At 39.9% G+C, this 72089-nt stretch overlaps 4 protein-coding genes across 8 annotated transcripts; 2 read left to right on the top strand and 2 right to left on the bottom strand.

The window, feature by feature from the left end:
* The first annotated feature begins 11968 nt into the window (after positions 1-11968).
* On the top strand, positions 11969-18540 carry mitfa (melanocyte inducing transcription factor a). Of its 4 annotated transcripts, XM_073468357.1 has the most exons (9): positions 11969-12001; positions 12680-12892; positions 12984-13079; positions 13215-13323; positions 13790-13873; positions 14254-14310; positions 14661-14736; positions 14950-15097; positions 18136-18540. In XM_073468357.1, exons 1-9 carry the CDS (start codon positions 11969-11971, stop codon positions 18538-18540), a joined length of 1221 nt encoding a protein of 406 aa, XP_073324458.1. The 4 variants fall into 4 exon arrangements, with proteins under 4 accessions (XP_073324458.1, XP_073324459.1, XP_073324460.1 ...); XM_073468358.1 differs by lacking the exon at positions 13790-13873 and having other exon boundaries at positions 12680-12946; positions 14227-14310; XM_073468359.1 differs by lacking the exon at positions 13790-13873 and having other exon boundaries at positions 12680-12946.
* A 4082-nt stretch (positions 18541-22622) lies between these two features.
* eevs (2-epi-5-epi-valiolone synthase) lies at positions 22623-33003 on the bottom strand. Of its 2 annotated transcripts, none has more exons than XM_073468925.1 (8): positions 32948-33003; positions 31849-31914; positions 31522-31590; positions 29342-29498; positions 26176-26809; positions 24776-24979; positions 24370-24622; positions 22623-23084 (listed from the first exon to the last, which is right to left on the bottom strand). In XM_073468925.1, the coding sequence occupies exons 1-8, from the start codon at positions 32967-32969 to the stop codon at positions 22987-22989; spliced, it is 1503 nt and encodes a 500-aa protein (XP_073325026.1). In that variant the 5' UTR covers positions 32970-33003; the 3' UTR covers positions 22623-22986. The 2 variants fall into 2 exon arrangements, with proteins under 2 accessions (XP_073325026.1, XP_073325027.1); XM_073468926.1 differs by lacking the exon at positions 32948-33003 and adding an exon at positions 32805-32828.
* Positions 33004-33084: 81 nt separating this feature from the next.
* LOC140998562 (uncharacterized) lies at positions 33085-44671 on the top strand. Its single transcript, XM_073468877.1, has 12 exons — positions 33085-33166; positions 33428-33572; positions 34312-34501; positions 34591-34682; positions 34773-35005; positions 35231-35467; positions 35556-35630; positions 35735-35951; positions 38039-38247; positions 39416-39488; positions 41839-41956; positions 43460-44671. Exons 2-12 carry the CDS (start codon positions 33557-33559, stop codon positions 43653-43655), a joined length of 1656 nt encoding a protein of 551 aa, XP_073324978.1. The 5' UTR covers positions 33085-33166; positions 33428-33556; the 3' UTR covers positions 43656-44671.
* A 15995-nt stretch (positions 44672-60666) lies between these two features.
* mdfic2 (MyoD family inhibitor domain containing 2) lies at positions 60667-65034 on the bottom strand. Its single transcript, XM_073468061.1, has 3 exons — positions 64938-65034; positions 62236-62454; positions 60667-60914 (listed from the first exon to the last, which is right to left on the bottom strand). Exons 1-3 carry the CDS (start codon positions 65032-65034, stop codon positions 60667-60669), a joined length of 564 nt encoding a protein of 187 aa, XP_073324162.1.
* Positions 65035-72089: the final 7055 nt, after the last annotated feature.

Consider the following 72089-nt stretch of genomic DNA (forward strand, 5'->3'; position numbering starts at 1 on the left):
CAGCAAGCTGTCTAAGCTAACAGATGATTGTTTGTAACATTATTGCCTCTAAGACAGTGAGCTAATGTAACTCACACTTTGGTTAGCCAACGTGAACTTTTTAATCAATTTTAATTAATTTATCATTTATTGGCCCTGAAATTGTCACCTCCTCTACTGAAAAATTCTCCAAAAGGCACTTACAAAGCCAAGTAGTCAAGATCAGTGACTGGAATTATGGAATATATTACATTTTGGAAGTACCTTGCCCAATACTGCTGTTTCACAGTATTTAATTTCAATTATATTAAATACTTTTATCTGTATTGGGACTTTTGTAACTGTGGCAGCTTGTACAGAAAGTAACACAAAGCTTCCACCTTTCACTATTACAGCGACAGTTGACAGATAATGACTTTATAGCTTCATGCGTGATGATCTGTGGTAACGAGGGGGCTAGTGTCTCGTTTCTGTATTCTGTATTTGTGATTCTTATACACGTACATACAGCATTTCATTTGAGCGAAACTTTTTTGTTTTAAGCAAGTCTTCAGCCTCTTTAGACTGGAATCAAAGACAGTTGCAGAATATTTGATGGCCCAGAAGAGTCTTGACTTTTAAAAATCATCAGATTCAACTCCACGTGCAGACCTTCGTGATTTACACTGACCTTTTCTTCGATCTCCAGGCAAATTGAGCAGAATAATGCTCCATCTTTGTGCTCTTTCATTCTGAAGTCTCAAACTTAGCCAAATCCGAGCTAAGAGAGCCTTTTGTTTATTAAACACAGTATACCTAGAGCTCTGTTCTGAATCTCTAGTAGCCAGTAGATTCTTAGAGATAAGGTTTTTTCGACAAAGTAGGACATGTCTGAACAAGTTACGAAAGAGAATTTTCCAGCAGTCTGTTTTCCAAATGTAAAATTTGTCTAACCATGAATGAGAACGAGGCTCTGTGTGTTTATGTAGCTGCTAAATTAAGCTCCACTTGTTGGTTACTTAAGCAAGTGCATGTTCCTGATCTCATACAGACTGGACAATGTGTCTCATTCTTGGAGGAGGATGTTAGATTCTTGCTAATGTTACCCTGTAGCCACAGGGTAAGGAGAAGAGAAGACATCTCTTTGTCTCAAGCTCCTCCTCCTGATAAAGTGGCCTGTCTCTGCTGTAGCTGTTATTTTCTAGAGAGAACTGTTACTAAGGGCATTCGGCAAGAGAGCAAATCTACTTCCTCGAGGCGATGGCGGAACTCAAGTAGTCGTTCTCAAAATCCCTCTCGTTATCACAGCCTTGGTGTCACGTGTTGTTAACCAGCTCATGGATCTCCTATTCCTCCTGCCTTAACACTACCCTTTCCCCTTCCACACTTCTTTTTGGATTCACTGACAAAATGCAAGCACCGGTTAATGCTCGAAGGAAATTCACCCCCAGGTCGTCCTATGTTGTCTGTCTCTTACCCAACAAAGCACATTCTAACACCAACCTTGCTGATAACGAAGTCGACAAAAAGATAGAACATCTCCCTCCTGCCCAGGCTGGTGAGACAGATAAGGCCAGCAAGGTCACCAAAAGTTTGCCTCATCAGTCTCCTCCCAGCTCCCCTCATTGAAGAACATTGACGATTAAAGATTTGAGAGCACAAAACAATTCTGGATGTTATTCTGTCTGCAAGTTAAACTTTAAGAGTGCTCCGGCACTGATTTGTAAGAGCAGAATTAGATTTGTGTGAAGAAAGGTGAGCGTAACAGATGATTCGAATGTGTGAAACAAATTGTGTAACTTTTGAGACATCAAATGGGATCGTCACTCCTAGTGACTAAAGCCGCTTGTTCTCACAGTCTGAATCCCCTGAGCACAAATTCAAACTGAGAGTGTCACCTGTTCAATTAGATTTGGACGTGAAGGGTCATCCTGTTAGACCCTTAATTTTACTTTAGAATAAAAGTTGAGAATTTGACCATCAGATGTAGACAAAAATCAGTATTAGTTGGTATTATCTAAAAAAAATAAAACATCATTCAAAGTAATTTTCAGAGTCAAATTAATTAAAAGTAGTTTGTCATTGTGGCCACATTAGCTTTGGAGCCATTGCAGCATTCTCCTGAAAAAAAAAAAAAAACTGGCTCCATACAGCTTGGACAGCAAAATCCACATCTCCAGAAGCCCCAAGGTCCCACATTGATTCGAAAAAACGTTATCTACGCGTTATTATGGATCCCACTAATTTTGCGTTTTCTGTGATTGACTCAAACTGTTAACTCTCTCAGTATCTCTGGTAATGTCTGCTTTCAACGGTTTAAAAGCTGTAGTTTTATGGGTAAACACACCACCCTCTTTGGCCTCTATCCTGGTCTGCTGCTGCTCCTCTCGGAGTCACTCATCCTCCAGAGCCGCTCTTCGCTGTCAAAAGTGTCCCTTGAGAATAACATTACAAATTAGTAAGGGCAAGAGCCTATGGAGATTAAACAATTCACTTCTGCAGGAACTAGAGTTTATAGAATGAATAAAAAAAGAACTAAAAGATTATGTGGAAATAAATGACACAGAGGATATAGAGCCAATTACATTATGGGAAGGAGCCAAAGCAGTTTTGAGAGGATATATTATTTTATATTCCTCAACTAGAAAAAAAGCAAGAAGAGAAACAGCTAATTGAGGACATAAAAACAATAGAGAATAGACACAGTAAAACAAATAGCAATGAAGATAAGCTACAATTAAAAGAAAAACGGACACAATTAGAAAAAATACGTATGTTTGAGATTGAAAAATTAATGACGTTTACAAAGCAGGAAAGTTATGATGGTGGGCCAAAGTCCTTAAAAATACTGGCTTACAAAACTCAAGAAACAAATGAAGAAAGCGCACATTACAAATTTAAAACCAGAACAAACTAGAATAATAACTGATAAGGACCAGATCGCAGAAGAATTTGCTAGTTACTACAAAAAACTGTATAGGGCGGAGGTAAGTGCAGATCGCAATCAAATTCAGGCATATCTTAGAAATCTGGAACTACCAAAAGCAACACAAGTAAATAATGAAAAGTTAACAAAACCAATAACGGCACAAGAGGTACATAAGCAAATGCAGAGGTTGAAAAATGGGAAATCTCCAGGTGACGACGGTTTTACAAATGAATTCTACAAAGTTTTTAAAGACCAATTAAGTCTGTTACTGGTTAGAGCATACAGACATGCATTAGATACAAGAAAGTGGGCTCAAACATGGTCATCATCAATAGTAACATTAATACATACGAGTGGCTCCATTTTGCTGTCTAAGAAAAACTCTGTTTAAGATTTTTTGGAAATTTTCAAATGTTTGTTTTAACTTTTTAACATTAGGTATATTGTGATAGATTGTATTTGTAAATGTATGATATGTTGAGGATGTGACGTTCTTGTGTATATTCTGTGTTGTTCCTTGTGGACCCCAGGAAGACTAGCTGGCTACTAAGGTACCAGCTAATGGGGATCCTTAATAAACAATAAACAATAAACATAAAGAAGGGAAAGATGCCTCAAAATGTGCATCATATAGACCTATATCACTACTTAACACAAATCATAAGATAATATCATCAATATTAGCGAACAGGCTAAAAGATACCATTACAGATATAATTACTCCTGATCAATGCGGTTTTATCCCAGGAAGAATCCTGGCTGATAATATTAGATGAACACTGAATATAATTGATTATGCACAAAGAGCGAATGAAGAGCTATTACTGATGACATTAGATGCTGAAAAAGAGTAATTTGCCAATGGTCACAAGCACTTCATAGTAAACCTGTGTCTATAGTTAAAACAAATGGTACCCTGTCGAGGAAATTTTTTATCCAAAGAGGCACTCGACAAGGAGACCCTCTGTCCCCGCTATTATTGGCCATATATATGGAGGTGTTGGCAATAGCCATAAGACAAAACATAAGTATTAAAGGGATGAAGATAGGGAAAGAAATACATAAATTAGCACTATACACAGATGATATAATTATTTATTTAACCTTGCCTGAAAGTGCAATGCAACACTTATTGAAGGTAATTGAAAAATACAGCACAGTATCAGGATATAAAATAAATGAAAAAAAATGTGAATCCCTAAGTATTGGAATACAGATGAATCAAGCTTTTAAACAACATTATAAGTTTAAATGGGATACAGAGATTATAAAATATTTAGGTATTTCCATTAATACAAATTTGGATGAACTATATAAAAACAACTACTGCACTCTGGAAAGAAAGATAAGGCAGGATTTAAATAGGTGGAAATTAATACCAGATGGGATATATAGTCGAGTGGAAACGATTAAAATGATTATACTCCCGCAACTTCTTTTCTTAGTTCAAGCATTACCTCTTATATTACCAGAAACCTGCTTTAATACATGGAATAAAATGATTGCAAATTTTAGCGTACCACTGGGCTGCCCTGCTGCTGCTCCGCCACCCAGCCTGTCAGCTCTAACTAAGGAGACCAGGGACACTGGTGTTGCTACAACCAGTCGTTACGTCATGTCTAATGTAATGCATTTTCATAACAAAACGCCATATTGAAAAGTGCTCTACAAATGAATTTGACAATGATTCAGCATAACTTCCCTGTAGGATGTTTTTCATGAATGCCTGAATCGAAAGAAAAACAGTAAATGAAGCACAGTTAGCCTAGATGGTTGGATGTCTCTGTTGTGAGCGTGAAACAAAGAGGCTCAGTAAATCATTTTATCACTTCTGTGGTTGATTCACTGAAACAAAAATAGCTCTGGAAGGAACATTTTTTTAATAACAAGCCTTAGTTTTTACATTATTTTCAGTGTTTCTAATACTCAATTGTAAAATCTGTAAATAATTAATGCCACACAAATTAGATACTGATGAAAATATTTCCTCAGGGTTGCTTTCATCTGAACACAGTTGTCAGCCTCAAGTGTCCTCCACTTACATGAGAGGAACGCAATAGTAACTTTAGCTATTCTGGCAAAAGCCAACCTTGTCATTCATTTTTACTTAACAACCAACTAGTAGCTTCAATGACTAGCTCACATGTTGTAATACTACTGGTGAGTCCATGAATATGTCTCGTGTTTTTATCTGATGTCTGGGCTGGAGTGGAGTAAATGAGAGCAGCTATAGCAGAACTAAAAACATAATTTTTATAAGGACAAGAAAACGTGCTGCTGCTCTATGGAATAAAATAAACACTGTTGCTGCTGCTGTCTGTTTGACATAGATGTAGAAGAGTGGAAAAAAGTCCACTCACTGATCTTGTACCTTTTTTCATGCTCCAATGAGCATTTGTAATTTCTCTTAAAGCAGATTTGCTCTGCTACTAAATTAATAAAAAACCATGAGGTGCTGTAAATGTCATCATTCATTGGCATGGATTCTAAATAAACACAAACAAGCAAGCACTGTATAGTTCATGAAGAATTGCTGAAGTTTTAAATGTTTTAAAAATTAATTGCTCTTAGTTAATTAGCTTATAGTTCATTGGTTTATGGTTATGTTGTCTAAGCATCCCGCCAGTTGACATTGAGTAGATCCACTACAGCCAGTTCGGTAGATATCATATGATTCAGATCAGATGAAAAGAACCAAAAAGAACCAAAAGAACCAAATCTGAACCACCCTGTTCTGTGAACCATTGCCTGTATTTTTGTTATGAAGACTGACATTGCATGGTAAGTTTACTGGTGTGTATGCCGAAGCCATTTTGTGCTTGGAAATTGCCTGGATTGTAGTGCAACTGACCTTATTTAGGGTAGTGATTCCCAACTAGGGGGCATTTCTTTCAATTCCAAGACACTACTCTTAAAACAATATTGTAACAATATCTACTCTGGTGCTAAAGATGAAATATGTAACATTTTGACATTAAAATGTATAAAACAGCTAGACCTTTGTTATATATTTTGTTGAGGTGTGAACTTACATTATCCCAAATGAACAATGTTCAAACCCAGAGAAATTCGTAATTTTATTTAAGGTAATGGTGCGATTCATTTGGTCGCCTGGCTGTTGCTATAACTTCCAGGTAAACGCTAGATGATACGTTATAGAGTGAGGTAGGAAGTTGGGGAACATGACATTCTGCCTGAGTCAGAATTGGGGGGATTTTCATCGTCAATGGTGGTTGTTTAACAATGAAGACGACAACTCCCATGATCTCATATGACATCATCAAACTATGTATTTTGTTTTCATTGTTTTGACTGAGAGACCCCCTAGTGCCAGAAGCTACACACTTGTATATACAGTATATCAACCACAGTGAACAGCGTAGACTCTTAGGGAATTTGAATCATTGAATCAACTTACATATTCGACTGTTATCAAGAAAACGAGCATATTAAATTGTTAATTAATAAATATGGCTTAGTTATCTGCCTCAGCAATATGAAGCTATAGGTCTAATTTATATGGTTAATTGTAACATATTATTTTTTTCATCTATCAATACACTGAGCACTTGTTTATTGATTGCTTTTGATGTGATTTTAAAAGCTGTCCGTAGTCAGTAGCTCTACTGTAACTGTCCTTTTAAACTTCAAGATGCAGTAAATGTTTAGCATCCTTTTTCCACTAAATGCCCCCAAGTGTGACATGTTTCCAAGGAAGTAAGCAACAGAGTGGAGCTGGTAGCGAGATATGAATGGATCTGTTTCTTTTCGGGGGTCAAGGAGTGACGACTTTATCTCAAAATGATACTGGTCCTCAAGGCATGAGTCTAAGACATGGACCCATGTGCTCTCCTTGAGAAGGTAATAAACCTCACAAAGAGTCTAAAAATAAAGTGAGAGCTTGGCTTGTTGTAGGGATAAATGAAATACATCCCTTGTTAATAGTTCCTCCAAAACCCAAAGGTTTGGCTAAAGGAAAAGGCCACACTGCGGAGGGGAGACAAAGAAACACTCACTATGAGTTTACAAAGAATGCTTTCTCTGTTTTATCATATAAGGCTATGTCCAGCCAGGGGGCACTTCCCCTGTGTTTGTTCACCTCTGCATCTCTAGTGAGTTTCCAGTAGTCTGGACAAAGACATGACGCTTTGTTTCCCAGCAGCGTTACACGAGTTGCAGCGGCAGACGTCTGCAAAGACTAGCCTCACGATTGGTAGTGCTTCATCACACGTGAGCATGCTGAAAAGCAGCCTAATTCTTTTGATAAACGTTCAATGCTGGGAATAATTTACTTTCATCACGAATAAGGAAGCATGAAATCAGCTTTCAGTGCAATGCTTCACTTTAATTTACTCTGTGTGCTTTGCCTGTAATAGCATGTTCACATCATCATCTACAGTGGCAAAATGGAAGTTGAAGTGGTGTAAATAATCAATGCTTTTTTTCTTTTGAAGCAAAGCACTGTTTGTACCTTTGTTTTTGTGCATCAAAAAATGTCTGCACCGCAACAACATACTCAAATGTTAAAACCATCAACCATTGTTTATTCAGGGAAAACCGACTGAGCATTAAGCTCTTTTACAGCAATGCCCTGAACTCACACTCACACGTTCACAAAAAAAATTAGAGCCCAAAATTGGAAAAGAGCCTAGCATGACATTGACTTCATGAGTATTCATTACAGCTGGAAAAGCAAATGAGTGTGTTGGTGGCAAAAAACATATGCATAACTTGCAACAAATGAGGCATTATGAGCAAAATAAACATTTGGAATAATCACAACTAGGCGGTGATTTTGAAATGAACATAGTCTCTTTTCTCCATGTATGCAACTCATCCTAAAAAGTCACTCGAGGTTGTACTGTAGATCTAATCAAATTCACATGATACCGAAATATATCTTTGTAAAGAGAGTCCTCAAATAAGTGAGTCACATTTTCAAAAAGACAGAATTGGCTTAGAGAGTTTTGTTCGCTATTTAAAATCAAATATTTGTGAATCTTTGAAGATGGTGTCAAGTAAAAGTAATCTTTTTCACCCACAGCAAAAGTACCAGGAACTTGATGATGTTGAAATGAGTTGCTGTATGGTGGACAAAGAGTCAAAAGTTGACCCATTTCCTTCTTTTAATAGCGGATGTCATTCACAATGTTTTGTCTTTGACCAAGACATTGTATGGTTGAAGCTTGGTTTACTCTGTTTCATTCCCATATTATTCCCAATGTGATTAGTTATTTTCATTGCATCTAAAGCTAGGGTTGGTAAGTTATTATTGCATTAATTGCATTTATTGTTATATAGAATTATATAAAAAACTCTTAACATCCCAACAGCAATCAATAAATCACATTCTCTTCAAATAACAGAAAAAAATCCACTAGCTTTGGCTGTTGCAGGCCTCTAATAAGCTGTTCCAATCATCTCATTCAGCCCGTATGAAATGCTTGAACGGGTTACCTGTCTGTCTACCTGTGCACGGCCATTGCACATGACCGAAGTCTTCCACATGGCTAGGGTGATGTCTTGATAAAGCTTTTAACGAGGTACTAGCACAAGAATGGCAAAGAAGGTGACATTTCTCAATACTAACATGCTAGCTTGACAGCGGTGAGTACTAACAATGGCCATGTTAGTTGTTTATCTTCATGTCACATTATTATGTTTATGATGTATAAGTGAGACATGACATTACATTTACATTACATTTAGGGCATTTAGCAGACGCTTTTTGGGTAGATTGAAAACAAGGCGCACTGCAGCGTTCTGGATACGTTGCAACGGTTTAGTCGCAGAGGCTGGGAGTCCAGCCAATGAGGTAGTTGGATATGTTTAGCCTAACCTAATCTAAACCCAGTAGCATAAGCACACAGCCCTTGATCCAAAAAAGAAGTGAGCAGTGGCCGCAGCGATAGGGTGTTGTTTAGCAGCTAACATAGTAGCACAAAGCACACCGCCCCTGAGCAATGCGAACAGCCACTCCTGCAGCTACAGACTCGTTCAGAAGCTAACCAAGTTAGCACAAAGGGCACACACTTAATGTTACAGCAGAGCGGAGTAACTGTCGGAGGTACGTTCGTGATGGCTAATTTGTCTGTGTTTATATGATTGTGGCATTTTGTAGGGTTGTTTATTCATGCAGTCATGACTAAAAAAGGTAAGAGAGCTTGTTGAACATAGCAAACTAGCTGCTAACACTAGCTATCAGGTGAGAGCTAAGGTGTCGGTGTCATCCAAGCCCCCAGGAAGAGTGCCAGGCTTTGAGGCCAACTTTCGTAGTGGCCAAACCGTGTAATTACAACTTCATGTGATGCACTGGGGCCCAAAAAGACTTTTTCCACCTGTGAATTGACTTGTTTCACTGACAGAATTTAAGCCATTTGGTCCAAAAAAGTTTTGGAAAGTCTAGAAGAGCCGCAAAAATAAATTGTTTTATCCCCATTCAAGTTAGCCGGGCGCTAAAACGGAAGTTAGCCAGCTCTGTCGGCGGAAGGCTCTAGTGTGTATGGGCTCCACAACACGGAAGATCTGGGTATTTTTATCTCCATTTTGGCTTCAGGAACCACTGAGCAGCTTTCATAGGAATGAACAGGGCTCTGTCTCCAAGGCTGTGTCCAGGTTTTCATGTAATGTCCTTGGTGTAGTCAGGCAGTGCACGATCATGTGGTTTGGAGGAATGGCTCTGGATGGAGGCCTGGAGGGAGGTGGGAGGGGTATTTTTGGTTGAATACTTAAATGTAGCTTGCTCTTCATGGATTCTCCAGTCTTACCAACCCCAGCTTCAGTACACCCACTGACATTGAGAATTTATTTTGTAAAGAAATGTTTATATAGTTCTCACTTGTTTGTATTTAATTGTTTGTTTTTCTAAGTGCAAGCTTACATTTACATTTCATGTTAAGTTATTCTATTTCATGTTCCATGCTTTGGCAATGTACACATCTGTGTTCCGTATCAATAAAGCCCCATTGAACTGAATTGAATGCACTGCCACTGCTTACCATCATAAATGTTGAATTTACTCTTGTGTGATCTGGGGTGTCATACTCAAAAAAGGATAACTAGAGGTTAGCAGCCACCACAAGCCATTAAGAACCTGTCCCAAGCCAAAAAGGATAACGTTCATACAGTAGTTCAACAAACTGAAAGAAAAGCACCATATAAATCTTTGTGGCTGAACAAATGCACAATCTTACTGGTACATATGATGAACGTATTCTTAAATACACTTTTAATAAGATGATATAATGACTATGGTGTGACAGTGTAGTTTGAGAGGGTGCATGTTTCAATGAACTAAAAAGACCTACGTGCTGGTCTGTCCAGATAAATCCTGGCAACAGAAAACAGAATTTCCTGCTTCATTCTTCTTTGATGCCTCAAGCTCTTAACAAAGAAACCCAATAATAACTTACAGGGGCCTTTTTTCATCTTTGCCCCTTGATTCTGAACTTGAGTTGTAGAGCTCTTGTAGATAGAAACATATGTGGAAATACTGCCAAGGAAGAATCTTCTATATGCACCACGTCCATGACTCTCTTATTCTTAAACATGCAATATTACCTTTTCTGTTCATGTTACTAGCGGGTGTTGTTGTTTGAGTTATTTTATGTTCAGTTGTCTTTGCCTAATGCAGTTAAACTGATCTTTACATTTGACCATTTGACTTATATATTATGCTATATGTTGATGAAGGTTCTCAGTCGTACAGGTCATGATAATTCTAGATGCTGTATCGTAGGCAACTGGATGTGTTTCAGTTTCTTGAAGACGTTTCACTTCTCATCCAAGAGGCTTCTTCAGTTCTAACTAACTGGAGGAGTTGCAGGCTTTTAAACTCTGTGTGGGAGTATCCTTACAGAGTCGTTAGGGCCACTTGTGGGTCGTTGGTCAAACCAGCCTTCGTGTGGGTTGCTAGGGCTAGGTGAGCCCAGGTATGAATGATTGTTAAGCTGTCTGGGGAGAGAACTCAGTACAGCATTGTAGGTGGGTGATAGGTAGTGTCGTAGGCCACCTCCTCTGTTCAAAGACGGTTGTTCGAGTTTGACATAGATGTAATCTTTTACATATTATGCTATATGTTGTATTCTTCTAAAATGGCCTAATTGAAGGTATCACAGTGTTTTATTAGCTTGTTGCAATTTTACCAATCAAGTTATCCTCTGCTTAGTTTGAGGTTTACTGATCTGTGCTCCATGTAATTTGGGTCATGGGCCATGGTCCTGCCCTGTTTCCAACAGTTCTACAGTTCCACTCTTCAGTTCACCTCTGGCCACAGAATTTTTAAAAAGTCAATCATCACACCCTCCAGGCCTCCTGCAGTGCGCCATTGACTGCATGGCGCCATGATCAATTGATTCACAAAACTAAAGGCTATGAAAAACTCCCTTTCACTGCTGCTCTATTAATATCTGTGTTGATATTTAATGATTTGTAATGCAAAGAGAGCTGACCTAGACTGGACAACAGTGTATTTGGATAGACAAATTCCATAAGTTTCTTCGAAGAGTTGAGTCATTTTCCCTTAAATCAAGCTCTTCCCCTTTTACCCTGCAAATGTGACTGCATGATAATTGGCGGCTAAATGTAATTAACCTCTAAACATCCTAAAAAACGTGTTGCGTTGGTAAACACACCACACATTTGGGTTTTCATATGTCTAGTTTGTAGTGAAACAATGGTGTCAATTGTGTTCCCGGTGCTCAGAACAAATAATGTTTTATATTAGATGAGCGGAACTAAAGATTAAACGTTAGTTGGCCTTAAGCAGGCTTCAGTTTGCAGACTACTGGCCAGCCAGTAAAAAGACTTCTTTGTGAGCTGGAAGTGGTGACGTCAAATGGACCCTTTAAAGACAAAATTCATAGTTAAACTGGAACAACACAGCTGTAGGAGGATGAGTCTCAGTGTCCTCCTCCATTTCTTAACTTGCATAACTAATGAGCTTCAAGCTGTGGATATATTAAGCAGGACTAGTGAGTGCTCTCAGTTTTGCACACGCTAGCTCACAGTCCACAGCGTTGGCTAGCAAGATAAAGGGATTATAAACTGTAATTCATTTTGATCCATTTCGACTCGAATAACATGTTGGAGATGCTTGAATACAGCCACTATCAGGTGAGATGGACTCATTTTTCTTTAATATTATTCCAAAAAACAAAAATGGATTGAGGCTGAGGCTAATTATTGTGATTGAATAGCATTTCATTGTGACAGTATGTCTGTGAAAGACTGTGTCATTACCCCACTTACAGTTTATCTACACTTGCTAAACACAAGTCAGAACCGTTGGCCTAACAGAAACAAGCAGTAGCATAGAAAAGTGAATGAAATGTTGCATGAACTTTAATTTATCATTACAGATCATGTGATGCAATTTCACTGCTTCACATTGTCCCTTCTGCGGACATGTCAGGAGTCGGCCATGCAGTGAATGATGCTGTCCAAATAATCTGTGCTGCACATTTGTTGGGAGAAAGAGATGTGTTTCAAGACAATGCTGCAAGTGTTCCGCTGCAAGTGTTCCAATGCAAGCCATCAAAGTCTCCTTTTAAAATGGTGTTTTCAGCTCTATTGACAGGCATAATACAATAGAGATTAGTAATTAACTGCAACTCAACCTTACAACTCGATTCCTTTTGATTTCCTTGAAAACCAAGCTTATGATTTGATTTAGATCTAAAATGGATTTATCGAACATGAAACTGTTGACTAAGCTGTAATACAAAATGTGATAGAAGACCAAAAAATCTAAATCCAAGGTTCTAATGTGTCTAATATGTCTTGCCCGTGAAGGTGCAGTCCCACCTGGAGAATCCTACCAAGTACCACATCCAGCAGGCTCAGAGGCAACAGGTGAGACAGTATCTGTCCACCACCCTGGGTGGTAAAGCCGGCAGCCAGTGCCCCAGCCAGCCCCCCGAGCACGGCATGCCACCCGGTCCTGGCAGCAGCGCCCCCAACAGTCCCATGGCCCTGCTCACCCTCAGCTCCAACTGTGAGAAAGAGGTATGCCTGCTCATTGCCAAACACTTTCACTACATTCAGATACCCCGATACACTGTAATTACTGAATAAAATGTGGTTTTGTGTTTTCTAGATGGATGATGTCATTGATGATATTATTAGCTTGGAGTCAAGTTACAATGACGATGTTCTCGGACTTATGGAGCCGGGACTCCAAATGAACAACCAGGTAACTTTTCCAAGTGAACCCGACCTTTAAAAGGATGCATATATAAAAAAATATTACGTTGAAGGGGTAGTTTATAAAGAATTATTTATATACAAGGCACTTTCATTTGAATGACATTACTTTAATACTGTGTAGCTCCCTGTGTCTGGTAACCTTCTTGATGTGTACGGCAACCAAGGACTTCCTCTCCCAGGCCTCGCCATCAGCAACTCCTGTCCGCCCAACATTAAGAGGGAATACACAGGTAAAAAAAAAAACTGCTGAAACATCTCTCACACAGTATCAGTGTTTTTACTGTTGATTCTCTGTACTGTACATTATCATTTGGGTTGAAGTTGTGGACAATGTGACTGATGTAAATTCAAGCTGTGAAATCATTTGACAGACGATTTAGCACACGTCATTGTGACCGATAAGTGACTCTAAGCAAGGTCTCTTTGCAAACTTTACCTTATCTGGTAGTCAAATGTGATTGAAACACACACTGAGAAAAGTTTCTAATTGTCTAAGATCTGATGAGTATTTGTGCCATTATAGAGTAAAATATTTTGTTTATTATGATTAAATCCTAATAAAGGAGAAAACTGACACACCTCTGTTAGAATGTAGAAGGTGAAAGCATGACTTAAGGCCAGTGTCAATATTGTGTGCAATTTGGAAAAATGCACAAGATACCATTAAGTCAATCATTTGCCAAATAATTACTCCAGCTCCCGGCATGAAGCAAGTGCTGGACAAACCTGGATCCTGTGGCCAGTATGAAAACTATCAAAGGCCAGAGGGCTTTCCAGTAGGTAAGCAAAGTGAAATGAAGCAAGTGGAAAAGATGATGTATGTTAACTGTAAAAGCTGTTTTCAATCAGATTTTCAGAAACTGTACAGAAAGCATTTTGTGTATGACTAAATCGCACACAATATGAAAGAAGTGTAATTGTAGAAAATCAGAAGCTAATTGACATGATTTGAACTTTATTTCCTGCTGTAATTCACATAATAATGATTTATTATTGGCTGTGACTATCCGGCATAACACGTTAAATTAAAATGTGCTAGTAGTAACAGATTTACTGTGCATTATGTGAACTACTAACATGTAATTCCATTCATTTTATAGACTTGAATGAAATGATGACGCTTTCTTAAACAGGCACTCATGTTTCTCTTTGCTCCGCAGAGGCTGAAGTTCGTGCTCTTGCTAAGGAAAGACAGAAGAAGGACAACCACAACTTAAGTGAGTCGATCAAAATAGAATCAGTTTTTCGTTTTCAGTGTAGTTCTGTGGTAAAATGGCTACTTACATTCTGAGAGAACAGACATATTAACCGTTTTGAGAAGTTTTCTATGACATTTTGATTGGCTTATTATTTCTTTTCAATTTTATTTTCAATTTTCATGCATTTCAGGTTTTTCCAATTTCCCTGTATTTCCAATTTTCAATAAATTAAAAAAAAATGTGAATCAGATTGTTTTTATTTGTGAAAAAGTTGATTGATTCGTAAAATTATAATTTATGTTGATTAAACCTTGAAAGACTACAAAGGTGTCTGTACTTACTGTTAACTCTATATGACAACGTTTTAGTTGAACGAAGGCGGAGATTCAACATTAACGATCGCATCAAGGAGCTGGGAACGTTGATACCCAAGTCAAATGATCCGTAAGTGTTTTTTGTATACATTTTAATTGTAAATGCATGTCTGTCTGTCAGTTTATTCATTAACATTGTTTTCATTGCCTCCTCTTCACACGCTTCAGTGTCCTTAAAGTGGAATGACTTATTTGTTTGGAGGGGCCGTAAGGAATCCTGTGCTGTTCGGGTCAGCTGGTCAGCTGACTCTGACTGTAAACCTTTGTCTCCTGTATACCCCAGTGACATGCGCTGGAATAAGGGCACCATTCTCAAAGCCTCAGTGGACTATATCAGGAGGCTACAGCGGGACCAGCAGAGAGCCAAGGAGCTGGAGTGCAGGCAGAGAAAGCTGGAGCACACCAACCGCCATCTGATGCTGCGTATACAGGTAGGCCATCCATCTTTGGTGGAGCAAGCCTTACTGAGTACTTCACTAATACAAACAGTATTGCCACAGGGTATTTCATTCCTCTATCTGTCCATCAGAGGCTAAAAATTGCAGTTGCAGTGGTAGTTGTACATAATGTAATTTTAATGTTATAAAGTACATTGCTTGAATATCTAATTTATTAGATGGGTCATCATGAAATTTCAAAAGATTCATGGTTCCCAGATGATGAATCCTACTGATTTTGGTGATCCCTTGACTTTTTTCTCTTTTTTTCTAATATTAGTGGTTTTGAGGGAAACCATTGGATTGATTGACACAAATGTTGGTACTTTCATGTCCCCCACAGACTGAATTGTAATAACTTTGGCGATCCTTTGACGTCTCCTTTAGGGTGACCATCAGGTCAAAATTTCAATTTATTTCACATTTTTGGCTTGCAGTGCAAGACTAACTAGACAATTCCCCGTTGGGAAATCGCGAGAGTGGGCTGTGCTGCGCTGCATGTCTGTGTGTGTGTCGCCTGCCTGCCTGCCTGCCTGCCTGCCTGCCTGCCTGCCTGTGTGTGTCTGTCTCTGTGTGTGTTTGTGTCGTCTGCCTGCCTGCCTGCCTGCCTGCCTGCCTGCCTGTGTGTGTCTGTCTCTGTGTGTGTTTGTGTCGTCTGCCTGCCTGCCTGCCTGCCTGCCTGGCTGCCTGCCTGCCTGCCTGCCTGTCTGCCTGCCTGTCTCCCTGCCTGCGTGTGTGATTTACATTGAAGTGAATGGAGCAGTTGAGAGCTGCTCTTGTCGGTTAGAGGCAGAGAAATCAAAAACCGTAAATCCTACTGATAAAGTAGACACATTGGGAGAAAGAAGACAAGTGTGGCTACACCTCTGTGAAAAATCACGGTTCTACTGTGTAATCTGTGGCTGGGGTCGTCACGGAAAGAGAGAATTTCTGAGAGTTTTTTTGAGTCTCTACCACTCTGTCATTTGGCTTCTGCAGCCTGCTGCACCAACATTCTGCCATACACAATCATTGAAAATCCTGAATTTTTCCAAAATCACTCACCATCATTAAAGGGTCAGGGTTCAAAAACAAAACATCGTAGGAAAAAAGTTCAAATACAACTTAAGTACACAAGACCCGTGCCTACATTTTAAAGTTTGAACGGTGTTTGTAGGTGAAGGTAGGCCAGAGCAGGAGATGTTTGAAAAAGTGGCAGATTTGCAAGGTTTTTGACCTCATCCCATTCATTGCTTATGGAAAAGGTTTTCGCGTCTCACGACGCGAAAAATTGATTTTTGGAAGATAAAAATAATAGCAAACCGAGTCCGATCGAGCCGCACGTGTTGATATATTTTTTGTTTGTGTGCGCTCAACGGTGCGGCACGAGTTAAGCGCCGAAAGTTAGACAGAGTGAATATGAATTGTGTGTCTCTGCTGTGCTGGCCCAGTTGATCTCGGTTGCTACGGCAATGGTTGTCGGAACCCCCTAGCAACGGCCTGTGACAGAGCTGATCTGAGAGTGACTTTTGGCTCAGAAGCAGGACTTCAAACTACTGCTATATCTTCAAAACCAAACATGATATGGGCAAAATTTCTTCACCATCAAGCCAGAAAGGCCTTAAAGAACACAGCCATAATTTTTTGTGGTCCTAGCTTCTAAAATGTGGTAATAGGAGCGAGTTCAAAACAGGTGCAGTTTGGAAAGTCCTGGAAAATCCTCCGCCCGATTAACATTGGAGTAAATGGAGCAGTTGAGAGCTACTCTTGTCGGTTAGGGGCAGATAAATCAAAAACCGTAAATCCTACTGATAAACTAGACACATTGAGAGAAAGAAGACAAGTGTGGCTACAACTCTATGAAAAAATCACATTTCTACTGTGTAATTTGTGGCTGGGGTCGTCAGAGAAAGAGAGAATTTCTGAGAGTTTTTTTTAGTCTCTCCCACTCTGGCAGTTGGCTCTGCACGAACATTCCGCAATACACACCCATTATAAATCTTGAATTTTTCCAAAAATCACTCACCATCTTTAAAGGGTCACCGTTCAAAAACGAAACATCGTAGGAAAAAAGTTCAAATACGACTTAAATAGACAAGACCTGTGCCTACATTTTAAAGTTTGAATGGTGTTTCTAGGTGAACGTAGGCCAGAGCAGGAGATGTTTGAAAAAAGTCGCCGATTTTTTGAGTTTTTTTTCCTCGTCCCATTCATTCCTTATGGGAATTTTTTTTGGTTTTTCGCGTCTTACGACGCGAAAAACTAATTTTTGGAAGATAAAAATAATAGCAATCCGAGTCCGATCAAGGCGCACGTTTTGATGTATTTTTTGTTTGTGTGCGCTCAACGGTGCGGGGTGAGTTAAGTGCCAAAAACAGAGCGGGAGGAAGAATAATAAAAAGAGGCGCGAGCAATAACAATAGTGGGCTGTGCTTCGCACAGCCCACTATGGACACCTATAGCTTTGCTATAGAGGTGTCCATAGTGGGCTTGCGTAGCACAGCCCACTAATGACACTCCCATCAGTCTCATCTTAGCATTGTGTTTAGTGATGATTAGCAAATGTTAAGACAATAAACAAAGTAAAAGATTCTACCTGCTAAACATCAAAATGTGAGTATTGTCACAGTGAGTGTTAGCAAGCTGACACTGGACTCACAGAGCCAGTAGCAAAGTGAAAAATAATCTTTCCCAGTGTAGTATTATGTTGATTAAACCACAAATGTGTTGTCTAAATCATAATTTTTATTCTGTAAGATAGGAAGACGACTGAACTTGACTATCTAGAGGAAGTAAAAGTCATAACAAAGTTTCCTTAGGTGATCCGTGGAAGGATCATTGCATCCGTGCTAACCATGGCACAGTGGTTAGCACTGTTGTCTCACAGCGAGCTCTTGGATTCGATTCCCAGCTGGGGAAGAGCCTTTCTGTGTGGCGTTGACATGTTCTCCATGTGTTTGCGTGGGTTTCCTCAGGGTGTTCTGGCTCCCCCCATCCTCAGGAACGGGTTTCACTACATTGTACTCAGTATGATTTCATTCTTCTTTGTCCAGGAGTTGGAGATCCAGGCCCGTGCTCATGGTCTTACAGTGGTGTCATCCCCATCTGTCTGCACATCAGATCTGATGTCGCGATCCATCAAACAGGAGCCCCTCCTCGGCGACTGCCCCTCAGATCTCTACCAGCATAACTCGACTCCTGACATGTCCCCTCCCACCACACTGGACCTCAACAACGGCACCATCACCTTCGACCAGATTCCTGCGGACACCGGGGACTCTGGCCATTATGGAAACTCCAGGACCTGTCAGATGAAGGAACTGGTAAGGGACAACATCCTGGCGCCAATTTCCCCAAGTGATCCCCTGCTGTCCTCGATGTCCCCAGAAGGCTCCAACAACATCAGCAGCCACCACAGTTCCTGCTCGAGTATGGAGGAGAAGGAGCAGGGCTGTTAGCATTGTCCAATGCCAGGGGCCATACTGACACTTTCTATCTCAAGCATCCCGGCGAGGAGAGTGACTCCATATTTTTTCTTATACGTTGCCCATTTAATGCTGTTCAAATACTATTCGTTAATGTTATTGTGACATTTCAGTTCCTTGATTGTACACAATATTTTACATTCTAGGTGGAAAGTTAAGAATCACTTGACAATCATATACAAAGTGAGAAAATCTGCTGTCATCACAGAATGGTCAAATCAATGACTTTAAAGTTGTCAGCCTGTTCATTTTTCTCTTCTTTTAAACAAGGGTTTTCATATTTGTCTCACATATACAGCACTCTGTATTGAACTGTATGAGATAACATGCATATGTGAAAATCTATTGAGAGTAAAGTGCAAAATGTTTCTTCTTCTGAAGGTTTCATTGCAAGAATTGCACAAAACATAAGTTGATATTTAAAGCAACCATTGCTACTGGCTACACTAACTAGCATGGTGTAGAAATTGGCGCCCCCCACAGTTACTAAGTAGAACACCATTGTCATAAATACAAATCCCAGGTCTGTGCACTGTAAAACTTCATTATAGAATTTAGTGGAATCAACTTATCTTTTCTAATTAACTTAACTTAAATATACAATTTTGTTTGTTTGATTAAACTTACAGTTTATAGGTTTTATTTTCAGACCGCTTCTGAACTTATAAACATGAGTTCTTTTAACTTGAAGTCTTTTGAGGCTGTGATCCTACCCCCTCACTGAAGTTACATATTGCAGAAACAAGACACTGTGTCATCAACATGATTTTGAAATTGTTATTTTAAGGTAAAAAAAAGTTACATAATGTTGCTTTAAATATCAAAGGATCAAATGTTGGATATTATTGCATATTAGTAATATTTTTGAAACATATTTAAATTCATATGATTTTTTACCCTGTGCTCTGAATGTATTCTGAAGAAATAACAAATCGAGCATTGAGCAAATAAGAAGCATTGTCATTATTATTTTTTAGGTAATGTGTTTTTATTGTTGTTTATTTATTTTGTTTTTTCTTCGTCCACAGAGAGCTTATTTTCTTTGAGATTTTTACCAGTAGTTCAGAGATAGGTTTCTCTAAGGAGTCTTTAAATGTATAACAGCTCACATTACCCTGTATTAAACTTTTTTTATTCTAACATAATGTCAGACATCACAACTTAATTTGTGCTTTATCAATATAAGGTAATTGTATCCCATATGACAAGAGCACTATATATATTATACCTGGTCTTCTGGCCAATATGTATTATATTACTTTTGCCCAAAATGTATCAATTGCTTCGTAGGCACTGATCAACCATAAATGTGATAGTTATCTTGCATAACTCAGAGCTGAGTCAATGTACGCTGGGGGAATCTAATTTTTTTTTATGTCTGTACAGAACATACATATATGTTTGTTGTCTCTTACCAGCATTTTACAAAAACTTTGTGATGCTGATATATTGTATATAGTGTCTTTTGTAAATAAAAAAAAGGAAATTTTTGTGGTGTGAAAACTACAAAAGATCCATTGACATATCTGGCTATAATTATTTACGGATCATTTGTGGGGCAGCATGCAGTACACAGGCGTGGATTGGCCGTCGGGAGCACCAGGAGAAATCCAAGTGACCTGGAAATCTGATTGGCCTGGAGTGTCAGAGCAGTGTTAACAATGCTAAATGAAATGTGCAATTCAAAAAGGAAAAAGAACAAAGGGCAGCTACACTGTAAAAATAAATCGTTTTAATGTTTAATCAGCGTTCTGATCATATACATTACAACACTAACAAAAAAAATAACATTTGCATTTTAGAACATAAAACAGCAAACTTAACAAACTGCCCAGCACAATGCATGATGGGAAAAGTGGGCAGTCTTCAACTCCAATAATCTCAGCACTGTCTTACGCGCAGAAAGTTGATAACAACACGTTTATGTTTTTATCAAAGTTTATGTTGTGAAAGCCCTCATTATTATAAATACACCTACAGAACTAATACCTCTTTTACTGTTAATTGTCACTGATTTTATCTAATCACTAAATGTAATTATAGTGTTAACCTTGAATGTAACATTTCAAAAGGTAGAGCTGAGAGGGAGCGCATTAGAAGGAGAAAAGCTTGGGAGGAAAGTTCTGCCAAATGCTGTAAAATGACAGATATCTTCAGGAGCAGAGGTCATGGCTGCCCTCACCATGTCATATCACAATCACCTTTCCTGAGTTGATTGTATTTTTAAAAAAAAACGTAATCATGCTATGGAATGCAGAAGATATGGCTGGAAATAATCTGGAAAATAAAAACTGCGCACTCTTTTCTGTCAGGTGGAAGTAGAAGAGCTGCCAGAGCATCATGGTGATAAATTTATCTCCAGTCAGAGCTCTGAAGGAAATCCTGTGTGCAAAACAAAGTGCACAAAAAACATATAAACCTGTATGATTTATTACCTTAATTATAGAGGTGCAACTGACTGACTGTTGAGCCTGAGGATGCATGGCAGTTTCTTAAACTTAAAGTGAAAGACTTGAAAATAATATAACAAAAACACAGTCTGCAGTCTGTGACTGAAGTGATATGGAGATTGGCCAGGACTGATTCCAGGCCTGAATTATTAACCCAGCCTGCTCCTGGCAGTACATGAGACTGTGAGTCAGAAGAAAAACTCTTCAAAGTAACATTTTGTTTTTGTTACTTCACTGTCATGTTTAAACTTGACTTTCAAATATTATAAAATTATATTTTAATATATTCTTAGGGAATACATAACACATTCACATTTCTTAAACACCACATTTCCTTACCATGGCATATACAGTCTTCATAATCAGATGCTGATAGAAAATGTACGTTTGTTTTAGCTATAGCGTTAAGTTACTTAGTCTTCAGCCTAAGAGAGTGCAACAGAAGGCTTTAGTTATAAGGTTTAAATAACTTTCTTCATTTTTCTTCGAAAAAGTTCCACGTGCAAGTCTGAAAATGTTGTAAATTAACATTAATATGCAAATGAACAAGTAGCTCAATTTAGTAACTTTTACAGGCACACGTTTACCTCAAAACAAACTGTACCTAGCATTTTTTAAGCTACAGTGGCTTGTAATTAATTTCATTTCAAGTCATTTCAAAATAAAAAATCTTGTAACCAGTTCAAAGTAAAAAACATAAGCGGCTGTAACTTGAGAGCTTTCCCCAAAGGGAAATTTGTAAGGCAGGATGATGAAGGATGGTTCAGTGTTCCCAGAGAGAGGTATTTCTCCACTCGGAATGTGGTTAGAAGTACCTCATGGTCAAAACTGTCAGTAGTAAACCATCAGTAGTTAGACAGCTAGCTTGAACTGGGGGCTATCCATCATTTTAGGTGTTGGGAAAGACAGCTGGAATTACAAACCAGTAAATCTAGGGCCACGAAGGCATCTTCATTTGTTAGTATTACTGTCTGGTTCAATTGTACCTTTCTAACCACAACATTCTCACGAACAGCCAGATATTTTCTCAGCAGTTGTTGGAGACTAAAACTGAGGTAAAGGAGAGTGACTGTTGGACTTAACCAGTAACGTTAACCACACCCACTTAATGTAGACAGTGTGTCAGAGTTGTTTGTTCGCATGCCATGGAGTTCTTCTGCTCTGTACTGAGATTTTTTTGCTAACATAACGTTTGCTTTCACTTACAGACAGCTGGTTGTGAGTTGTTCCAAATTTTGGGTGAAATATTCCTTTTGGTGCTAACAAAGTCCAATGGTGCCATATTTTTGGATCAACCTGGATGTTAGCTGCCTTCAGTGCTCCCACAGAAAATTATCTTATGTGTCTGATAAATTCAGAAAGTAAGATTTGGGGAAAACAGTAATCAAAAATAAGTGTTTTTGGGTGGACAATAGTTCCTGTTGTTTTCATTAAGGTTTGTGCTGAGAATGTTAGCTTAGCCTGATGAAACATGTATCCTTGCTGATTTAACTTTCAGGTTTAACTTTCATCTGTGAGTGGTGGTGTTGCCCTGTTGTTCAAAAGTTAGAATTGCTACACATGCCATTAGAAAATATGTCAATGAAAGTAAGGGTGCGCACAATGTTTGATTAGCAGTAAAAAAAAATTTATTGGTGCAAACTACTCAGTATTTTACAGACATAACAAGAAACTGGTTAGCAAGCTGCCTGTTACATGACTGGCTAGCTGATGCTATGCATGCATGATTATAAAAAACACAAGTAAAAAAAAATCTTTGATCTGTTATACAACCTTAAATATTTATTTAGAAGGTGAGCAATATCTGGTTTTGTCATAATAATAATGGATTGTAAGAAAAATAAAGCAGTGCTAATAAGGTTACCTCCCATTCAACGTCTGAAAAATCAAAAGCTAGAGTACATTCATAAAAAATTTAAACATATCATCATAAAAACAGACTGAACTGATACAGTTGTATATCGGCAGGTTAAGGGTCACAGTTGCTGCCAGAGGAGATGCTCAGCTCATTGCACCATTTTTCGTAAGCTCTGTGCAGGATCTCACAAGATGTGTTATTAAAGATTTCTGCAATGAAAGAAAAAAGCAAAAAGAGCATGTGTTTATTACAGCGTGTATTACATGAAGTCTGAATAACTGCACATTCAACAAATCTTACAGGGAAAGAAAGTTCCCTGTCAGTGCATTAAAAAAAGACCCATATGTGCTAACCCGGTGTATTCATTTGTAGGACGAAGAAATACCAGCAGTACTTTTTGCATGTTTCGGTTAAGTTAAAGTGAGGGAGCCATAAGACAGGTAATGGCAGTGCCCGGTCGCTCTCTCCACATGCTGTACCACAGCAGAGTTGTTATTTTACGTTCCTGCAAAACCATGGATATGTTAAGTTTGTACGTTTCATATGTATTATATCAACATCTCTACAATGTCAAATCCAACATGTTGTCACTCAACTCGTCAAATATAGCAGCTTGGTCAGTGGCCTTAAGCTTCAAATTATGACACTCTCTGTACACCTCTAGCATCAGTCTTGAACGTGAAGGGCTCCGCGGTCAAATTAGCAATAATATGCAATATGAAACATCTGGCTAGTCTTTCAAAATAAAGCTTGTAGTTCACATACAATATATGGCATACTATGACTTTTTTATGACTTTTGGACTGATAATTATGTTGTCAAATGGTCGCTCATTGGTTAGGTTGAGGCACAAAAACTACTTGGTTCGGGAAAAGATCATACTTTGGGTTAAAATAACTACGACCTGTTGTAACTTATGTCACGCAACTTGCGTAAGTGACTTAAGCATGTCACTTATGCATGAGAGACCACTGTTCAAGATGGCACCAAACACTTGATATTTTAATGGAGATGCTGGGACATTTTCCAAAAACTCTGCATTTTTAACAAGATTTAAGGACAATTTCCAGTCGGGCTTTTTGGCGACAGATCCAGGTAGGCCAAAACAAAATATTTCCTTCAGCCTTACCAAATAGCTATTGTGCCTAAACCTTAACAGACATTAAGCACAGTGTTGTCATGACATTAAACTGAAAATGGAACATAAAGAAACGTACAGTGCCACATTTATCTTGGTTTATTTATTTATATTGGATTGTGTTTGTGTACAACTTTGATGCAGTGTTCTTATTCCTGGCAAGAAATAAATGGATCAATGTCTGCTGGCAGATTCCTGAATTACCTGATTGTGCAATAGTTAAAATTTGTTTTGCTTAGTCGGCTTGGCTATCAATTAAAGGAGCCCCAGAGAACACAAGTATGATCATAGGCTAATAGTTTGAGCTCTCTTGTTTTTTGTTTTGGTAAGGACAGTCTCATTCAAGTGATTCTCACCTGCTTGCCCAAGACCAACAGGCAGAGGCATTCTGACCAGGCCTCCAGAGTGCTTCAGTCTGTCCTGCAGAGACCTCTGTATGAGCTCCATGGTGCAGTCCTCATGCCAGACGGGCAGCTCCAGGCCCACCATGCAGCTGATGATCCTTTGCTTTTCCTCCTCTGTCAATAGACCACTCTCTTTGGATACGTAAACCATGTAGGACATGTCGATGTTTACTGCCTCACCATGCAGCAGGGAGGGGAGAACTTTCTGTAGGACGAGGAAAAAGTGAGATAATGTGAGGACAAAGGTGGAAAACTTAGACCCCATCCATATCAATTGTAGGCTCACGTAGAATCAAATGTGTACTAGGTACAATATATTGCATATGTATAATATCATCTGCCATGAGGGATTCATTACCATCTCTAATGCTGGACTGATCAGGTGGCCAAAGTCCACGAGTCTGTTAAGGTCATCCTCCCAAAGGTTTGGGGCGAGCTCCTCCAGCATGGTCGTGATGGCTATACGAGTTACTTGTGATGCGCCCTGTAATTTAGTGTCCAACAGCACACGGCCGTGTTTCTCAAGAAGCTCAAAGAGCCCTTTGTTTTTCATCAAGGCCATCTGCAAAGAGAACACATAGAAAACTTAAATGAGCAGTTCAGAACACACAAAAAGTAAGTACATAATGTCTGGGAGTCAGTTAGTGTATCAGGTTAACACTTTTGCCATCAGTGGAATTTGAAACGTCCCTTTGGTGACTCCTGGAATAGCCGCTGTACTGTACATGGCATGTGTGAAACTGCAGTGCCTAACCTATGACTGCATTTCCAGAATAGCTAGGACTGTATACAAGGTTTGTCTTTCCTATTAAATATTATGAGCCCTATTTTTGTGGGGGCGCGACAACCAGCAAAAGCAGTGCTCTGTACTATGACCGTTTGTTTGTTTGGTATTTCCACCTCTGATTTATATTCACACAGCTCTATTGCACATACATGAACCAAAATAGCCGCTGCATTTGGAGACACCCACACAATCCGTGCACCCAAGACCTACCACTCTGCATTTAAATAACTAAAACAAGGCCCCATAACAATAATATTTTTTATTGTTATGAAGCAATTTGTGGTATTAGCGGGTGATCATGCTGATACTAGAATTCACCATCATCATTTTCCAGTATGCATCAGATTAAAGTTAAATGCACAGTATGTCATTTCTGCCACTACGGTTCTCTCAATCAAAACAAAACAAAAGAGTAAGTAGCATGGGACCATGCTATCGCCTTCATTGTTAAACAACCACCATTACTGATGAAAATCGATGTACATGACTCAAGACGAGGTAATGGATTAAAGTTTTATTCACGTTATGTTTTATAGATGTCTCTGGATTTCTCTGAACGGGGCTCAGCAGCCTCTGTGGACATCATGATAGAGGTGAAAAGACTAAAGCAGAAGTTGATGAGGAAGCCAAAAGGAGGAAAAGAGAGTGTGACAGAGCATGAGACGAGTGTAAATCTCAGTCTGGCTTTTCCACTGCAGGAAGCTTCCCTAACACAAGCTGCAATTGTGCTGTTGGACTAGTAAATAATATTAGCTGGCTTTGGGGGTTTTATGCTTTGTGTTTTTTGCACTTGTTGATGTTTGGCTGGTCTGAGTTTTGGCAACGCTGTGCAAAATACTTGAGAATGCATGTTTACTTCAAGTTTCAAGACATAACATTGTTATGAAGTACGTTACGTCTGACAAATTGTTACAGAAGTGTTGTTTTAATGCAGAATTGTTAAATTTTACATCTTTAAATAGTCCACGTACCTTTAACATCTCTGCCAGCCCGTTGGAGATGTGTCGTCGAGGAACAGTCTGTATAAAGGACAGGTCCAGGAAGGCAGCAGCGGGTGGGATGTAGGCGCCCAGCTTGTTCTTGCAGTTTGCAAAGTTAACCCCCGTCTTTGCCCCCACACTGGCATCAACGTAAGACAGCAGTGTGGTTGGGACCCTGATGTAAGGGGTGCGCCTTCTATAGAGCGAGGCAGCCAGGCCCACGATGTCCAGGCACACCCCTCCACCGATGGCAATGATAGGCTCGGTGCGGCGGTCAAGGGAGAAGTTGTTAACCTCTTCCAGGATCTTCAAGGCCATCTCCATGGATTTGTTCTCCTCTGTGGTTGGTAGAGCCAAGATCTTGAACTGGACATTGTTGGCCTCCATATATTCAGTCAGCTTGGGACCATAGATCTTGTGAACTTCTTGGTCAACGACCACAAAGCGTTTGATTGGCTTGTTTGATTTCTTAAAGTCCTCCAGCTGCTGCGGGTCGGTGATGTGGCCCAGTAGAAGTGTGTCGTTGGCTGGGTCCAGCAGGTCCTGGGTCTCAGTTACCTGGTAAGTAAAGACGATGGGGCTGACCACCGTCCAAGTGGTGCCCTTTTCTGTGATGTTCTCATAGCTGCCACACAAAACACATGAAGACATAGTTATTATAATGGAATGGGTACCAATTATTATGCATGTTGTTTTAAGGTGCTTTCTGTTTTTCTAAAGTGCTAAATTTGTGAAAAAGATGCACAAGATGAACAACCAATAAAAGAGGCATTCTTTCAACAGTGACTTGAGTATTTGAGACACAAAAACTATTTGACAAAACTTTTTGCATAAAACAACAGGACATAGGCAACTAAATTAAACTGTAATCTGACTCTAAAGCAGAGTATGTACTGCTTTCAAAAAAGAAAACATGAAATAAAAATGACTTTAATAGAACTTTTAACAGTGCACATGACAACCTGCCGCAAAATCAAATAGCTCATTGATATCAACAACCTTGGCTGGGCTTCGCCAAGCTGTACAGATCGTAAAACAACAGCCGATATCAATGGGGCTCTTGTCTACTCAGCATCAGTTTCTCCAATAGTTTCTCTGTTAGACAGAGGCCCCAGCTGAGTCTCAAGGACCACATTCAGCTAGAACACAGTGAATATCCCAACCGCTAAGAAATTAAACGTCAGTGCCTCAAATCTCCTTGTCCCTGTTTTGGCTAGAAGAAGAATAAGCAAGTTATTATCAGAGCCCTCTCTTCCTACGGGAACAAACACGGCAAAACACTAAAATATTCGTCTCCAAAACTCACAGAGGAGGCAGATTAACTTTCTCAATGTGATATTTCTTAACATTCGGGTCTGCGTCATGTTCAATTAATAATTAATAACATTATTTATGAAAGGAATCTAGGCCTTTCTTTTATAAATGAGACCTGGCTTGAGACAGGGTAGTCAACATTACATCTACTTTTCTTTAACTTCACCTAAAAAAATGACCCCTAAACTTTATATTTAACACTTGACTGCTGATTAAATCCTCACCATCTACAGATTCTGATTATCTCTCTTCATCTAAATCTAATACATTTGCAAGTTTTGCAGAGTCAAGCTATTAAACACAAGATCAGATATACAATGAAAAACACACTCGTCATATCTATGAAACTATTTCTCCCACTGTGCTCTTCTGTTTTACTGTAATTAATATGTTGAAAAGATTACCCTCAAGCCACCACATGTGCCCTTTACAGTTGTCTATAGGTGTTCGGTTGATTGACAGCAGAATATCTGCGTGTGTTATCTCCTCTGAATTATGGCAGTTACCTGTTGAACTGAAAAAAGTGTAGCCGTTCCCTGAAGACATGCATAACTTCGGGCGATATTCATACCAAAGTGAAATACCTGTTACACAAACTCTGATTCTATTATGAAAAAATGTCAGCCTGTCTCCTGAGCTACACAAGCCAGAATAGGATTTATTGGATTCCTGAGAAACATTAATTATCACACGTCTTTTACAAATTTGTTCAAATTATGGTGTAACATTACAGTAAGGTCATACTTCTGCAGAATCCTGTTTCAGAGTTTGATCACTTTCATTAGAAGGAGACAGCATGTATGTTTATACAAATGTCAAGAGGTCTTACCTTATGTTGACCGCTTGAACTTGTGCAAACTATGCTAAGTGCAAAGCCTCTTTCGGTTGGAGGTCACGTTGGATGGCTGGGATTGCACAGCATGTGACATTGACATTGGAGCCTGCTGTTCCAATCTTATCTCCTGCAGCAGTCAACCTTAGGTTAACTTTCCCTCAGTATGACCACAAATTTTCTCAACTTGAACCAAGTAGCTGAATCATAGTGTGACTGCTTCCCCCCAAACCCCACCCTGCAACATTTAAAGACTGAGAGAGGACTAACACTGGAAAAAAGAAAGATAAACTTATTGACAAATTGCAGAAAAGATAGTGATTGATTCATTTTGTCAATTCAAATGATAACTATTTGTTTTGTTTTCAGTTTTAAGTTGAATACCAATGTCCTATCAATTCATGTAAAATCATAATGTCAAATAATAGTTTCTATTTTGACTTCATAAATGTCTAGCTGTTTAATATTTGACCAACAAATAGATTTCAGATTTTTCTACTGAAGCAAGGAGGATGAAGATGTAACCTTACATCCTTACTGGCTAATGATTTCTGAAATACAATGGTTACAATAAATTCCCATCCCATCCCACTGCTGCCTCCACACTAAAATGGATTTTATTTCCCCGACATTTAAAATATTTAAAAAAGCTTTCACTCCAATTTTTGCAATATCAATCCAATCGCCAAATCCAAATGTGGAGCTTATTTTTGCTTGTGTAACACAGACAAGTAAATACTAACTAATGCATTCTGTAAATGATAAATGCAACCATCTATCAGACAGTGTTACCATCACATATATGCAACTTTTTCAAAATGTACTAAGAGGGTCAGAGATAACATAAACTATAGCATAATAAATCTAAATAAATATGCAAAATCAAAGAAAATAAACGGACCCAATAGGCGATCATACAGCACTGTGACATGATCTGCCACTTGTATCACACATGTTCTATTTAATTACAGTATTTTAAAGAGAGTGGTTAAAGAATTATGTTATACTCACATTTTTGCAGCAGACACACAGTCACCTGTGTCCTTTTTGACCTTCTTTGCAAGTTTGCGCTTCCAGGTACCTTTGACCCGCACCAGGCAAAACTCTGTTTTGTTTTTCTTGGTGTCGTTGTCTCCCAGATTAACCTTGCCCATTCTTGCAGTGTTGGCTGTGAGTCGAGAGGTGTGAACAGAGCTACTTACTATAGAGTCTGAATATTGAGAAGCCCCAACCAGGAGTCTTTAAATACTGTATAGTATTAAGAGGATGCCCCTGAGGCAAGGGAGGAGCATTTGCTTTCGGCCTACTTCACATGTCATTACATGTGTTATTCACTTACACAACTGTGAGGTAACACCTTTTTGGATTTTTTATTTTTTTTTCCATTAGTGCAATGTATTACAAAGCTGTATAATATATAGGTCATTAATTAAAGTAACTGTGGTTTTGGTCAAGAGAATCACATAATATTTAATTTTTCTTTCAAATTACTACTAAATTAAAATAATTAATCTGATACATTAATCCCAAATCAGTATCTGTACAGTGGCATAAACACACTTTTGCTGCAGTTTAGCAGGTTTTTAACAACACTTGGCACATTAAACCTATGCCAGGCTATGAATGCACAGGCAATTCTTGTTGAAGACCCATTGAGTAGGATTTAAGGGATTAATAAGAAGGAATTAAAAATAATATACATAATAATCCATTGTGTTTTCAATGTTGTATTTTGATTAATGTGTAATCCAGCCCATTCTCACTCCCAACATGTCAAAAATAGCCTGGTCAGTCTGCCTTATACTTGAAAGTTTAACGCTTCAGTTACCCCTCTAGCATAATTTCTGGAAGCTCCCATTTAGTGTAGTAATGCGATGGTGGTGTAGAGATGGGTGGCAGTCAGGGTGGTTGGGTGACTCATTGGTAGGACTTTCCCCAAGAGAACATAGTTCTCGTCTGTGCGTGACAAAGAGTCAACAATTATTAGTTTTTAAGTAATGTAGGCTAATTAAGTTTACTTGAGTAAATTACATAATGTTAGGTACGTAAGTGGTGCGACTGAATGTTATAGTAACACAAAGCAGTATTTTTTTCCTAAACCTAACCAAGTAGCTTTGGTGCCTAAACCAAACCAAACCCTCAACTGCGCAACAGATATGTCATTATATGGTAAAAGTTTGTCAGCAAGCTTTATTTTGAAAGTCTAATTGGACATTGCATTTTACATATTATTGCTAACTTGACCACAGAGCCCTTCACGTGCAAAGTGGACACTAGAGGGGAAGGTAGAGCATCCTACCTCCGGAGGCGGATCAGAGCCGCAGCAACCGTCCCCCCTCTCCGCCTCTGAAACTTTCATGCACTTTCACTCTTTGTAAGTCTTAAACTTTCACCCTGAAAGGGCAGTGTGAATGGGGCTATCGTTTGAAGGTTAAGGCCATTGACCAAGCTTCCGTATTTGATGAGTTGGGAGTGATAACATGTTATCACCTGAAACTAAGAATCGTTGTTTTTCATTATCTTAGAATGAGCCTCTTATATTCACCATCCACCATGTTGCACCGTCATGTTCCAGAAGTAGGCCAGGATGGACAAATCAAATAAGGGCAGGTTTTAGTGTCAACCATAGGGAAGGGGAAGACAGCGATTGCTCAGTTGGTTGCAATTTGCAACCTCACCGCTAGATGCCATTATATTCTACACACCGGACATCCTATGATATTTTCATTGTTGGTGTTGATCTTTTCATGAAAGTTGTTCCTTGTATTGATCCTGTCTTCATCTTTTGTCTCGGCCTCTATCTTCTGCACACTTTTTCTCTGACTCACAGAAGGACAGCTGCAATATACTTTTACGTTCCAGTGCAGTCCTGAGATTGCACAAAATGAAAAAATACCAAGAAGTAAATACAGATTTTAAGACAAACGAAGAAGAAATGAAAAAGTCTTAACATTATGCACTACTTCAGTAAACCCTGCAAATGCAAAGGAGCACTGTTCAACTTTTTGATGGTCGACAATATTCTCGCTAAAAAATATTTGAGACCAGGTGAAGTATAATTATCCTATAATTTATCTTTATAGGGCTAAAATGGGACATATATCCATTGTTCAACATGTTACACACTCCCATAACATTCCCTTTTAATTACTGTCTCTTTGAAAGGCCTCTAATCCACCTTGTATTCCCACCTGAATCGGCCGGTGGACCGTTTGTAGTGGTCGGGGACAGTTTTCTGTAAATCACCTTGGAAATCCAACCTTGAGAGAACAGTGGGAGAGAGTGGTTGGTTGGAGAGACTAACATCTGTTCACTGTGTGTTCCACCAGTTGTTGTATTTGCATTTTAATTACTACTTACAGTTTAATACAATACTATTCAAAATAGCTAACAACTATGGCCTAGTACACAGGAGTTGAAATTTGACACTGTGACTGCATAGACAGACAAGGGATTACGCCCCCAGTGCTGGAACAAAGGTGACTGAGTATGGGGCCCAGTTTTTCCCTTTAACATACCATTACGTGCGTGTTGAAGGGTACTGGTACAGTACTGGCCTGAGGTGGAATCCCTGTGGAATGTACCTGTAATTATACAAAATTAAATGACATGTTGAGAAGCTCTCCACATTTAAATTATTGTGAAAAACATGCTTGCCATTTACCTTAATTTCACTACCATTAATAACCAAGTCAAGGGCCAATGAATAATGAATAGTTTGAATAATTCTACAGGACTTCAAGTCAAACTATTCTGGTAAATCTTAAATGTCTTTTTGATAAACAATCATCTATTTGTTTCTCTTGGGGTAGAATATAGTATAAAAGCATACACATTTCCATATATGATACTACTAGTTTGATCACAATCAGCAAAGCTAAAAGACAAAAAACTAACACAAGCAGCAGGCGATGATCAACACCAAAATCTCGAGCTCCACCTTGGGACCACTTGGCATCCGTGTAGCCCTGACTTAGAGATATAATATAAAAGTATTTCCTGTTCAGTCATTTTATTTAATGTTTATCAAAAATTGCTCTTAGTCGTTGTTATCTGATTACTAGTTATTTTGTTTGGCTACCTCACAGCCTGACAGTTCTGTTGGTCTACTAATATCACAATAATGAGTTTGGTTACAACCCTTTGGTTCACTGTTAAAATACGATCTGATTCCGTACATCTCTTTGTAAGTCTGAAATTTAACATGAATATAATCTCTTAGATGTTATGGCTATGGTGACGAAAGGAAGCCAAGGACAACCGTTGTTATAATGAAGGGGGGTTAGAAATCACTTGACTTTTTAGCAGGACACAGCTTGTGCAGAGTGCTCGGTGCCTGCAAGGCCTTCAATCAAATGTTAGATAAAAATACAGACACACAGTCAGACATAAAAACAGCTCCCTTTGACCCAGTATGGTGAGATTAGTAAGAGACATAGCCACCAAAATATACTGTGACTATTCCCTATCATACCTTGTCTCTCCCCAGCTCCTCTCCAGAACAATCTTGCTGTCTTCTGGCTAAAGCACCACTCATTATGTTTTTTTTAAAGTTTTTTTTTATTAAATATCACTAAGGCAAACATGTAATGTCTTTATTGTCTCTGAGAAACTTACTGTCCAAGCTACTGCGGGGCATCAAGAAAAGCTCCTCATTTATCAGTCAGACTTTCATCTGACTACTGACACTTGATTTATATCACTTAGATTAGCAGGAAATCACAGGTGGAGCCAATCAAATGAAGGCTGGCTCTGTCCCAGTGAGACCCTGAGCCAGCATGCAGCCCTGACACTGGCACACCTGGATGTAATGCAGCCTTTTAAAGCTACAGATGTGTGAGTTTTTCATTTATTTTAATGGAGAGTCGTCCTCTTTCTGAAGACAAAAAAGTTTTAACCTTTGTTTGAACTCCTCCAACATCTGGCATGCCATGTGGGTTAGACTGAAGCTAAACCCATCCGTCTTTCCTCGAAAGAGGTTTGATAACACTGGCTCCACGTGGCTCTTTCTGCCTTTGTCTGTTATGAAATGTATGAAAGTTATGAAAGTTATGAAAACTGCTGTTGGATAATGCGAGGTCTCGCCTATTGCGAAAGCCATCGGCCACTCCCCCCTCTTCAACGATCTGCATAGTTGCAGTGATATAACAGAAAGTCACCAGCGCGTCTGCAGGTAGCACCGGCGCGCCTGAGAGCTGCCCACACCGACCCGCCCATAAACGCACCATGCCAGCCGAAAAAGGTAAGAGCCGCGCTTCATTCACGTTGTGGTGGGGTCACAGTAAATAAGAGTGTCTTAACTTCAGGAACATGTGCGTGTCTGTGCCTCATTTACCAGAGCAAACAGCCGCTGTGTTACCACAGACATGCTGCCTTCACTAGCTGGCAGCTGTGTGATTTTTATTTGCTGCTTTTCTTTGTATTTTGTGATGATTAAGGGCATACGTTTAAGTTTGATGGACAAAGCATGCAGTTGGAATGTGTCACATTTGGGTATAATGAGTATTTCCAGTTATTTATTGAAATTTTTTTTGTAATTTTTTAAAAACCAAACAGTCATTCAGTCATTCTCACTGAGAGAATCACTAGCAGATAACTGGATAATGAACATAATTAAAAGTTGCAGCAATAGTGGTGATGATGCTGATAAAGATAATTGCACCTTTTCAGGAACAGATGTTACAAAGTACTTCACAAAAGAAATAAATAAACAAAAAAGCCACCCAAAACGAGACAGAGCGACAGACATTAAAGGCAGACTACCAGCTAAAACAAAGAGGCAAATAAAAAAAAAAAAACAGACCTTGATCAGAGGAACTCGGAGTCCTGCTTGTTTTATAAGCTATAGCTCTTCACTGTACTGTAGACAGGTGTCTGACCATGCAGGGCTCTAAATGTGATAATAAGGAATTTGATAATCAGACAGCAGGCTAGAGAAAGTCGCTGATTACTAAACACTACATTATATTATTTCCTCCCAGTTCCTGACACCCCTGTGGAAGTCCTTGTGGATCTCCTAACAAAAGCCAAGGAGATCGCTGCAGCGAGTGCTAATTTGCCGGAAGAGTTGAAATGTCACTTGCAGAAGGCTGTGGACATAGCCAGCGGCCTGGACGACTACCTGGAGAAAATGACCACGCAGGAAAGTGAACCTCTGGCAGAACTTTATAAGTATGTCATCTCTTACAACACATAAACAAATATAACTCAAAACATTTATATGTGAGGTACATTAGTTAATATGTTCATCCATTCTGTAGGAAAACAGTTTCCCATGACTGGGATCAGGTGCACAAGGATGGCAAAACCATGTTCAGGCTACCCAAGGAGTGCATCACCGGCCATGTTGAAGGTCAGACAGCATCACATGTTCTACTCATTGCCATTAGATTCACTGATTGACTGTATTGTGATAGTTTACTCTCTGATGTGTGTTTTGCAGGCCAGACCCTGAAGATGCTGATCCACATGAGTCAAGCTAAGAAGGTCCTAGAGATCGGGATGTTCACCGGCTACGGTGCGCTGTCCATGGCTGAGGGGCTTCCTGAGGATGGCTGCTTAATCGCCTGCGAGTTAGAGCCATACCTCAAAGACTTTGCCCAGCCCATTTTTGACAAGTCTCCACACGGCAAGAAGATTAATGTCAGGACTGGATCTGCCATGGACACCCTGAAGGTGTGAAACCTGTTGTTGAAGGACTGTCAGAGAGGATCATGTGCACTGATTTGCAAACTACTCTGCTAATACAGTTGTGTCACACTTTACCTTTTAATATTTACCATTGTAGTTCCAGTGTGTTCCAGGCAAAGGTTAACACCGACTCTTGTATTTTTGGTGTTAATAGGTTAACAAACTGTGGGGCACATGGCCAGTTTCCTAATAACTCTCTGTCCCTTCCAGGAATTGGCTGCTGCAGGCGAGCAGTTTGACATGGTCTTCATTGATGCTGATAAGAACAATTACATCAACTACTACAACTTCATTCTGGACAACAACCTGCTCAGGATGCAAGGGGTCATATGTGTAGATAACTCCCTTTTCAAAGCCAAAGTTTATCTTAAAGACACGACAGATAGCAACGGACTGGCGCTCAGAGAATTCAACCAGTTTGTCGCAGATGATCCTCGTGTGGAGCAGGTAAGTTTCAAACCTACTAACCTATTACTACTGTGCGCGATTGGCAGGTGTTACTTTTTATTTTCACAGTGTTCTTCTTGTTTCAAAGGTCATTATCCCTCTAAGAGATGGCATCAGTGTTATCCGCCGGGTATCTGTGGCCTCTGACCACTCACTGACCCAGGTACTGTTTAGTTAACCTCAGTCAGGCTTCAATGAGCCAGCAGTCATCATACCATCACTGAGGACTTTCTCTTACAAAAGCATCATTCTCTTTATTTGTATTAGAGTAAAATAACGGATGATGAAGTTTTCCGGGGAGTCAAGGGCCTCACCATCCTCGATCGGATGCGTCTCGATGGGAAGGTGGCCTATGTGACGGGTGCCGGGCAGGGCATAGGCCGAGCATTTGCTCATGCCCTGGGTGAGGCCGGTGCAAAGGTGGCAGTTGTAGACCTTGATCAAGACAAAGCCGAGGCTGTCGCTAAAGAGCTCTTTCTGAAAGGTAAGTGGTGTTAACACGACAAATGTAGAATTGCCTGTGAGACTCAGGCTGTCTGAGGGGAAATAAAAAGGGCTCCAGCCAGTTGCACCAGCACACAGAAAGTCATGATGCATTTATGTGACTCAGAAGTATAAACACCTCTATAATAAAAACACTGAGAACTATGAACTGTTTAACCATTTAGAGGCACTTCTAAGAGTTTTATCACATTTCCTCTGCTAAAAAGCACTGCGTCCAGTTTCCTAGCACGTTGGGCCACCGTGAAGGGCACATTATAACGTTCTGTCTACCATAGGGGCATGTTGGGGGGCAATTTTGTGGCTTTTTGTTGTTGTTGTTGTTCAACATGGGGGCGTCATGGTGGACAATATTCTTGCCCCTCCACCAGTATGGATATCCTCATCCTCATCCTCATCCTCTCATTTCTTTCATGGTGGGAACAAGTGTGAAGTCAGGTCACATAGGCAAAAATTGCAGGGTCGCAACAAGCATTAACTCTGTTTTTGACGATATTGGCATCATTTTGAGCAGGCTGGCGAGTTGAACATGTAAAAATATTCACTTGGCCTCAGTCCTCAGCTCCCATTACACCAGGCCCTGCAATGAGCCAACATTCTCAGTTTAACTGTCACACAGTTGCACTAGTTTTCATATGGCTGCACAAAGTTAGGTTTTTTTCCATAATTGATTAATCTGCTATTTATTTCACGATTAATTGTTGATGAAGGTTCTTAGTCGTCCAGGTCATGGTAAATCTAAGGGCTGTATCGTAGACAACTGGACTTGTTTCAGTTTCTTGAAGACGTCTCACCTCTCATCCAAGAGGCTTCTTCAGTTCTAACTAACTGGAGGGGAGTTTGCAGGCTAAAAACCAAAAGCTGTCCACACTGACAAGAGTAGCCTGCAAACAGTTGCCTACAATACAGCACTTAGATTCACGATTAATTGTTCTATATGACACATGAAAAAACAATAAAAAATCACAACAGTCCAACACTCAGTTCGCTGGAAATGATCACTTCAGCAGTTAATCAATCATCAATATTGGTTGCAGATTACTTTTGAGTAACTAATCAAATAATTGGCTAGTAGTCACAACTCTGCTTGCAAGTTGACTGCTCCCATCGTAATCACTAGTTCATTCGGTGTGAATACTACTACACATGTAGATACATTTGATTTGGAGGATTCCATGGCCTAGGTGTATTTTTGTGCTTGTTAAGACGTGTAATGGAAAATACACCCGTATTAAGCATGAGCTTCTTTTAAATTAAACAATAATAATGAGAAGCTCATTTAAAAACAACTGTTTTTTTTATATTGGAAGTTTATATCGAAGGTAAATCGATACTACTGCACTGTAAATTTCCTTTGATTGAAATGTATTTTCTGGACATAATCTTCACATCGCCCTGAGTCATTTTTTCCAGATGGATTTTGTTTTTTAAGCTGAAAATGAACTTTCTAGATGGAACAACAGCTACACAGAAACATATTCTGTCACTGTATGTTGTTAGTGGAAATTCAGAAAGTCAAACAAAACTGTTATATCTCAAGGCTCCTGAATCATGAGACAACTTTATCGCTGCATTATGTTGACACTAATATAGTGAGAGTGAACAATCTGCAAAAACAGATTTGTCAAATCTCATTGCCATTTATCACTGACTGTATCGCTATTCAAGCATCCAGCAAGTGTATACATTCAAGCTGGCTTTGTGCACTTATGCCACATGTCATAAATTGTCAGTGTGGACAGCTTTTGGTTTTTGACCAGCAGATGGCAGCATACTACAGCATAAGATGTACTGTGTCAGGTTATACATGTTCCTGTGAACCTCTGTATGTGTGATGTTCCCTCTGATTTCTTATTAAAGACTGAAACCCACTAAAAATAAAAGGAGTAAATTAAAAAAATTCATAGTATTTTTCATATTCGTTCTGGATGTTTTAATTTTTTGCACATCTCAAGCCAAATTTTACATCTCCAACTTCTGAATGTTCAAGGATAGAAGTTGCTGATATCACACACAGTCTTCCAACATGAGCAAAGGCATTCTAACAGACTCTCGCGTCTTTTCTAACAGGTATCAATGCCATGTCGATCACAGCTGACATCAGCAAACCAGATGATGTCCAGAGGATGACTGACAACATCGTTTCCAAATGGGGGGCGATCCACATCGCCTGTAACAACGCCGGCATCAACATGAACTCAGCCAGTGAAGACACCAGCTTAGAGGAGTGGGATCAAACCTTTAACGTCAACCTGAGGGGGACTTTCATGTGCTGTCAGGTGTGTGTGTGTGTGTGTGTGTGGTCATTACTTGCTCCACTATATGGCACTGTGATACATTAGTGTGATGTGAAACAAAAATACACATATTTATAAAACTTGAGTTCAGGTTTTTTTATGTTGATAGTTTAACTGAAAAATAGAAGAAAAATAATTTTACTTACTGCTCTGAAAATAGATGCTGCAAACAATAGAAACACTTTACTGTTGCTTTGACAAACACTTTTGTGAAACAACTTTCCACTGGAACCATTTTTTTTTTAATATTAGACAGAGAAATATAAAATTCAAAGAAAAGGCTTCTGAATGTTATGAAAGAATGCTGTCGAAATTCCCTTAACAATTAAATAATCATGTAGTTTCAGAATTATCTTTTGTACATCTTTGGGAAACTTAAAGTACTTTACAGAATTAGACTAAACTTTGATCTTAAACCGAAAGCAACGTATGATGGAACAAATCAGGTAAACCTAAAACAAAAATGTGATAAATATACTGTATTTATGTGTTATAGATCACATCAACTTTTGATGGGAAAGTGGTTCATATTAATCACGAGGCAAGAAAAACACAATGCAATACATTTTTAAATGATATCTGTAGATTATTTTAACCCCTAAAAGTAACACATAATCCTGTGTTTTAATCTTAAAAGTTTTAAATGATCACATTTGGAGCTACAGTTAAGTAGAGGTACTGTTAAATGATGCAAAGGCAAAGAGCGACACCATTTTCTTCTGCAACAAATTCCATTTTGAAAATTTTAAATTGACAATTTGTGAACTAGTACCAAACAAAAAATAACATTAATTCTGTCATTAAGCTCTACCCAAAGAACCAAATTGTTTCTTGATCATGCATTCCTTCAGTAATTTATCTGTCAAAACTAGTTAGAGGATGACCTAATTACTGATGGTCCAACCAGCCTCAGCTTCTCTCTAGTTACTAAAATTAGTCCTAAATGATCTGCTGCTGTCAGATATCTATGTATGCATGCCCTACCAGCTTCAAAATCCACCCAAGTGCCCTGAATGTTGTTCAACCACTATTTCTGTCTCAGAGGATAAACTACATGTTTTTGTGTTGATCCATGCTCGGGCTTTTGGTAGTATATCAGCGCCATAATAAGGTGTTTAATGTGCCTCTTTCCCCTGAATCCTTGCCTTAGGCGGCAGGTCGAGTGATGTTGAAGCAAGGATACGGCAAGATTATCAACACAGCCTCCATGGCCAGTCTAATAGGTGAGTGATGATTCTATTCCCCCACCTTCTCTCTGGAGCCCCTCCATGTCTGCTTTTAATCTCTCCATTTGGCGTGGAGAGTTTGGCTCGAGAGGAGGAGGAGGAGGGGGAGGAAGGGAGAGTTAAATACAGATATGTGCAGGAGTGCATCACATGAAATAGTTGTTATCGTCGGACAGAAAGTCCTATCTGACTTTGGATCATTACAAAAAATCCAGCTGCAGTTTTGGTGTTTGTGAGGACCTCAGAGTGAACCTGCACATTTAAAACCGGATTAGCCGGCTTTTTTCCCACCCTGCAACTTTTACCCCAGTTAAACTGTTCTATAGAGATGCATCCACCCCTGCATACAGTAAGCAGAGCAGGAAAGTGTTGTGATTGCGTCTCGCCGAGGCAGTTTTGCATCATAATAAACATCCCCTCTCTGCGGAGCTGTCTGGAGGATGTGGAAGGCAACCTGAGGTCCAACTTGAGAAGGGAGGGTTCCTGTGCAGCGGCAAAACCCCGGCCTGTGCCAGCAGCCTTGTTTGAACAGCGGAAGACACTTTTAGAGTTTAGTGAGAGCCTAGTAAAAGCCTTGTAATTCGCAGCACCGGTGTAATGTTCCTCCTCCAACAGGTTCCTCCAGAGGAACAGCAACACTTCATCAGCAGTATAGTCAAATCGCCAGTAAACCGCTGTGCCATATGGGCCCCAGTCCCGACTGCAGGGGCAATCTGTAAAACAGGAGCATGCTGGTAAATAGAGGCCGGCATAAAAAAAATGATCAATTACTCACATTACGTACAGTCCTTCAGGAATTTACTTTATTGGTCTGGACATCTGTTATAATATTGTCATAATGTGTAATCAGATGGGACCTGTTCTCGCCAAGTGGAAGCCCAAAAAGCAGCCGTAAATGCCCAATTAAAATGCACAATGACAGCTTTTTGTCCATCTGCTGAATAGAACGTGTGTGTGTGCCCGCTAACACCCCCTCCACACACACACACACACATACACACACAGAGTCCCATCAAGCACCATTTTTTTTTCTCAATAATGGCCAGCAGCTCAAAGACTCCCAGACAGGAAATATCCCCGTTGATGTGGTCACACTCAGTTTTTTTGGCTGCACGATGACCTTACTGAGGGATTTGTGACTCACACCTGCAGATCTCAGCTGCATAGTAATGTACATTACAACAGCCTTGCCATTCTGGGAAAAGAGTGCATCATTTGAACTCGGAAGAATTGGAGATGTAAAGGCGAGCCTGATAAAGAGCATGTTTTCTCCCACTTGAAATGGGCAATAAGTAGCAGGGTGAATGTTAAAGAGGGCTTTGGAGAATGCTCTCCTTCTACCTCCTTTTCCCTTCTTTGGGGATTACGGCTCTTTAAGACGGCGAAAAACATCAATGCAGGTTTATTTAAAGGATGAAGGCATTTTCTGAATGGTATTTTGGGGCCGTATCATCAGGTCTTGAGCGAGGATTAGTGCTGTTAGGCATTTTGAGCTGTGTTTCCTGTCCTGATAAGTCGGATTTCACCTTCAATCTGCGTGTAAGCCCTGGGCTCTGCTCCTCCTCGCCTGCTCCTCTGAGGTCCTAGCCTACCCCTTATCCAGCCCAGCCCAGCCCAGCCCAATCTTACCTTCCCTCTGCTATCTTGCCACACTCTGCACAATCCCCCTCAACCACACTCATAACTACGGCACCGTTGTCCCAGCCTTTACATCTTATTCCTTTAACTTTTCCCTCTATCCTGCACATTTTATCCGAGCAACTTACGCGGGATGCTCCGGCCCTTTTTTTCTCCCCAGGACCGGCCGCTGCCTCTCTGCAGCTGGCCGGTATTTATCATCCCGGTCTCACACTGAAGCCATTTGGCAGTCAGATCGGCGGGTGACGAGGTTAACTACTAAAGTTGTATGTAACTTGGAGCCTTCCTTGTGATGATTAATCAGCCGGCAGAAAATGAGCCCCTGTCCCGGCATCCCATGCAGTGTGCAGCATCTGTGATGGTCAAGGCAAACAAATGGCTCCCTGTCTTTGTTGCTGAGGACAGAGCATAACTGGACATTGTAAGCAATTAATTTTACATGGCTTCATCCGCAGAGTCCCCGGCAGCTAATGGAAGAGCTTTTTACGTTGTATCCACAAGAAACCGCATGAGCTGCAGTATAAAATGTATGTGTTGTCAGCTTTTGTGAGAAAGGAACCGTCTTTTTTTCCCTCTTTATCCATAAAAATGAAAGATTTCTCAATAATAACCTGAGTATGTCCATTATTAATGCTGCAGGAAATGTTATATTTCATTAAATGCTGTGTTGTGTCCATTTTGGGTAACTGATTTTCTTTTTACCTTGCAGTCCCTCATCCCCAGAAGCAGCTTTCCTACAACACGTCCAAGGCCGGAGTGGTCAAACTGACTCAGACTCTGGGCACTGAATGGATTGACAGAGGAGTACGCGTCAACTGCATCTCACCGTAAGTCTTACCATCTGTTCTCGGCCTCCTTCCCTTACCGTTCGGTGCCAAAACGTACCGGTCCACCTTGAGTGTTGTGAGGGACCGAGCCGCGAAAGGAAGTGGTGATTAGTGTGTTTGCTTTCATATGAAGAGCCCCATTTGAGAATGATGCACTAATTTAAGTCCTCAAACAATACATCAGCGCTTAATTAGATGACGTCTTGAGGGATGAATCAACCAAACACTTGCTCTAATTGTTCTATTCAATTAGGGAATCAAATTTGCAACCTCACTCCAACAATGGCGCCTTGTTTGTATCTATTTGTCTGTGAAGCTGAGCAGGGGGGAAGAAAAGAGGAGAACACAGGAAAGGCTGTGTATGTGTGTGGGGTTTCCTTGTGTGTGTGTGTGTGTGTGTGTGTGTGTGTGTGTGTGTGTGTTAAGTGGAGCATCCCTTAGCCCCAGCCATCCCTGAGCAAATCCGTCCGGTGGCACCGGGCAAGCCAGGCCCAGTCACAGCCCCAGAACAAAGCCCTCACACACGCGCCTCGCTCAGCTTTATTTATCGGCAGCTTGTTTGCTAATTTTAATTTGCAAAGAAGCAATTCTCTCTCCCCCGCGCTAACTGGGTGTCTCAATGGGCCGCTGATTTCTTTGAAGTGACAGTCGGTAAATATGCATAAAAAAGGGACACAATTAGCGCTCACGAGGTTGACTGGAGCCTGATTCCATTGGCAACTTTAGCCGCAGCGGTGATAAGCTGCATTATCTAGAAAATTGGCTGAGGGAAAACAGTACCTCTGATTGCCAGCAAAGGTTCCAGATAACAGGGCAGCTGAAGAGAAATATAATTGAGGTGGAATATGTTAACCAAGGTGTCACACGCTCCTTGGAAGTGCTAATTTATCCAATGTTGGAATTCCATATCAAGGCACCGGGATACATCGAACAATGATTCGGGCCTGACGGTTTTTTAGTCACTGTCACGTCAATTGTGCAGAAAGTCAGAAGTCATCTCGTATTAGGCGCAGGCGGCCGAGTTGACATATTTATTCAAATGTTAGTCTGTGATATTTGGCTGCAGAGATTGGAGAGAACTGCATTTGTTGTGACTGAGATATTAGACGCCAGCGCGACACGAAACCAAGAGCAGCACCTTTTTTTTTGGTACATTTCACCTCAACATAGTCTCATTTCAGAGCAGGAATGTGTTGCATATAATAATAAGTGCTTAACCAAAGGCTTTGAGCAAATTATGCCAGACGTCCCCTCATACCCGGGGGGGTCCTCCTGAGACGTGCCAGTCATTTAAGTGCCACCGGTCCCACAGTAAACATCATCAGAGATGCCACGCCATGCCCTTTCTTCAAAGGATAATTGGGTTTATTTTTGTCACCAAAGTGGTGGCTCTGAAACGACGCTGTCACTCCTGCCTCTGAGCTGTGATGCCTTCTGATTTCATTGTGTTTTTTTACTCTCCCCCTCCTCTTTCTCGCTCACTTTCTCCGTCTCTCTTTTCAGGGGGATTGTTGACACCCCTCTCATCCACTCGGAGAGTCTGAGGCCTCTGGTGCAGCGCTGGCTGTCAGATATCCCTGCTGGTAGACTGGCTCAAGTGACAGACCTGCAAGCTGCAGTGGTCTACTTGGCATCTGACGCCTCCGACTACATGACAGGGCATAACTTAGTCATAGAGGGTGGGCAAAGTCTGTGGTAGAGGGGGTAGATGAAGAGATGAAAACTTTTTTTTTCCTCCTCCTCACTCTCCCGGGATTAGTCTCTGAAATGGGTGGCGTTCACATTATCTCCTTTTGACACGTTCACGGCACTGTTAGTTTAAATCTTTACTGGTGTTTAACTTTTGGTCAGTTAACATCTGTTTCATGGTGTGATGAGAAGACTGGTAGCTTTTTGTCCTCTGTGTGTCCTGTACAGGTTCAGTTTGCTGTCATGTGTGTTATGACTGTTCAGTTCCACTGAACGTTTGCGTGGATGGAAAACACTGTATCGTGTTAAATACTAAAAAGACATAAAACAGCTGACCGTCTTCTTGTCACACAATGGAAATTTGTGAACACGCCCAAGAAAATATCTGTCCAAGAAAGTAAAGGAAAACTGTTACTACTGTGTGCCTTCAAACAGGTCACGATGTCTGCTGTATGTTCTCCTGACATTATTTTATACACCGATGCTGTTTAAACACACATTTTTGATAAATATGACTGTTAGATGCCACAAAAAGAAACTGCTCTTTTTCACTGTATCTCTTGAAAAAGTCTGAGCATACTTGAAACGTTTAGTTTATTTTTATAGCACTTTTTCATACAAATTCAGCTCAAGATTCTTTATAATAAAGTGACAGTTTTGTACGGCAATGAACAAAAGGCTGCTTCTGTGCATGAGTACATGTATTAGTGGAAAGTAACTAAGTACATCTTCTCAAGTACTGTATTTAAGTACTAGAAAAATACTTTACTATGTCCATTTCTTGCTACTTTATACTTCTACTCCACTACAATTCAGAGGCAAATATTGTACCTTTTCCACTACATTTTTCTGACACGTTTAGTTGCAGGCTTTGTATAATGATATAAAATATTATTAACAAATGATGTCATATTGTAGATTAAGATAAATTCTCAAGCTGGCCTGCACATAAACTTTACAAAGTAGTTAAAACACCTTTACCAGCTTCAACAATAAAGTGAAGAGCAAATGAATGAAACTCTGAAATATGCCATTCTGTAGTACTTTTACTTTTGGTATTTAAATTATGTTTGGATGCTAATACTTTTGTTCTTCTACTTAAGTAAATGTACCACAGTATACAAATACTCTGTAACGAGTAAAAGTCATAGATTAAATTTGTATTAAAGTACAAGATCTAAGTACCTCTCCCATTTCTTAGTACATGAAAAGTGCACTACTGACTGCATCTAAGCTTCAGTATTTGCTACACGGGTAACACTTTATAATAGCCACCATTAATAAATGGTAAATTTATATTTAATTAAACTTTAGTTAATAGTTATGTCACTGTTATCAATGAAAAGCTGTATAAACCATTTATTTTTATAAGCAGTTATTGTAAAGTTACAACTGATGTTTATAACACTTGTATGGTCATGGTACTGTAATGGTTAATAAGCACTGTAGTTTATAAACACTTTTTTGATGGCCATTAAAAAGTTGTACCTGATGTTTATAAACCTTTACAGTTGCTTAGTAAATGGTTATAAAGCATTTCATTTAATTTCTACAGTGAAATAACTATTAACTCAAGTTTAACTAACTATAAATTGACCATTAATGATGGTTATTATAGTGTTACCACTTATTTTACAATATAAGTTGGCACCAAAAAAACATATTTCTTCTCAAATACATAAAGTGCCTGATGCAGAAAGACTGACTGGTTCTGTAACAACCAGTTTACACCAGAATAGGACGCCTGTGAGTTGTACGGTGCACCTTGACTTACCACTCCCTCCGGTCCAAGACTCTTGTGTACCATACGCAGGATTACAGCCTCCCCAGTCGGCCTCTCTCCAGCTCCTCCTTGCCAAATGGTCCCCACAAGTGGCACTTGTGAGCGCCATCTTAATTGCTCCATTAACTGTTTGTGTGCTGAAAAACAATACTTAAAGGAGAGGTTAGGCGAGGACGTGACCTCAGCCGCTGCAATTATATGAAAAGTAGTGGCCAATTAGCACTCTGTGCAATGTGACACTGTTGGTGTTTATGTGAGCAACTTCAACTTCTCACTGTTAGTGACCGTTCTCTGATTTACATAATTGGGGGATTGGTCATTAATGGGAATTGCGTGTGAGAGGATCCCATTAAGATATGGAGTGAGATCTGATCATCTCCTCTGCTCTCTGCTATTTATCTCCAGCTGCATTGGCACATTAGAAATTATTGGGATTCTTATCCTCACATTTTATGGTGAAATGTTGAAGTCTGACACAGTGTGTGTGAACGCAAGGTCTTTCAGAATTGGTTCACATGAAGGCGAGTTGTCTTCAGTAGGCCATTTCCCTGTTTTGCCACTGAGGGGCAGTATAAAGACAGGCAGCTGCAGCAGCACTGACACAAGGACACAAAGTTACAACAAGAGGTTATCACATTATTTGCTATCATCTAAAAGTAATAACAGTGAACTCTGTCTTATGTGTGTGATAAAATAAGAACACCTCTCCAATTCTAGTCTGCAAACAGCTCAACATGAGGGAAAATCATAGAAATGCTGAATAAATACTCATATTTTCTATTAAATGTGGTTTGATAGTGGACAGTTGCATTCCGAATGCATTAAAAATGTAATTATATCTGTCATTTTTCAAAGGGGAGATTGGAGTAGCCATTTAAAGTGCAGAGACAATGAAGAGCAAATATGAATCAGTAACACGAGATGATAAAGGGGAGTAACCATTTGCATCTACGGACCAAATCTTCACTGAAGACAAATAGGATTTCTGCTGTTTTTCATTTATATTTTTTCCAAGGAGAGTAAAGGTGAAGTTGGGACACACACTGTACGTAATTTAGACACCTACTGCAAATAAAAGTGATCGTTCGCTCCACAAGTCTGCCAGAAAGGATGCAAATGAACACCCAACCTTCTTTTACCCACAGTCCTCCTGTTTCCAGCTATCATCGTTCAGCGACAGTGTCTAAACTGTTGTTTTGCCGTCGTGTTTTGTACCATATTAAACTCTTTCGAAGCCCTCTTGGAGAGGTCTTGTTTTCCTTTACAATTGCAGCCAGAAGAGCCAAATCTATAATTTGAGCAGCAAAATGTGATATCCCCTCGTACGCCGTAGCCTGCTTCATGAGGTGTAAGTGATCTTGAATCCATTATTTATGACCCCCTTTTGCTACCATTACAGTGAAGAGTGGGACCCTGTTGTACGGAGCGCTGTTGTGCTAAACAGTTCTCCAGCAGAAAAAGGCACTTGTGCCCTCACACTGAAAATCAACTTTGATTAATGCTCCGCTCTGTCACGGCATGCAACGTTTTACAGCAGCAGCCGTTCACAGAGAGACCCGGGTCGATGGCGAACAACACGACCAGGCGGTATGTGTTGCTGAGGAGGCTGTGTCCTGCTGACAAGAGGACCCAAGGGTTTATGGATGACATATTAACATTTGACAATATCAATACACTTTTATTGATGGATTATAGCGTCCTGTTACCTAGCCACTCAGTGAGGTGTTTGAGGATGAAATGTTACCCCTTATAAATTGAGTTGAGCCCCTGATGCTATCATCAGAGGTAGGAGGACTGTGAAACAGCAAAAAGGGAAATGTCAACATTTATCTTCTAATAAGGGCTGGTAGTAGTGTGTGAACTTCAATTTAATGACCCAAGATGCTTTAATTTGACTAATTACCTGAAGGAAAGTTTGAATTTCAGCCAAAACAGAGTTGCAATGCTTCAAAATACATGTAAAACTTTAACTTTGCTGCGTCAGGCATTACTTTAAAAGCGCATTCATTTGAAGAACAAGTCTCCAAATCCAAATGCGGTTATGATATGATTCATGATTAGTGGAAATGATAGGTTTTGCGTCCCAATTTTCACTGAAAAAACAATTCAAATCAAGCTGATGTTGGGGTCATCTGGGGAGAACAAGATTTGTAGACCAGGGCCTCTCTGCAGCACTGCAGTACTTCATTAAAATCCTGTTTTGTCACATATCTTACCTGTGTCAAAAAAAATGCTGATTCTTGCGATTTGGATAGTGCACTTAACCATATTGCTGTATTGAGTTTACTACAAAAGATAAATACAGCTAGCCACTGTATCTTGCAGCTATTGGGACATTTCAGAGACCTTAAACAAAGCTTCAAAGGTGCAATACTGTACATACGAATTAGCCCACTAGGCCTAAGCCAATAGGGGGCAGCGTATCACCAGAGTAAGTGCTTACTGCTGCTAACTGTAGCTCCCGTGAGCTAGTTAGCTCAGTTGGCCATGCAACTAGCGATCCTATTAGCCGACTCTTCCTGAGATTAACAGACATAACATCTTGAAGTAAAGTGGTATTTTAAGACAGGACTGACCAGGGCTAGCTGGTTAGCATGCTAACTTCAGTTGACATCACTTCAACACTTTCTTTTCATTCTATTAATTGTTTTAGTTAATTTATTAACTGTTTTAAACAAAAATTCTTACATATTGCACCTTTAAAATATCAGTGTTAAAAAAAAATCATTTTGACAATGTATGCTGTGTTGCGCTCCAAGGAATAGTTTGGACCCATGTCCTTGTTGTGGTTTGCCTTTCCACTAAAACTTCACACTTTACGGTCACGTTAGCAATGATAAATATGCAACGTCTGGTTACACTTTAAAAAAAAAGGCACTGAAACTTCATGGTTATATGCAGAAAGAGATCGTTTTAGCTTAAAACATCTCCGCCTTCAAAACAATCACTACTGACTATTGGCTCTACACGGGACTTCAACCCTGATCTTCTGGGTTAAAGTCATGTGACCGCGCTCCATAACCACTTCCTTACATTGGCATTTTGTCTGTTTTTACTTTGTTTGTTCTTTGCTTCCGTCCTTATCACCCCCTGCTGGTAGTGCACCTTCATACAAACGATAGGCCGTCCATCAGCCTGAAATTTAAGGCGATACTCAGGGATCTGTGGAGGTAAGGGTAGACGTTTTGTTACCTCTGCACAAAGCTCCCCCTGCTTCCAGTCTTTATGCTCAACTAAGCTAACTGGCTGCTTGAACCAACTTCATATTGGGTATTCAGACAAGAGAGTGCTGTTGATCTACTCATGTAACTCTCAGCAAGAAAACAAAAAGGTGTATTTTATACCATTGACTGCTGTTTCATGTTGATCACAAGAGGTTGCATCAAATTAAATTAGCCTTTCGTGTTCATGTGATCCAGTGTGTGTGCGTGCTTGACTTGCTGAAGGCACTGGATCATTGTCTATGTTTGTTATCTCATGTGTTATTCATCGAAAAGCTGTTTTGCTGTTTGCTCTCCTCATGCTACCTGCTGACTTCACATGGGGTGACTTTAACTGGCTGCTGTGTGTACTCAGATGGATTGCCAATAAATAAAAGAGTGAAGACTTTGTCAAGCAGCAGTTTTGATCGTATTCCGTTTGAATGCTTGTGCGGTGACTCGCACAATCAGGCTTTATGAAGAACTTCTCACCCAAATCATGTTTCACACACTCATTGTTGTGTTCCCTTTAAGTTTCTTGGCTTTAAAACACAGGATTTTACATAATCAAATCACGTATTTCATAATCAAATCAAAACATACCTTACATATTTTCTTTCATTATTTGCACCGGCTGCAATAACACAGATATGTTTCAGCTGCTTTATCAGTTGCAGGACTGCACTGTATTCTTTGTTTGTATAGGTTCGATACTAATTCATTTACCCAACATGATTATGATTGTTGATTTTCAGAGATCCCTCCTATGACATCTCAAGAGGTGTCTAAAAAACAATTCAAGTGTCCGCATCCTGTATCCACATTGTAAATGTATCACGCTTTAATTCCACATTAATACTGAACCGGGGAAACATTGCACTCCGAGTTCTCTAATTACAATGCAGCTAATGTGTTATTTCCTCCCCATGTGGGATTACTTTCATCTTTCCCATTAAGATGCACATTTTGTTTGGATACTCAAATTACAAACCCCATATTAAATCTGACTGTGCAAAAGGCATTGATCATAGCCCCGATAGCTGCACTCCAACTTTGATTTAATTTGCACTTCCATTAATATCTATGAGACGTCCGATTGTCGTCTTGGGCATATTGATGGTATTGTAAGCCCTGCCTTCATATAATGTTCCCCAGCGGCAATGAGGAAATGTTACAGAGAATTAGGCCGAGAAGCAGGCTCAGTGGAACTGGCACTGCAGTCGGAAATTCATTACCCTAATAAATAGAGGGGAAAAAAAGCGAGAATCTTAAGAGAAATTTCTCTCTTCCTCTCTCTCTCTCTCTCTCACCACAGAAACACAAAAAAAGCCTTCACTTTGGCCTGAGAGTGGATGACTGTAACTTGGGCGCTTCTCATTATTGCTGCCTGTGCACCCAAGGGTCCGCTTGGGACCCTGAGAAGTCTTTAAAATGTGCCTGATGATTCAATAGAAAAGCAGTCACTTGCCGCCTGCCCATCATGAAGCTTTATGTCTACATACTTGGACATATGTGGCTGCATCTCTTTGATCATTACATTAATGAAAATGCAGCCTTAAATCTCATTAAAATCTTCCGAATGGAATGAAAGAAAACACAATACAGTAGTAGAGTCATTGTGTGCTAGATAAGTGTCAAGCCATTCTGATTCCTCATGTTGATTAATGAAGTGCCAAGTGGGTATATGTACTGTTGCCTTCCTTTGTTGAAGCCTTGACATGCTGTTTTCTATGGGGAAAACACGAGTGGAGCCAAGAGACGTGAGTTATGCTGTAATTAATGCAATCATGAAGATGAAAATAGCTGTTGTTGCGACTAGAAAACGACAATGAAGAGCACGTGAACCGGGCGGGAGGAAGATTCATTGTTAGGTGACTGCGTTCAGAGACCGTGCCGTCCTCTGAGGGCCTCTCCGAGGCTCGGCAGTGTACCTTTCGGTAAGCAGCATCTCTGAAACAAATATGTTTTACTGCATCCCCTCACTTCCTGTAGAGCACCGCTTTGATTCCAGACATCTGCAAGCTTTTTCAGTGGATGGCACAATTTCCCTTTTTTGTTTTCAAAAAGGGGGAGGGCTCCGCTTCTCTTACGATTCTGCCAGAGTGATTCATTTGCAGGTCATTAAAAAACTCGTCTTTTGAAAGCGTTAGGCTGCTCAGGTGGCGAAGCCTGTGCAGGGGAGACATGTCGTAAATAAAGGCAGCTACATTTCAAATGCCATAAATAGGGGACACCTAAGGACCTTGCATGATTGCAGACATCTAATCATTTAATTTATGCGTGTCTAAAGGAGCCCTCATTAACATTCAAGTAGCACTCATCTGTCTAGCGGGATCATTCCGAAGGCTGCATCACTCTCCGATGGAACGTATCTATTTGGGCAACACAGCATGGCTACACACTCAGCAAGCACCTTCTCGCTTTCCCCCCTCAATGTCATGAGAGACACAGCATGTAACTCTCATAACTTACAGTGTGTGATTTGTGATCCAGTGATTGTGTTGCTGTTAATGCAGAGAACCTTTGACAAAGTTAAAGTCATATTCTCGAGGTCACAGTACAGTGTCGGGACTAACACTCCTGACTGTGTTGCAGCGAATCATTTAACCTTTTCTCAAAGCGTTCTGGACAAAAGGTGCATCTTGGACTGTATTTGCAGACGATCATCAGCAGCCTTTTGATGAAGACAAGTGAAGCCTGTGATGTTTATTTTTGAAAACTGTCTGAAGTCTTTGTTAGCACCGCGGTACTGTAACACACCTCAGTGTCTGCACAGCAGATGCATGCATGACAGAAACTCAATAATAATTGGCGTGGATTGCTTTTGACACGTGCTGGTTGCTGACAGCTGCTTTGTTCTATGGTCAGATTTCATATTTAACACATCAAAGAGTTGGGATACTTCACACTCGGCTAAGGACTGATAGCAAGTCTGACACTTTGCTGTTAAGACAGGAGAGAGTTGGTCTTTCTCTGGCGGAGAATAAAGTCAAGTTGCATTCAGTGTTGCTTTTTTCACTTTCCTGCCATATGAATAAAGTTATACTCAGGCAGTCTTTTACAAAGACCCCAGTAAACATTGTGGAGGAAGTGTCATGTTTACAGTGATAATGAAAGAATTATTAGCAGGAAATTCCTCCAGCATGAAAGCATACTTACAACCTGCCCCGTACATGTGGATTCCATAACTGTTGTGAACATGACATCCTCCGGGGGTGACACGGCGGAAGTGTCTGTACAGCAAGAATGACTTTCCAGTTAGATGGTTTACACCAGTGGGACGGTAAAAAGGGAAACAATTGACCTTTCACTAAACCTCAATCAAAACAGCGATCATCCAGTCATAGCTTTTCAACCAAAACTAGACACAGCGAGCCTGTCAAGCTTTGGACATCTCCATGGCAAAGCTGCATGGTGCTCATAGGGCTTTAATAAGATCGATACCAGGCGTTCAGGGAGATTGAAAGGTGGTGTTTTTTTCTTCTTTCCAAACCAAAAAGGAGCAAAAGCTTATCTGCAGTACTGCAAGCTGCAATAACCTGACATTTCCATTGAACTGGCTCTGTGGAACTTCCGTTTTTTGTGCTGGAAGCTGGTCATTAGTTTATGTTAGTGGAGTCGATTTCTAATCTAACGTTAGCTACTGTTACAGCGTGGAGAGAGGCACTGAGACGAGGCATAAAGTCACATCCTTTGGACTGTCGCAGAAAATCCGACCCCTAGTTGTCACAAAGAAATCCACAGCCCGGCAGCGTTAAACAACTTAAACAAACTGTCCACAGGCTTTTGTAGGAGACGTGGGAGGTCTCATTTTTCACATCATGTTACAATCTGCTCACATATGGTCAATAAGAAAGTGATTAATACGTATAAAATTGCTACAAATTGTTACATAGAGCCCCGTTAATCTGTCTTTAGCTGTGGTGATTTCTCTTGCATTACGGTGGTAATCCTGGTGTTATCATGACCTGATGGAGACAGAAAAGCATGGACGCTGGCAATTCAACTTCATGCTATCAATCAAGTCACCTGTGCTACCCTGCCGCTCTGCACTGATATTAAAGGAACAGTACCAAGTGCAGCAACTTCACTTCTGGACTTCACTTCAGTTTTGGGTGTCATATGTCATCAAATGAAATACGTCTAAATGCTGGACTGTCATGCACAAATCAGCCACAACAATGTAACGTACGCTAACTAGCCTCAAGACATCAGCAAACTAGTAGCAATTGCTTTATGCTTGTGCAAAGGAAAAGCACCATAAGACACTGAAATGACAGAGTTCTCATAACCCTTGGTTTGAAGCACTTCACTCTCGGTTTTGTACATAACTACTGTCTCATATTTCCCCATTGAGTGAAAGTCAGAGATGCTACAATGCTAATGTTAGCATCTCTGTCTTGCTTATATTGGGGGAAGTTTACACTTAACCCGGGCCAATGTTACCGAGGATAGCGTTACGTTTGCTTAACACATTGGCTAGTCATAATCTTAAAAGCCCTTTCTCTTGTAAAGCTAAAAAAGTGAAATATATAGTGTAAAAATATGAAAAAGTACAAAAGCAGCCAAACTGGCTTATGTTAGAATGACATATGAGTCTTATCTCAGATCTTCCCTGATCATACTTAAAATACTGGGACTAACTAGCTATGCTGCAATGCAAGATGCCATTTCTTCATTTCCATGTCATCTACAAGGATTATCAACTGCTCAGTGAGGTGGTTGATTTTTTGCCTGGGACATGCAGGCTAGCTTTGCCTTCAGTCTTTCAGCACCATGTTCAGGACCCTTTGCACGGGTTTTTTCAGGTTTAGAGTCAACTGGAAGAATTAAAAGTCAGGAGAGACTGAGTGACAAAATCTGCCAGCAACGGTTTACATCGTCTGCAAAATCAACAGTTTAAATCAAGAACCCATTGTTTCAAAAAATGTCTATGAATTTTGAGTGGTAAATCTGCCACAACAGACACAATGGAAAGCCGGACAGGTGTAGGCTAGTGAACAGTCAATTATAGCTTGCATAGCCCCAGCACAAGCCTGAGTCAATGTAGCTCTCATTAGGTTTTAGTATAAACCCACGGGGCCTGGAGAAAAGTGGAAGTATTTAAGTGTAATGTGATAAGTCCCCTCATCAGCCCAGAAGACCTGCAACACCCCCACTTTATAAGGTAAGGCAAAGCAAGGCGGGGGCCTTTTAATGGCTCCGAGTTAAACGCCACACTTTAACCGATGCACAAGGAGTGAGAGAGGCATGCACTTCTCTATAGGCAGTATCCAGCAGCATTTTGATGTCTCTAACAAGAACACAATAAATTGTTCCTCATTATTCAGTAATTAACTCCAATGCGCCGGGTCCCCATCCCCCTGCGCCACGCTCTAAATCACCACCCTCCTCCCCTCTTCTCCTCCTGCTACACAGCTCTTTAATTTCCTCTATGCTGTGGGGGGTGGGGGCAAGAGAGGGTGGAAGGGGGGGCACGCACAGCTTGATGCACTCCATCATCCCCTTGCCACCCTCCTGTCACCCCTTCGCCTTATCCGAGCCACACCCTCCTCCTCCTCCCACGCTCCCGTCCCCATGCCAGCTCCCCACCGATGTGTGCTCTCCCTGCAGGATGCCACCTGGTTAAAAGGAGGGTGAGGTCACCTGAGCCGGGACGACAGGCTCCAGTCACGTTCGGCATGGTGAGATTACACCTTGTACTATCAAGGCATCAAAACTCGCCCCCGGCCCTGTTCGCTGTCTTTTCGCGGGGCTTTCCCCTTCCTCCTCTGCTCTTAATTGTTAAAATGAGGTCATTAATTGGAGAGTGAGTCAAATCACCTGTCATTTCAGCTGGGAATCATCCGCTGATTGAAAGGTATCATAAAAACCTGCCCAGGGCCTGGTTTTCGCCGTGCCTGCTGGGAGCTCCCTTTGTGCCTTGACAATCTCCGCCCATGGGCACACAACTCACTTTACTTTTCTCTGGCGGAGATTAGGCGAGTAGTCTTGGGTGACACACATCCACGCGCGTGGCCCAAATATAGATTCAAGAGAGTCAGTAGTGTCAGGCGCAATTCCTGGAGGATGTTGCGGGGAGTGTTCGTTTTCCACTGTACTATTAACGCCCCTGACCTAATTGAGGATGATGCTCACACACACTGCTTCCCTATATGAGAGTGAGGTCAGGTTCATTTGAGGGGGTAATTGTGAAATTGGCATGTAAACTAGGACAAATAGAACAAATGACAAAAAATGAGGACAGATGACAAAATTCTTGATAGATTCTTTTGATAGATGTCCTGCTGCAGTCACAGATGTCGTTTGGTAGTCCAGCAATGACAGCGAATGCTACTGCATGAAATTATGTCGAGGCAACTGAGATTTTTAAAGGTTTACTCTCTTCTAATGTCTTAATTTGGTCGAGCTGAATGTTATTTTCTTTGACGTCATGCTTTGACGGCGTTCTGCATCATGGGTTTATCTGCAGAGGGGCCTTACGAGAAACACATGCATCAAATATTTGAAGTGACGTCAACTTAAATGCACCCAAACATTTTTCACCTTGTGACAGCTACATTGCACGCTGCAAGGTACAGAAAGCAGTACTCTCAGCCACTTAAAAATGCTCCACTTACTTAAGGAAAATCACAGTGAAAATGTTGGCAATATTAACACAGAAAGACCATTAGAAAAACAGGCCTAAATTATTCTGCAGGCACGATGCTACACAAAGCTTCGGGACCCCATTTTCCACATGGACCTAATCTTGAGGAACACTACATAAGATGCTGACAAACCCGCTGTTTGAAATGAAAAACCCTCTAAACACATGGCATTAATATTTAATGGTGCTGCTTCCTCGGGAGGCCACTCCGGGCTGCAGCGCTGTGTCTGAAGGGAGACAGTATTAGTGCTGTGTGCTCTGGAGGAAGAGCAGCTTCACACTAATGAAGCGATCAGGGCCTGAACTCTGAAGAAACCTCATATCCGATTAGTGAGCAGAGATGCATGTAAACATGGTGAAGCGGCACGCGATTAGATCACTTTGTTAATGCGAGTCTTGTGTCGCTAAACACAACAGCGGAGCGGCGTGCAGCGTTTTGAAGTGTTTTTGCTTGCAACAACACATTTCACATTTAATCACTTCAACATTACAGTTTCTTTTTGACCCTCCACACAAGTGTTTTGAATTAAGCCGAAAACTAGCGGAGTGTAGTGAGCGAGCTAATGGGCTAACGCTATCCTCTGAGCAACCATTAAGGTGCATGCATGTGTTGTGCAGCAGTGAAAACCACCTGACCTTGTCCACATCCGCTCGGCCGGGATGGGACAGCATTTGAACCTGGCCAGTAAAGGACAGGCCATTTGGATGTTATTAAAAAACATTAGAGTTCCTGAAGCCCATGCTGCTCCCAAAGCCATCAGGTAATTTGAAAGAGATCCAGCCAGTTTAAGATGTGCAGATGTTTTCGCTTTAAAACTGGCATCTGTTTATGCAGACACACTTTATGTTCGAAAAACCACAAAGGACCTCCAATAGGTTTTATGGAGCAGTATCAGCCAGAGCACTCAGCTTTGTAATTGTGCTGCACCAGGTAATGAGAAAATTGGTCACAAGCAGCGTTCCCTGTAGATGTAACCCGCAACATGCAATTTTGCACAGCATGTGCAGTATCTACGTTTATTTTTTTCAGTCTGTGCTGTGCTGTCTGAGCTCCTGTGCTGCTTTCAGGAGGTCTAACATTGTCACAGTTAGAGCTTAATTCATACACTGTAAGAGGACTAATACTATGTAAAAATACAAGTGCAGACACAACAGTTTTCATTAACTTCATACAATACCTATAAAATAGAACACAGTACATCAAAAGTTACCTTGTCAGATATTCAGTAGGGATAAATTAATGCTAAAGCGAGACAATTCTCCATCCCCTCTCCTGCTTCCTTTGTGTACTCCACAAGCTTTAGAGTAAATATAAACTGTGTTCAATGTTTAAACCCTTTGAATTCTATGAATGTGGAACATTTGCAAACTATTTCAGTCTGGTTTTCATAAAATAACAGGACTGAAACAGCCTCTCTCAGAGTTGCTGATGATTTCCTGATGAATGCGGACTAATCCTTGTTTGTGCTGTGTGACTAAACTGCAACTTTCCACACAACTGATCAAAGTATGATAATTAAAAGATGGAGGATTTGGATTATCATCTCTGAAGCTGCTCGGGCCTGGTTTTAATATTACCTGTCAAACAACTTTCAGCCTCTATTAGAAAATACTGCATATGCAAAATACTACTTAAATATGACTGGATCCAGTTGTCAGGCCAGTACTGACAAACATGTCATGTTAATACAGAATATTAATACATTCACACGTTCATGGTTACCACCTCGACATACAGACAATGGAAAAAACATGAAGAAATGTACTTTAATCAACTATATAACAAATAATCCTCCACATGCTGCTGTTGACATATGATCTTCAACTGTGAGTAGTGCCAGACCTTTCATCTAAATTGAAATCAATTTCCTTCATTGCCTATGTCATCATAGATAAACTAACATGTTCAACAGATAGTAACAGACATTGTGTAATGGAGACTTCCTTAAATGTGAACTTTTGTAATGTAGAAAAAGGCTGAGAAATAATATTTTTTTAAATTTTTATTCCAGTTTGTGTGTCTGTGCACACTTACTCTTTGATGCTCACAATATGTTGTTTTACTTCGACTGTATTGGCTTTGTCTCTTGCAATTTTTTGTGACTGATGCAATTTCAGAGACGATGTATTCAATTATTTTGCTTCTTTTGAAGTCTGTTGGTTGCCTGATAACACAGATGTTAGTTATTCACATAAATTATCTTAATTTTAATTCAGTGTTCTACCAAATAATTTGGTCAACATGTCCTCATACCTTACTGACATAATAGGTTATTTGCTTATGAGTCCCAAAACGACACGACTTAAGTTACGCATATACGTAAAGCAAGTATGTTCAGTTAGTTAGTTAGTAAACAATCGCAGCAACAAAACTGCACCTGACTTCCTCCTTTGCATCCATCATAATTAATACAGCCACAAGAGGTCACTGCCAATGTAAATCGATAGTTTTAACCCCTTAAACAATCGGATAGAGTTGACAATTTTTATCTTTTGCTTCATTTTAAACCTTAGGCAACACATAGAACAATTTTACTGTTGCACAAGAATATTACACAAATGTATTTTAATCTTAAAGGCATAAAAAGGCCATGTAGGGTCACAAAGTCCATGTTGTGAATGCAGTCTCCACTTAAAACTCATACAACTTTTCGTGTTGTTTGGTTTCTGTAAATTGTCTTTAATAAGACCCCTGCATGAACTTACTTTAGAAATAAAATGTATATAATATAAATACTAATTGTTACAGACTTGACATGACCATAGTCTTTTTCAGTGTGACACACTGCATGTAGTCTGTTTGTGGAGAAAATGTATGCCAGTGGATGCCTTTATGTTATTTTCAAACACTGATTAATTAGGAGAAACACATAATTAAGACCTCAGAAATACAGTGAAATCAAAGTGAAGCAGCATTGATACTGGCTGCTAATTAACTCCTGTGCTGCAGTACAACACAACCCTTTCTTTTTCAGTGCTAAACATATCATCTTCCATTGGTGGGATTCACCAAAGTGCATGGACGGTGTAGTTATTAAGCAGGAACACATTTCTGTGCTACAGACCATTTCTGAGCTGCAGAGTGAAAACAAATGAACGATAACTCACAGTATGTCTGCTTTACACATTAAAGTGCATTTCCATAGCATGGGCTTTCATACAGTGTGTCTCTGGACTGCACTAATACAGCGTTATCATCACAGTGTGTAACTGTAACAGCAGGAGTGCTTCTCACAACTGCACTATAATAGTCTCCTTGTTTGTAGAGTCAGATTACTCTCTTGGTCTTCATATGTAATAGCAGAAAACAAATGTTTGGTAATTGAAGATAATCCAGTAACACTGTGTTGTGCGCCTCAGCTCTCACACTGACCTCTCTGGGAAACAGATGATGCTTAAGAACAATGTTGTCCTGTATACTGTTCTCACACTGATATAGCAGCGCCATTTCCCATTATGTGACAAGGACATATTTCAGACTGAAGTGATCCAAACAGTGATCTACCACTTGAGGGAACTGTCTTTGAGAACAGAGGTCGAGGGGAGCGACAAGGACGAGTGTCCTACAAATGCCATATCCAACAGCTCCTGTGTTTCCAGTGGCACTTGAACTGAAATAGACACGCTCAACAGGGGACAGGCTTCAAGATCTTTTTTTCCACACTTCAGAAAGACTATCATGTTGAAGCTGGAGTGCTTGTTGGTGTGTCAGTGTGTGTATCAACAGCGCAGCGATGGAATTCGCAGGCCTCAAGGCCAGTGTATTGTTTGTGATGACAGTGCTCCCTTGCTGCATAGTGATTTGGTACAGTACAATTGAAATTCAAGACGCTACATTAGTCAGACTGTTAAGGTATTCATTCATTCGGTATCTACAATAGATGGTGTCTCTTACAGCTGTGATGCGGGTGTTTGCAACAACCAAGAAAGTGGAGGTCAGAGATAAAGAAATATTTATTTACAAGGGCAGTTTGCATCAATCAGTTATCAACTATGAATCCTTTAAACTGCATAAAATCCTCAATCTGAATACTGATTCAGAGTCTGTTTTCGAGAAAAATACAAACACAAGGACACATGCATACACTGATAATAATGTATTAATGTATATAATGTATATATTTTTTCATTTCAATATCACAAATGTTGCATATTTCAGCTTAATTGTATTGTCATTGTATTTATTTGTGTTTTAGCCCTTAGAAATACTTCACTTCACATGCGACAGTCCAGCCCGTCCTCATCAGTAAAACGACCACATAGGTCGAGTGTGGGAGCAGCTTATTACGACTCGGATTTACATTTGTTGTTAAGCAGCAGTAGTTATTGTTTCAGCAGCAAAGGAGGAAGTCAGATGACTTGGTGTAATGAACAACAAAGACTGCAATGGGAGGAGGTTGGGGTGGATGGTTAGAACACAGGACTTTCACCCAGGAGACTGCTGTCCTGTGAAAGCAAAAGTCAACTGACTTTTTTTTAGCAATGCAACTAACTTACGTAACGTACTTAAGATACATAACATATGTACATTCTAAGCGACAACCTCCAGGGCTAAACAATACAGCTAAGGCAGAAGTACCAAAAAACGAAAAACTTCCTGGAATGGCCACTTGAGGCTTGCCATGTATAGAGCCTGGAACACTTAACAGTTTTGGTCTCTATAGCTAATATTCCCGCTCATGACAACTGTACAGGTGATGGTTTTTATACAACTCACTTCTTTAAATTTTATCATGGCTTAAAGCAACGTATGATTAAGGTAACAGCTAGCTGTCTGCTGGGCTCTGGAGGAGCCATGGACAGAGCCTGGAGCTTCTGGAGGATAAGCATCCAGAGTTTGTTTTAAACCTTTGGGATCATAAAGTTGATTTATTTTCAATCTGGCTTCTCAACCACGGCAGCAGCAAGCATGGAGCTTTAACTGCTGAATGGAGGGAAAATGCAATTTACTTCATTGACGTACAGAGAAGATACAAAAGAAAACACACCGGAGGTTAACTCGGTCTTTGGTGAGTGCTGACTTTGGTCAGAGACAAAACTGAATACAAACAAAGACACACACACCCTCTGCTGTTGTAATGTACACATATTCTGACTGGTTGGGGCAAACAAATTGCAGTAAAACCTGCGCAAGTAACTTGAATAAACACAAATGATTATGCGAGCAGATAATGTGAGGTTAAATTCACTTTTCTTTATGTGTGAACACGGATAGCTTGTTAGTATACTGTATACAGTCAAGTCATTTTGGGAATGGCAATATATGTTGTTTTGAGTCATTGGCAATCGTCCTATTCAGTCGTTTAAGTGTGAGGATGTGTTGGACAGTCTGATCTTTGATTGTCCAACCAGTTTCTTATCATGTTTGGTGATTAGTATGGATTTCTTGCTAGTGATAGCATATCTCAGAAATCTCCATAGCCAGCTCCAGGCATTCACTTGTATCTTGACAGGAGCTGAGTAGACCACAGTCCCAGTCCAGGTAAGAGTCTTCATTACTACTGGGTGTAGACTCCATGACTTGCTTGTAGTCAGGGCAGCAGCGTTTGGCAACTCTCTCGCAGGATTCGGGGAGCATGAGGAACAAATCGTAGAACCGGCAGAAGAGACATTTCAGGACAATTCCTGCACAGTCAACTGAGGGAGGAACATACAGTCAGGAAGGACATTTAAAATGTGGTTCGCTTCATTGTATTTATTCAACAATAAAGTAATCATTTTGCTTTTGTTGTCTTAAAAAAATGCCTCTCCTCTTCACACATTTGCATTGACCTCTTTGAAATGATGTGTGATGAAATGTCTTTAAACCATATCTTGGGACATTAATCATCTGTGCTGCTCTTCACTTACATCTTGTAACATTTTAAAAGCCTCCTTTCCTTCCTTTACACATGCATAATTTAAGAAATCAAGCCTTGATCCCTCGCAGAGAGACAAACAAGAAAGCTGTTTGGAGACATAATCAATTACCAGAAGTCTCTCCTGTATACTTTGCCAAGAGCGTTTCTAAGTTGTGTTGTGGTTGCAGTGAAACAGTGTGCAATATGTCTTCCCAGCAGCCTTTGCCAAAAGGTGGCCCCATGGGTGCTATAAAGCATGAGATCATCAAATGACACTGACCATGAACAGACAGTTACTCACCAAAGAAAGTCGTAGGAAAAGTCTTTATCGCTTGTGTTGCAAAGAACATTTAATCTGCACCTGGATCAAGATGGATACAGCGCTAAAATAAGATGATACATCTGTCCCTGTGTCAATGTTTTAATGCCTAAAAGTATTTGCATGAATCCCACTGCTTCCAGTCTTAATGCTAAGCTAGGCTAACTACATCCTGACTCCAACTCCTATTTAATGTATGTACACGAGACTATCAACAATTTACAAATCTCTTGGAAAGAAAGCGAACAAGGGTATTTCCTAAAATGCATAACTATTTCTTTAATCAAAATTAGTTATCATTATTAAATTAGGGGTTTATTTGATAATTAATTTCATAAAAGAGCATAAGAACATAAGCAGTCTGTGGTGTAATCACTTATGCTGCTGCATCTACAGTAGCGAGTCTACTTTGGTTGCCGTTTTTTGCATTAGTCTTTCTGTGTTTTTGCTGTAGTTTCAGTCTGTGAATTATTCACACATTTACATAATTGATTATATGAACTGTATTTAAGCATTCTCACAGCATGGTGAGGCATAAAGCTTGCAATTTGTCAAATTTTTTATTCTGTCTGTGTTCTGTGGCATTATTATTCTGCATATTAATCATCATTTATGTCATCAGTAGAAAAGCTATGAAAGAAAAATTAATTTCATAACACTTTTACTGAGGACTCAATACAAGATATTTTTCCTTTAATCATTTTAGTGTGTGTTTATCTAGAAGGGTTTGGCAACAGACCACAACAGCTGTGTGTGCAGCTAGAGGTCATCAGACGGGTGGTGTGCTGGTGTCACTAACCTCCTACGTTGCTCTGCTGAGAAGACAGAGAGTCCATGGTGGAGGAGGATGCAGAGGAAGATCTCCTTTGGTACGTTTTCAAAGAGAACAGAGGGGATGAAGGGATGTTGCACTCTCTCGGCCGCTGAGCGTCTGCACTTCTACTTGTCTTGCCATGCTCAGTTTCTGCAGGCACACCAAGTCTCCAGTCACTGGCTCCAGCTTCATTTTGTATCCTTTCTGTCCAAGAGACGAAATGTTTAAATACTCAAGTCATACTTTTCAAATAATCAAATTGTACCTGTCACTCACTTTTGTGTATTCATTCATTTAAGACCACAATCGCAGCATGTGTTGGTGGAAGTGCACATTGGCCTTGAGATTGGGCACTGGTTAAAGTGGACAGATTTGCTGATAATTTTGGAGTAAAGCTGCTGTTGTGATACAAACCGATGCAACACAACCTGATATGACATGATGCAATAGGACAAGATTTAAATCAATACAATAGGACATGACAGTACAGTACAACACAAGTGATGTGATGTCACAATAAGAAACAAATTGACACTTATCAAACAAACAAACAAAATAGGATACAAAATGATACAAAACAAATAGATATATCGATATAAAAGGGGCAAGACACAGTGACACAATATGATATGACGCTAATCGATAAGAAGGACATGACACGATACGAAATGACACAGAATGATACAAAACTGTACAGTAGGCCATGACACATTATGATGTGACAAGATATGAAAGAATGGATATGACGCTGAATGACACAAGTCAATACTGTAGGACATGATAGGGAATCACAGGAAATGACAGGACAGGCAGGAACCTCCACATGTCTGATAAACCTCACAAGATTCATGTCTGCAACATATAAAAGCCATTACTGGTCAGATATACAGTATATTGATAACTGTTATATTTACACACTTTGCAAATTAGTGTCAACTTCTACAGGCCTAAGTAGCTGTAGTTACTCTTGAAAATTATCAGCCTGGAAGATTCATTGCTTAACTACTTAACTTAAGAACTCTCCACTATCGCCTGATCTATGAGATCTGTACACTAAAAGACACTACATAGACACACAGATCAGTGAAGCTTGGGAAGTTTCATAATGTGTAATAACCAAAATGTGTGGTCTAGTTTTTGATGAAGGGTCTTTCCACAAAACAATAGATGCAAGTAGCGTGGGATCATGAGAGTCGTTGTCTTCATTATTAATCACCAATGCTGATATAAATCTAATTACGAGAAACAGAGGAGAATGTCCACTGAGGAGGTAATGTTTTATAGTTTTACTGAGTTTATATTTTGTCACTGACATCCTTTCTCACTCTTAGACTCTCTCCCGGAAGTACTAGCAATAGGCGACCAAATGAAATGCATCGTTACCTCGGAAAGAATTACGCATTTCCCTGGGTTTGAACATTGTTGGAAACATTTGGGGTAATGTGCACAACTCAACAAAATATATAAAAGCTCCTGTCATTTCTTTATGCATTTTTATGCAGAAATGGTACATGTTCCATCTTTCAGTGGTGTCATGTCCCTAGCTCCTGAAACAGCTGATGAGAAGTGAAACTGTTCACCCTACAAAATGTAGGGTGTGTCTGTGTTGGTCTGATTTCCAGAAAATCAGACAACAGAGTGTGAAATTTCAGCTGTGAAATCTCTCGAGTGCGGGAGTAGATCTGTTTGTTAACATCTGATTTAAATAGATATTAATGAATTATTGCGCTGGCCGCAGACTGTTTACTTTTTCACCACCTATTCGAAATGAATTATTCACCATTCCTTTCTCTGTATTATTTAACATTTAATGTCCAATGATTTATTCACAGTCTGGAAACATTTTTGAAAGTCGAATAAACTGCATTTGTTGTCTTACCTACATTTTTTTTGCAAGAGAGATACAAATGGACGTTGCTCAGGGCTGTATTGACCATTTTTAAGATTGTATTCACTTGTTTTGAAGTATGAAATGTTCACAATGGTTTCCCACTGTTATCACCTTTTGTCAGATTGCATTTTCCTCTTGTGTCTTATGAGGGCTGTCTGTGTTTTTAACTGTCATTTCTAATTGATTGAATGAGAAGTGAAGAAGGCAGGGGTTGGTATTTGAAGTTAAAACGAACTTTCAAATCAGTGCCGCCGTCTGGGTGTCTGTTTGAGCTGAGAAGCAGCGCAATGCTCCCGGGTTATCTAATGAATTAAGTAAGAAGTAAAGCTGGTCCATGCCCATGACCATTAGCTGATAGAGAAATAAGGCCTGCAGGCATACTATGCATTTTTCAGGTTTTGTTCCAGTGTTTCGCAGAGGCACGCTCACTCATTAGGCACCACAGTTACTCGGAGTGGTGGATCTGACGATAATTTCACTTCATGTTTAAAAATCAGAATTCAAACTCGGATTCGCAGCACATCAGAACCACGGAACAGAAATCATCGACACAGCTTAAAGAATGCATGTAAGCAGGCAGCTGACAAGATGTGATTTGTTGGGGGAAATTGTTCTGAAACTGCAACTTTTCAAATTTCTCATGTAAAGCAACAAGATAGTGGTTACAAAGTTGTCAAATTGCCAGAGACAGGAAGGATGACTGTTGCACATTATCATAACAAAGATTTACAAGAAACACAGTGACTCAATAGTGATGCTCAGATTTTCTCCACAGACCTGAGTCACATTTACTTACCTCCTCTCGCCCACGTAGAGCTCTCCTCTGCAGTGTTTACTCTCCCTTTGTCTTTCACATCGGCTCTCAGAGTCATTTCATCTGCCATCTGGTCCATTGCATCACAAATAAAAAATGCACTTCGAATGACAAACCTGATTACCTCAAGCCAAAAATATGGGGCTGCGCACAACTGAGGCCAACGTGAGTTAATGTCTAACACAGTGTTCGCACAGCTCGCTGTCTTCACACACTCGGGATTAGGTTCTCATGCAGCGGGCTGAGACATGGTCCTCTCCTCCTCGCTGAGGAAGCAGCTGTTTACCTCGGCGACTCAGAGAGCATCCAGCACAAATTATCCTTTACATTGCACAGGGTCCATTTGGCCTGCTGCCTGCTGTACTGTAAGGCTCTCCAATGTTCCAATGACGTTGGCAAAAAACACTGGAGATCCACTCCTATTAAAACATCACCGGGACAAAGTCAGCAACATTTTATTAGTTTGACTTAGTTTCCTCTATGAAGTGATAATGAAGCCAAAAGCAAATGTAGAGCATCACATAATAAAAGGAAATATCACATTAAAACCGCAATTCCCTGTACAAATGCATTATTAAGCAATCAGGACGCACTATAAAGAGACTCCATGATGTTACAATAATGTGATTTTTGCAGACTGTATTAAAATATTTGGCATATACCGATTATTTTAAAGAAAAGACAACACAGCACGCATTTAGACACACACTGTGTCATGCATACACTACATCTCACTCACTCCTCCAAGGCTGCAATTTCTGCTCAACATATGCATGAGGCAAGCCGGTGCCAGTTTGTTTGTTGGGGCGAAACACGCAGTGAAACATGAATAGCGGGCTGCATTCAAATTCCTCCGAATACAAGCCAACCAATTTACTCTAATTAGGCTCAACACTAGAGTTGCATTTTAATAGACGCCCCGCTGTGTTTGCATATGTTTAGAGAACAAGAGCCATGCTAATTGAAAAATTAAGATGTGAGAGTATTTGTCTACTGAGCTCCCACTATGCTGCACTCAGTGTAAATATAACTCCTGAAGAGAACTTCCACAGAGTTTCTAGTGCTTCCTTTCTTCTCCTCCTCCATCTCCAGCTTTCATTTTATTTGTGTTGTGATGGTGATACAGTGTGATAGAGGGAAGAAGAATCAAGATTGTGCTCTTGTATGCTTCAAAAGGCCTCCAGTGACGATGTGACAACACCATATTCCTGCTCTGCGGTCTTGTTGTTTCTCACTGACACAGCAGGTTTTGTTTTATTGGTCAACGTCAATCACGCAGTCAGACAGGTTCAGCGGGTTGCGTGGTTAATTTGGCTCCCGTGGAAATGTTCTCCCTGTGAAATGAGCTGCGTGGCCCTGCGTCGGCAGAAAAGTCACAGTGGCTGACATTCCATTCCATTAGAGCCTTCCTAACGTAGAGGGAAGTGACAGCCCGAGATCAAGTTCAGGTACAAATTACACGACACGTAAGTGAAAGCTTTCTGACCCCCTTTGCTGTACTTACTGTCCACTCCATTATTTACAGCTGTAAACAGATTCAGTCCCACATGTCATGCTTCTAATTCAAACTTCAGTCATGCTGTGTTGATGTGCTGTTTGTGGCTCAGCAGTGAACCTGTTACTCCGCCTTCTCCAGCTTAATTTCCTATCAAACGAACTTCCCTTTTTTAGAATTGTGCTTGTTGTTGTGCATAATAAGTGATGATAATTTGGCTATAACTGCACACCAGAATCCATTAGCACATAGTTCTTAACCTGGGGGTCGAGACATCACAAACAAAAAATTTTAAAAAATCACCAACCCTTTTTTTGCAGGGGTCGCAACTCAAAAGGGTTGAGAACCACTGCATTAGCAGAGCTGGGTCATCATATTTTGAACTCTTTATATGTATATACCTTAATTAGATTTCTGTTAGTGTTTTGAGTCTGCTCGTGTGATGTGTTGTTTGAAAGTGAAGAGCAGAATAGCCACAATGGTGGTAGAACTACTAATATTAGCAAACAAGGCTTTACTGTAACTAAAAAAACATTGGTAATATAAGTTGCATTAAATGATTTATACATTCATCAGTATGAAATTTTTTTCTTTTATATATATATATATATGTATGATGTAGCATAGAGTTTGGAGTATAGTGACAATTTAGAGCATAGTGTAAAAAATGCTTTAAGAATAACACAGTGCCCATCAGCTATATTGAATAAATTAGTGTATTTGACATTTTTGCGTGTTTCATAATGACCAGAAACGTTATGGCAAGAAATTCTTGAGACAATGCCAGCTGTCTAATCAATATAGTGTATTATGGTAGAGTGTTAGCATGTAGCCTCATGCTAAATCAAATAATGGGTACATAAAGACGAATGTTGAGGTTGCATTCACAAAGATGGAATAAAATGTTAGACAGCCACATGTAACACGTTTTTAATTCAGAATTTTTTTTAAACTTCACACCCGATAACTGACTCACTTAAATACTGTATAAATACTATTTTGTTCTGCTTAAATTGGTATATTTGTCACAATACTGAGACACCTTCACAATTTGAGATGCCTCCTACCGAAAAAATCCATCAGACTGGTTGTATTTACATGAAATCTTACATTAAATGCAGCATTAAGTCAACCATGTGAAGTTCTTAGTGGAAATATTTTTAATCTAATTCTGGCTTGGCCGGATCACCTTGGAAGGGCAATTTAACATTTGCTCTGTGTGTGTGTGTGTGTGTGTGTGTGTGTGTGTGTGTGTGTGTGTGTGTGTGTGTGTGTGTGTGTGTGTGTGTGTGTGTGTGTCTGTGTGTCTGTGTGTCTGTGTGTTGCAGCGGGTGCTTCATGCAACTAAATGGAAATTGTGTCTTTTTTTTTGGTTTTAGTAAAATGTCTTAGTTTGTTGAACATGCTGCCGGTGCAGAGGTCCCCTTTGCCCCTTAATGAGTTCCACAGAGAATAAGTGTCATAGTTGGCTCTGGTGATGAGAGCAGACTCCCATGTCACCTTGAGGCCGGCTAAGACAAAGGGAAGACGACACTTGATGTCATATTCGCTCTCTCCTGTTACACATGGTTAACCCTGGTGGGCCGAGTTTATTTTTATAGGCAGATGTCATTGTTCTCAGAGAGATAAAGGTTCAGATCTAAAATAAGAATCATCGAAAAAACAAACATTTAGAATATTATATTTTAAATAATAAGACTATATGTTTGTCAAACAGGTTAATGTTTATTGAATTAATATTACTAAATAATATTGACTTAATAGGTTCATTATAAATTATAACACCTTGGAAACTGTATAGACAACTTTGGGCAATATTACCTTATTTTGCATATTTTGCATTAAAACAAACAAAAGACAGCAGATATATTTAATACATCTGAAAGTAAAAATCACCAAAATGAATGTGTTTATTGTGGTCAGCTGACAAACTGATGCACAATTATTGGAGCAACCCAGATGCTGAATCATTCTAATGTCTTAGCTTAGTTTATCAATGCTTTAAATTTTCTATAAACAATGTACATTCTGTGTAATATTACTCTTAACAGTCACACTGGCTTTTACCATCTGTTTTCGCATCAGGTTTCTAAACTTAAGTGCAAAAGAGACGGGAACACTCGCCTCCAATAGCTATTTCCTCACAGGATTAGGAGATAATCCTGAAAAATCACCTCTGAGAAACTGAGCTGTGCTTGAGAAGGGATGAAATATGAAATCAAAGAACCCCTCTCTGACGGACTGACTGCTCTACTATTGGTGAGAGTTTACGTTTCAGCAGTTATTCATGGTCTTCATTAACTACCGCTGAGTTTACTGTGGAGCAGTTTGTTCTGATCCACTTAAAGTGCTGTACCTTAAAGCAGAGCTCACCTTGTGTGCTCTGGGGAGTGTTTCTGCTCAACCCATTAAGAACACAATAATTCATTTTCGAGATCATTTTGCTCTAATTGAACACGCCTGTTATATTCAATTTTTTCAACATCTTTAAGGACACCTGCCTACCTTTATGACAGCCGAGCACAGGGGGGAAGAAACTCCTGCTGCTTGTCACAAAGGGAAGAAATCACAGTTTCCAAATTAAGATTGCAGATAAATGACCTTACAAAGCAAAGGAAATCAAAGAAGTATGGGAATGGGGTAAATTGGATTCTTTGGCGTCTAACAGTATATGACTTAAACCAACTGGGGATTCTCTCCACAGTGGAGGAAGTGAGAGTTTCCTGAGGCAACAGTCCCACCTGGGACCTCCTGATGATCCATGGGGTGTTCGTGAAAAGCCTTGAAGTTATTCAACCCACTAAAAGGCTAAATAGATTTTTTTCTATTAACATTTAGGCTGTATTGCTCTGATTTCAGAGCTTCTATACTGGTTTCAGGCAATCTGTTTCATTTTACTCAGTCAATATTCTGTATTTAATTTGCATTGCTGAAAGGTTCATTAATGTCTTAGATCTTATTGTATCACACCAACATCATCAGACAATGGTAAACTTACAAAGTGTTTGGTCAAGTCGTCCTTTGTTACATTTGCGACTAGGAATATTCTTAGAATATTCTTCATTATCCTTTTAGGAATAGGCCTGTGTCTTTCCAACAGTAGCAAGGCTGTAGCTCTAGTAGCTGTAACGTACTGTACTTTGGTTCCTCCTTGTAACTGGGCTGGGTATTGTTTGAAATGTTTTTATACCACTGTTGAAACGATAATTTTGATTTTAAACTTGTTTCTTGATTTTAGGTTGCAAACTTTACGCCTGGCCAGGGACGACAGATGACAGCTAGCCTCTTGTTTAGTTCTGGCATATTTACAGTAATGTTCGTTAATATAGACTGTCCATGAGAAATACAATGAAATAAATAACTGCTGTATAAACACAAATGCTATACAAGATTTCTCCTGTACTGAAATATTCTAAAGCTCGAAAAAATCCAATTAGAATCAGAAACTATTTGTTCAGTCTGATCAAATATTGGATACCAGCTTTCGGTGGTGTACTTGATAGTCTTTGATACTCGATGCTACAGACACCTTTAGGTAAACTAAGATGAATGAATATTCAAATCAGTCTCAGATTACATTAAAATTAATGCTTAAAGGAACATAAATTATTTCTGGCCACTTGGGGCCAGCAGAACACGTTGAAAATGCAACATCGACACATCAGCTTATCTCCAACCAAAGTTGACATGGCTAACGTGTTAGCAAACCATTGCCCGATGCATTCAGCAGACAAAGAGCAACATTATCATCATTTCAAGTCGTGTTTTTGGACATATCTTTTGGTCAAGTCTTACCTTGACCTTATTGTGGGTCAACTTTGCCAGCCTCACAGTTTGGATACCATGCTCTATGTGTTTGTGTACAGCACTTTCACATTGCACATGATTATTTGATTCATTGATAATAAAAAATAGATTGATTAGTGCAGCATTAACAAAAAAATAATTTACTTTTTAAATTCTGCAACTGTGCAACAGTTCTGTAATGGCAAATTGTTATTTTCCAAAAAATATTAGCCTGCATTAAAAATGACTACAAGAGAACAATAACTGGCATTAATAAAACCAAACCTGAGCTTTTCTGCTGAAATGAGAGAAGACCCTACATCAGTGTAGCATTTGGACAAAATGAACAGTCCTTGCAGCTCCACACAGACATCATGAGAAATACCCATTATTACAGACCAATTTGCTCCTTGAGATAATCAATGTTGGCACTGACTCAAGCCCTGCTCCACAGGCTAAATGCTTGAATTGATCATTGATGCTTTCTCACCAATAAGCAGTTTAAAATGACTAATTGGGTGGGGCTAAGAGTAGCCCGGGCTTTTGCTATTAGTGTAATGATGATATGACATCAGACGTTTTCTGTAAAGCATTGTCTTGTTGTTATTGGGCAAGACAGATTATGATTGGGTTTAGTCAGTGCACATTATGAGATGCTCCTTAAGTAGCATTCATAAAGCAAAGCTCCTTGCTGTGTCAGAGTGATAATAAGGGTAGTGATTCATATATACTTTAGGAGTCAAGGGGAGCACCGTGTTAGACCTGTATTTTCTTTTATTTGTCCTTGCTGTTGGGGATCATGGATCTTGTACTTCCTTTGTCCCTGCGTACATCAGACGCAGAGCCTTGTCTGGCGAGTCATTGATATGCCAGCTCTGTTTTTACACATTGTCATTTTATCTTTCTCATTACTGTCATTACTACAGACTCAGATACATCTCATTACAAGGGTAATTGGGACAAACATAAAATCCATGCCCCCTCCCTTTAACTTGGATATCTTTCAAATGCTCAAAGTAGATAACCGCTGTGTTAGGTCCACAACAGCTGTTAATATTTCTTGATAATATAGCTTTATTCCCACTGATATCTTTCTGACTTTCTTTTCTTTTGATGGCATGTTAAAATGGAAAATTAAAACAAGTTCAAATGGGTCTATTTTATCTACACGTCGTCTCCGGAAACCTGGATGTGCACCTGTAAGTGTAGTGTGAACGCACGTGGACGCTCGCTGGCCTGAGCGTGCGAGCAGACACACACATATACGCACGCTTGAACATCCGAGCGCACACACATGCGTGCTTTCATGTTGAGTTGGCGCCTACTTCTAATGTAATTTTATTTTTAGCCGGTCCTCTTTTCTGTCGGAGCCCCATGAAGTCTTTTCCATCTACAACTTAGTTCCTCAGCCAAATATTGACTTTGGGATCTGATTATTAAGCAATTTCCACAAAACTTCAAATTACTATCTGAACAATTATTTTAAAGACGTTACAAGACCCAGTAGACCCCCAAGGTCTTGAAACTGATTATGCAAAAAGATAATTGCTATGAAGATTTAAAAAAGAATGAAATTGGTTTGACAAACCTATAAGTTGTTAACTACTGCTCACTGCAAAAGAATACATTTGCTGACAAGGCCACAAAGAACCGGAGCAGAGGAGGCTTTTCCCGTGTGCTCAGGTGGGCGGGAGGTATCGCTCTCTTTATTATCACAGCTAATGGCGTTCCAGATCTGTCCTCAATTATACAGGATGAGATGAACTATTAATTAATAATTCTTCTGATAGATAAATTGTGCCACGTTCAGCAGATGTGCACTTCTTAGAGATGAGAGGAGACACAGATGGAGG

This window comes from Pagrus major, chromosome 6, assembly GCF_040436345.1.
Source record: "Pagrus major chromosome 6, Pma_NU_1.0".
Classification (NCBI taxonomy): Eukaryota; Metazoa; Chordata; class Actinopteri; order Spariformes; family Sparidae; genus Pagrus; species Pagrus major.

Coding starts and splice junctions, on each gene's coding strand:
- mitfa (XM_073468357.1), top strand. CDS start 11,969: ATGTTGGAGATGCTTGAATACAGCCACTATCAG. Junction 12,002..12,679: donor TTGAATACAGCCACTATCAG/GTGAGATGGACT, acceptor TTGCCCGTGAAG/GTGCAGTCCCACCTGGAGAA. Junction 14,311..14,660: donor GAAGGACAACCACAACTTAA/GTGAGTCGATCA, acceptor ACAACGTTTTAG/TTGAACGAAGGCGGAGATTC.
- eevs (XM_073468925.1), bottom strand. CDS start 32,969: ATGCCCCGCAGTAGCTTGGACA. Junction 24,980..26,175: donor GGCTGGCAGAGATGTTAAAG/GTACGTGGACTA, acceptor TTCTCTTTGCAG/ATGGCCTTGATGAAAAACAA. Junction 23,085..24,369: donor TGTTGGTCTTGGGCAAGCAG/GTGAGAATCACT, acceptor CTTTCATTGCAG/AAATCTTTAATAACACATCT.
- LOC140998562 (XM_073468877.1), top strand. Junction 34,683..34,772: donor CATCACCGGCCATGTTGAAG/GTCAGACAGCAT, acceptor TGTGTTTTGCAG/GCCAGACCCTGAAGATGCTG. Junction 38,248..39,415: donor GGACTTTCATGTGCTGTCAG/GTGTGTGTGTGT, acceptor TCCTTGCCTTAG/GCGGCAGGTCGAGTGATGTT.
- mdfic2 (XM_073468061.1), bottom strand. CDS start 65,034: ATGGACCAGATGGCAGATGAAATGACTCTGAGAGCCGATGTGAAAGAC. Junction 62,455..64,937: donor CTCTACGTGGGCGAGAGGAG/GTAAGTAAATGT, acceptor TCTCTTGGACAG/AAAGGATACAAAATGAAGCT. Junction 60,915..62,235: donor TCAGCAGAGCAACGTAGGAG/GTTAGTGACACC, acceptor TTCCTCCCTCAG/TTGACTGTGCAGGAATTGTC.